The sequence below is a fragment of the Panthera onca genome, assembly GCF_046562875.1.
Source record: "Panthera onca isolate mPanOnc1 chromosome Y unlocalized genomic scaffold, mPanOnc1 haplotype 2 h2.ChrY_unloc_3, whole genome shotgun sequence".
NCBI classification, from domain to species: domain Eukaryota; kingdom Metazoa; phylum Chordata; class Mammalia; order Carnivora; family Felidae; genus Panthera; species Panthera onca.
In genome coordinates, this window is record NW_027675866.1 from 2,390,334 (window position 1) to 2,462,422 (window position 72,089).

The following is a 72,089-nucleotide window of genomic DNA, read 5'->3' on the forward strand; positions in this document are numbered from 1 at the left end:
CTGCTGCTTATTGATTTGTCAGTTTTAAGCACCGTCTACTGACTTCCTATGTGAAGATGACGTATAGGTCGCTTAAGCCACCTGTCTTCTCTCTCCTCACCTTCCTCTATATTCCTGAACTTCTATCTTTATACTGTTTCAGTCAGGTCCAGCCAGCCGGTGAGTCACTATCGGTATTTTAAAGAGTTACACACGTGATGGGAAATCCCGGAAGCCAAACAAAGGATGGCGAAGCAATCAGGAATTAGTATCATCAGAAAGCTGTTTCCACCCCCAGGGCTAGAGAAACTCAGAACCATACCCAGCAGGAACTGAGAACATGGGAGAAGAGGCTCTTGGAAAGAAGCTAGAATTTGAGGAGATAAAATCACTGGTAGCAAGTGGAGTGGGAGAGAGAAAAACCTCTGGGCTTATACCTTCCTCCCTTTCTCCCATCAAACACCCATTGGTCAAACCCCTCTGGAAGCCAGGTGGCAAGGAACCAGGAAACACAGTCTGTAGGAGAAGTGCAGGAACTGGATCTGAGGGCAAAAAGACATAATGCCTGAAGTTACATATATGTCCCAGTTAGGGTTCTGCAGAGACTCAGTATCAATAGGAATTGGTTCACAGGATTACGGAGGCTGAGAAGGGAAGACCCAGGAGATCCAGTAGTTTAGTTCCAGGCAGACTCCAAAAGCCTAAGAATCAGGAGAGCTGATGATGTATGTTTCACTCCAAGTCTGAGTCTGAAGTCAGGAGACCAATATCACAGCTTGAAGACACTCAGATACACAACAGTGGATTCTCTCTTACTCTGCCTTTTGTTCCATTCAGGTCTCCAACCGATTAGTTGAGGCCACCCAGGGTTTGTCAAGGCAATATGTTTTGCTTAGTCTCCTGATATACAGATGTTCACTGTACTAAGAAATGTCCTCACAGACTCACTAGAAATAATGTTTAACCATATATCTGGGTACCCTGTGGCTTAGCCCAGTTAAAACATGAAATTAACCATCACAAGATATAATTTTATGTATGTATATATGTATCTATGTATGTATGTATGTATGTATGTATGTATGTATGTATGTATGTATGTGTGAATGAATATATGTTATTTGAGAGAGAGAGAGAGAGAGAGAGAGAGAGAGAGCGAGCGCATATGCTCAAGCAGGATAGGGGCAGAGAGAGAGAATTCTGAGAATTCTGTCAGTGCAGAACCTAATGCTCATCTTAGTCTTATGAACAGTGAGATCATAATCTGAGCCAAAATCAAGAGTTGGATTCTGAACTCACCGAGCCACTCAGGTACCCCACAAGATGTAATTTTAAAATAGAGACCTATTTCCCTTACCTGTACTATCATTTTTCATTCCTTACATTGTAAGATAAATGTCTTCCTCGACCTTGCTGCACTTTTTCTCGGTTTCCCATCAGCTTTGGACTTCTGTTTGTCATTGTTGTTAACACTGGTATCATGCTCTGCAATCAAGTCTCTTTCCATTGTTTAAGGTTGATTCTAAAACTTGAAAACTAATAAATGGTTTAAATTATTGGGATTATTAAATAATATGCAAACATTAGAATTACTACTCTGTTCCTGGAGTCCTTGGACCTGCTGAATGAGGACATCTCTAGGATCAAGGTGAAATGGATCCTTTTTCTTTGTATTCCATCAGTGCTTTAAACCACGCCATGTTTCACTTGGCTCATTCAGACTAAGACCATTTTATGGATATTTTCTCGTTCTCCTTTTCTTGTTTCTCGTTTTCTAATTACACTTCTTTGTTTTATTGCACTCTTTCAGTGTTCTCAAATCATGCCACTTATGACATCTTCCTGTTAAACTCTTAGAGGTCACTTACTGGAGCCTTCTCTTTTCCTGCCTCATTTAGGTGGTGACTCAGTAGGTCTGCTTCATAGCTTCCTTCCTGTGATTTTCCTCTACTATGGTCCCCGTTTGTTTCCATGGTTTCATGGTAATAGGCTATCTGGGAATTTAGGGAGCATTGAAAAGCCTGGACTCTTGAGCCAGACGGCCTTGGGTTAGACTTTACTTGTTCCACTTACCAACTGTGTAACATGGATGTTGGATGAGTTATTTGGCTTCTTTATAACCCTATTTCCTCCTCTAGAAGATAATAATCGTAATTGTATATACTTTATAAGTTTGTTGTGTGGTTAATATGTAATAAAATGTGAAAATAACCCATAACAGTGTCTGGCACAAAAATAAACACTGTTAATGTTGGCTATTATTAACTATAATTTTTCTTTATTTTTTTCTCTCCTTGTTTTGCTGGAATACACCTTCAGATAACTTCCTAATGAAGAATGAATAGAATCAAATGTTCTGAGTCTTTGCACGTCTGAAGATATCTTGAGTCCACTCTCAAATTTAATTGATAATTTTGATAGGGGTACAATTCTAGCTTCTTTTTTTATTTTATTTATTTTTAATTTTTAAAGTTTACCTCCACATTAGTTAGCATGCAGTGCAACAATGATTTCGGGAGTAGATTCCTCAGTGCCCCTTACCCATTTAGCCCATTCCCCCTCCCACAACCCCTCCAGTGACCCTCAGTTTGTTCTCCATATTTATGAGTCTCTAATGTCTTGCCCCCTCCCTGATTTTATATTATTTTTGTTTCTCTTCTCTTATGTTCATCTCTTCCACTCATAGAATTCTAGCATCTAATGGCCTGTTGCCCCTTCCATCGATTATCCCCTGATCACAACACCATTGGAACTACAATATCTGCTCTTTAGAGTGTTTTTGACTCACCATCACTTTCACCTTCTTGTATTTTTCAAAACCATTCAGTACGTCTGGCGTATGCTTAAGGAAAAGGGAATGGAGGTCCACCTTTTGAAGGGCTTAAAAGAGAATTTATGAACATATTTTAGACTGCCACAGCCTGTCTGCTGGCCTCCTATTATTCACTTTCATCCTGCATGAAAAATACCCTCACCCTACCCCAAGAATCCTCCCTCTTAAAGACCCAACCCTTGTAACATCAGCTCAAAGTTCAGGATATTTTTATCCAAATTAGGTCCAGGTGTGAATGAGTCTCCTTGTGTGCACTGGCCCTCGATTCCACTTTCAATCTGAAGACCTATGAATGAAGACCTATGAATTAAGCATACAACCAACACGGGCATGTGATAACCAGAAAACACACACACAAAACACACACACACACACACACACACACACACACACAAACACACACACACACACACACACACACACACACACACACACACACACAGAGAGAGAGAGAGAGAGAGAGAGAGAGAGAGAGAGAGAGAGAGAGAGAAAACAAACAAACCAACAAAACACAAACATTTCTGTCCCAAAAGAAAGGAAGGAGGTTATCATGAGTCACTGGTCCATAACAATTCTGAAGTTCAGCTGGCACAGGTAGGCAGTCCTTTCATTGGGTCTTAAGGCCTGGGATCAATGAGGAAATATCACTGCCTGCCTTTGCTCTCGCTGAGCAGCTTGGGGTCTCGGCTGGGTCCCAGGGAAGGCTCTCCTTCCTAAGGACACCAGGGTCGCAGTATAACAAAGGACGGGTCTTGTCGGTGGGAAGCAAGGCCAGAAGACAGCATGGTGGGGAGCTTGGCAGATGCGTCCGAGCTCCGCCTTTTACGTGTCGGGTCGGGGAAGCTTCTTTGAGAAAAGACTGGAGTCAGAAAGAGTAGAGGTCTCCTCCCAGGTACCAAAGGGTATGAGCTCCCAGCGGGCAGGGATCCCTGCGACATGCAGACAGGCCTACTGAGGCCCTACTGTCAAAACACCCAACGGCTGAGAAACAGTGCTCTTCTGACGGCTCCTCGGAATAAGTGGGATGATGCCCAGACTGGGTGGGCCTGGTTCCCACATTGGCAGTAGCGGAGTAAGACAGGCACCGTGTACAACTGAGGGGCTTGTTACAGGAAACAGGGAGTATCAAAAAGCAAGGGGGAGTCCAAAGCCGACAGAGGTGGCTCCATGGCTGACAGATTTCCTACCCTGCGTCCTAAGGGAAGGATGGACAGAGGCTGTCTGGCGGTCGATACCTGAGGCTTTTGTTTCTGTCTCAAAATCTCAGCTCAAATGCCCCCTCTCTCTTTTCAATTGTTTTAAAGGTGAACAAAGTTTTCATTTGCTCTAACTTTCTCGTTGATGGTCTCTGCACACGCTGGAGCATCTCTTCTGTAGGACAAGGCCTCCCCAAAGTGTGTTTGCTGCCACATAGTCCCAAGTGGTGTCTTAGATGTTTTTTTGTCTGTTTTTTCACCAACGGGGTGCCTTGTCTAAAAGGTCCAGGAAAAGAGGGTTAAATGAAGCAAAACCAGGGTTTGGAAATAAGAGGTTGGCAAAAATAATAAGAAGCGTGCTGGCAGGAGAATTAGAAGTAGCCGTGGTTCAGACGTGTGATAGTGAGGAGGACACCTCAACATTCCACCGTCCTCCTCGGTCACCGACTTCTATCCCAAACTTGCATCCTTTACCAGTCAAAACAAGCTTTTGCCAACAGCCCCACTAACTCAATCACATCTGAGAATCAAGTCCTGTCCGGCCGGCAAGAAAGACACCAGGGTCAGCCTCTCCTTGGCTCCTGGGCTGTGGGTGTGCGGGGCACAGGAGACTCGGGTGTTTTCCCTTTTCTTCTTATCACAGCTTTCTCTCCAGGAGATGCTCTAGAAATGGAGCCCTTTTTGTGTCCATGCCTCCAGGTGGAGAGGCGTGCTAGGTGCAACTCGTGATTGGATAGATGAGCATTTTGGAGCCACTGAATATTTGATTTCTCTTTTTGGGGATGACACTTTAAAGTTCAGATGACGTTCTGAGTACCTGCCCTCAAGCTCACCCTGACACCCGTGGTCCTTCTGCATGTGGAGTGATCCCGGAGCATTGATCTTTCCTAATGCTCTCCCTCTTCCGCTCCCTCCCTCCTCCCCCGCTTCCTCTGTCCTTCTGCCTTTCTTCTTCTCCTCTCCATTTCTTTTTCTTTCTCTCTTACTACCCTAGCCAAAAATGGCCGGACTAAGGCACTCATTGCCAAAACAAGGATGGATGGACCCTCTGAGCCGGCCAGCAAGCACTGGGTGGAAGAGTGCAAGAGCGCTGGCCGGTGGACGCCTCCCACACGAGACAGACACCCACAGGCCAATCCAGTCCTGTATCTGAAGAAGAAGAAAGCTAGTTTGTGGAGGCCCAACATGTCACCCAAAGTGCCTCATAGTTTCTACATAACAGGATTCTCAACTTCATAAAAGTGGCATTTGAAGCCGCCAACAAAATTAAAAACACCAGCTCTAAAACCGAGAACGATCGTGACTCACTGTGCCACAGTGGAGTGGATCTGGAGAAAAAAACAGGAAGTAGAATGGAATTATCTCGGTGTTTTGTGCCATCAGGGTAGATGCCATCCACCTTCTTCATGGAATGTGGTTATCCTGGGAAGCAGTATGCGGTCCCAACGGTGCCCTTACTATCTCCGCGAGCCAGCGCGACCTCCCCCCAGGTGAATTACGTGGACAGGACACGGCAGCCCCTTCCTCCCCTAGCTGTGCATTTGCCCTTGTCCCCCGCACACAACTTCAGATCCCAGCAGATACCAAATGGAATGCCAACATTCCTCAGAAGCTTGTTTGGCAAAAGCCTAGGACTTTTATTCATATTGTCAAAACCCAAATAAGCCAATGTATCAAGTTGTGTCTCCACAGTGTGGCCTAATTACCCGAGAATCATCCCCACCACAAAAAATAATAGCTTGAAAAAGCACTTTTCTTAATCACATCAAACCCAGTTGGTAGGATTGCCTTGCTCATTAGAAACCAACAGTTAATAAGAAGTGGTCCCCAGATGATTTAGGGGAGAAAAAGAAATCCTTCACCCGACTTGTGTAAGGTAAAGCTAAGGAAGGCCACTGGAAATCTGGGACCAGGGCTGTGGGAGGAACCATCATTTGTAGTGGCTGCTAAGGACAGTCAGAGCCGACCCACCGTGGACGGTTCTCCTGTTCTCCCAGCCCCATTAGGAACAAGCAGCAGAATCGACACTTTCTCCCACACAGGTCTGCTTCTAGCTCCAATATCTGTACACAGGTTTTCTGAGCATTAAATGTAACGGAACTTCACCTAAGACAGGTTTGGGAAATTCATACGAGTGAATGTGTTTTAAAAATATTTCATAATGAGGAAATGTTGGGGCACCTGGGTGGCTCAGTCAGTTGAGCGTCTGACTTCGGCTCAGGTCATGATCTCACAGTTTGTCAGTTCGAGCCCTGCGTCGGGCTCTGTGCTGACAGCTCAGAGCCTGGAACCTGCTTTGGATTCTGTGTCTCCCTCTCTCTCTGCCCCTCCCCTGCTCATGCTCTCTCTCCGTCTCTCTCTTAAAAATAAATAAACATTAAAAAATTTAAATAGGAATATTTCATGATGGGGAGATATATATGATATAATGTTAAATTTAAAAGCAGACTGTAGAGACTGCTCATCAATGGCATAAAAAATACATTCTTACCCCACAATTTCCTCCAAACCTACTGGAAACAAAAAGAAAATTAAAAAAAATAATAATAGTAAGAGAAAAACAGCTACATTATCAATGAAAAAGGAAACGGACCAAACCAAAAACATGACGCTTAGCTGCCAAATACTTTGAAATCTGGACAGAGGCAGGGAAGACAGAGAAAGCTCACAGACTTCCTAAGATGGGGGTCCCCATGAGGGGGGGTGGAAATCATCCACCAAAACCCACCAGCAAAGACAAGATATCCAGGTAAACTTGAATCTCAGATAAAACACAGAAAAACAAACAACAATGAATATCTTTTGGTATAAATATGTGCCAGATATTGTCTGGGTCATACTTTCACTAAAAATTGTCTGCTGCTCACTTGATATTCTTGAACTGGTGTCCTGAATTGTACTAAATTGTGTCAGAACAGCAAAAGAAATCCGGCTGACCCATCAGTGAGTTTTGTTTGCTTTGCGCGGTGTTTTCAATTTTCTAACTTACCCTCAATATATGTAAGTAAGGAGATTTCAGTTAAAAATTTAGGTCCCTGTGGGGGCGCCTGAGCGGCTCAGTCGGTTCAGTGCCCGACTCTTGGTTTTGGCTCAGGTCACCGTCTCACAGTTTGTGAGTTCGAGCCGGAATCAGCCTCTGTGCCGACAATACGGGGTCTGCTTGGGATTCTCTCTCCCTCTCTCTCCCTCCCCAACTCAATCACCTCCCCCCTTAAAACACATAAAATAAACATTACCAAAAAAAATTAAAAACATTTAGATTTTTGGTTCCTCCTGACAAATCTGATGATATGCCCACATGGACCCCAATTCCCATCTGGCAAGACTAGGCTGGGGGTTTTCACTGTCCGCTCTGGATGCTCAGGTTTATTGGTTTGCTCTTATCCCACATAAGCCACTTAATTCACTGATATCACTGCTTAGGTCTTGGAAGCTTTGCTTTGTTTGGTGTTTGTGTTTGTTCATCTTTCCCTAGCACCTGAGGATGCGGGTTGGTGGTACATGTAAGAATGTCCGTTTAGTGACTGGCTAGACAGCCGAGGGTCACCATGGCCACGGGTTGAACACTTCTCAGTATCCGGCCATTGTTGTGTCTGGGATTGAGCCACCAGACTTAGAGAATCTGCTGGAAGTCAGGAAAAGCAGGATGTGCGGCCGAGGGCCTTACACGGAGCCCTGTTGCTAACTTGGAAGATGCGATGAGCTGACATGTCTCAGCACAAAGAAGAGAAAGCCAGGAGAGAGAATGGGCGGAATCTCTTAAAAGAACCAGTGTGGCCCCTGGAAACAGTTTCCAGTAGTGCCACAGTCCTTCAGCCTTGTGTTTTGTCCTTCTGGTTTGTTTATTTCCTTACCTGAAATTACAAAAAAAAAATTTTTTTTTCCATTTTTGCATGAAAATAGCCTACAATCATCCATTTTTTGCAGAAGGTAATTGTTCTCTCTCTGAGAGAGCACATAATTAGCCCATAAGCTGAAGGAAGATGCAGGATGGTTAACTTCCCTGGGTGAGAGTTCAGGGGCAAGTTTGGTTTTTTTAAGTTTATTTATTTATTTTGAGAAGGGGAGCCAGGATCAGGGACGAAGCAGAGAGATGGAGAGACAGAATCCCAAGCAGGATCCGGGCTGGCAGCACAGAGCCCATCGGCAGGGCTCGAACTAGTGAAGCCACGAGATCATGACCCGAGACAAAACCAAGAGTTGAATGATCAACCCACCGAGCCACGCTGGTGCCCCCAGGTGAAAGTTTTTAAAACCTTTCTTTGCATTTTTCTGTATGGCTTGAATTTTATATAATAAGTTGTATCATTTTTACCAAAATATTAAAGCCATCATTCTTAAGTGAACAGAATAATTTACGACTATCCAAACATATAATGTACATACCCAGAAACACTTAAAAACCTAGTTACCCCAAAATGTTAATAATGGCTGTCTCTGGGTGACAGGATTATGGATCGGTTTTGGTATCGTTTCACGTTTTTTGGTGAGTGTTCCATACTGTCTGCAATTAGCATGCATTACACTTACATTTAAAACATGAAAATGGTATTTCTTCACAAGACACTGAGAACTGTTGCCACACTGAGATTCAGGCACAGCCTCTGGGTCTGACCTGGCTGTAAAAGGTGGTGAGCAGGGAAAATTTCTTGGTTCTTTGTTTCCTTTAATGATCCTGCTGATGGCTAAGACGCCCAAGTCGCCCTAAGAACCCATTACCGATTCTAAATGGCCCCACATAGATCAATAAATATGTCCTTTTTACGAAATTTCTTCAGCTTTCTTCCCACCTACCCTCATTTTCTTTGGAGAGACCAGAAAGCTTCTGAAGCCGTCTGCCCTCTTGAAGTGAATGTATTCTTTAGTTATTCATTATAATTGCCTTTGGAATGTGCTCACTAATCTTAGTCTCCTAGCTACTTAATGGTTTTGATTGGCTGGAGAACACTTTTATCTGGGTTAATTTACTATTCATAGTACAACGATGGAGTATTCATTTTGCTACCCAGATTAAACGGTAAATGGAGTTATATATCATCCACAGGAAAGCTACATGGGAGGTTAGTGTTAAAATGCCTTTCAGGCATCTTAAAGTAGAAAACAACATTCCTGCCCAAACTTTGTCACACGCCGCATTTCCTGCCCGAACTTGAAGCTGTCCATGGCCCTTCTGTGAATGCATGTGCTTCTCAACGGCCGGGAAGTACTTGCCCTGACCCCTTAGAGCGACTCTCTCTGATTCCAGCAGGTGTGGGATCACAGGGAAAGCATGTCCCGAAGGAGGCAAAGACGGGAGCAGCCAGAACTCCTGGGAATGTCCAGGTTTTCTTCAACATATTCCAAATGCCCTTGGAATTTCCTGCAACCCTTGCTCAGAACCTGACCCCCTGCCTACCAGGCTGTCCAGAGTCTGGACCCCCATCCCAGTCCAAAATCTCGTTCCTACCTTCCTGACTTCTGATGTGTAGGCTCTATCTAGGGATTCCATTCTGCCAGCACTTAAGACCTGTCCTGGTCGTATCTAAATGTCACTTTCCCCCCAAACCCCAAAGGACTTGGGCCTCCTGCCTGTGCTCTGAAATCAGAATCCTCTACCTAAATTTCTTTAGAAGAATGGAGACAGACGGTGTGCATAATTTAACCGGTTGAAACCAGCTTTCTCCAATCCCCACCGGAACTCCTAATACTTACACTGGAGGCCACACCATGAAATTATGACCCCCTTCTGCCTGTCCGCTATATCAATGTCTGGACCCAGGAACCCTGCCTCATCCTGGCCTTGGAAGGCTATCTGCTTGATGTTGTGAAGCTAAACAGGAATGGGGAGAGGTCTACTTGCCGAGGTAAACAGAGGCTGGGCATCCAGGAGGGACCTAGACACACTTCTACGGACTGTTCTCCAACATAGAGAGTCAGTCACTCATTCCTGGGGACCTCAGCAAACCGCGAGAGGTACGGCTGATATGGGCTGGGGAGCCAAGAGTAAATGGGATGGGAGCTGAGAGCCTCGCACATCTGAGAAGATGACCCCAGGCCTAAGGTGTCTTCTGTGCAATGGGAACAAACTCTCTTCCAGGACAAGGTGGCAGTGGAGCTGAAAACAGCGTTTGCTTTCCCCAGAGATAGGCTCTGCAAACAACCACTTGTGTTCCTTATCAGTGCCTAGAAGCCAGAGTTCTCTAGGAGTTAAAGACTGAGCTGGTGCATGAGGATAGGTACGTACATCAAGCACATTGTAGCACTGCTGCCTGGCCAGTAAAACCCCCCACCCCCAAAAACAAAAAGAACTAGAAACTAAGTGGATGTTCGTCACTGGGGCAAAGGTTGCTAAGTTATTATATAGCCACAGAGCAACGAGTGTGCAACAATTTTTGTAAAGGGTCTTGACTTGGAGAGACTCCTAAATGAATACGCTGTCCAGCCCATCCCTCAAAGAAATGGTGGAGAGAAGTGGAAAGAAATAGTAAGTCGAAGGATTTGAATAAAAACGTCGAGTCACCATTTGCCACGGGTTAGACCAGGCCAACAGGGACTCAGGAGACTTTTACTTCCTTCGTGTTATTTTTGTGTGCTCTTATGACTTTTAAGTGATCAACACAAATTATTTATGAACAGAGGACAGCCACTGAGGGTGTGGGAGTAAACACAAGACGTATCTAACAAGAGGGCAGAGAGGAGCCCGTGGACGGGGTCTTACGCCCCTCAGGCTGGGCCCCCAGAGCTGTGTTGTAGACACAGGTGTATAACCTGCCTGTCGGAGGCTAGGGGGTGGGGGACTCTTCCAGAGTGAGGCTCTCCGGAATTCTGAATATTCAAGAGACAGAGATAAAGGGCCGGAGGCCCATCACGAGAATACAGAATGTTTGCTGACTGCAGAATGACCATTTTCCCATCCAACCTCTTGCCCTGAGCCGTCAGCCTCTCTACCAATGATCTGGGTATTTGGGGGACCTAACATCTTGCACAAACTGAAGTACGGTCTTCATTTTGCAAACGAGAAAGCCTGATTCCCTTCGGGATAGCAATCCGAAGCAAACAGAAACATCTATTTGAATAATGAGCTCTGTTGTTGGCATGTTCAGGAGGCAGAAGGAGCTGGTGATCAGATACGGACATCCCGGACCCTGGCTTGGCCGCCGCAGGCAGTATGGGAGGGCAGTGGGTGGGGGTAGGGGGTGTTGATTGGCATCTGGGAAGCCTGCACACATCTCCCCGAGACCTTCCAAGGTCCCACGCCATCTCGGTGCCAAGATTAGCTCACCGTGGTGAGAATGATGGTGATTTCTTGATTTTCGAGAAACCACCACCTCAGACCCTACTTGTCCGAGGTCCCCTAAGCCAGCCCTCCCACCTCGGGGGAGCGATTATGGGTCTGAAGATGCATCTCAGTGGATGTTAACTGAGACAAATGTTCAGCTCTGTGCATTTTCCAATTTTAATCGAAGGAAAGTAACTAATTACCTCGGAGAAGCAGCCATTATACACTGACTGCAGGCTGACCTTTAGCAGGAGATGCCTTAGGGCTTGTGGGGGCAGTCGATATGTTAACCAGTCATTAAAGCTCGAGATTTCCAAGGGGAGCAGAACGTCTCCAACCCAGGATGGGCCCCAGCACTGGCTGCAGCTGGAGGGGAAGAAGAAGCCTGTCATATTCCCGGAGAAATTGATCGGATGCAGTGTTGATAGGTAATGACGTACAGCATCTCCTGGGGCCCCCATACCCGGGGGAAGCACGAAGCGTGTCTGTGCCCTGCAGGCAGAGTGGCATGTCAGCTCATTTGCACATCGGCCTTCGTTGGCCCAAATCAGACAGGTGTGGGGGTATATGGAGAACAAGGCACAGCGTAAACAGATGTCTCTGGCACTTGGAGAGGCTGGGATACTGCGCTTGTGTGCAATACTGTACGCGCACATACATTTGTGACGCAGGTGAAGGGCCAGACTCCTGCCGGGCCCATAAAACACAAGTGAACTCACACAGCCTGGAAACACACCCCTAGGCCAAAATACAGAGTCACTTCTAACACTCATGAGACCAGTATTGCCTAAAATGATTTCCAAAGCAGAATTGCATGATCGCAGCAAAGGACAGAATTAACAACAATAAAAACCGGGGACTGAACATCAGCAGAGCTCATGTGTCCCCTTGAGTGATGTGACCCCTCAAAGGGGGTGACAATGGGTGGGGAATGAAGCAGAGCATTGCCCGGGCCTGGCTGGTTTGGCAACGGGCGACAAGTTCAAAGGGCACTCTTGCCTGGACATGGGATCTATCCAGTGACCAGAGCCACCCACCCCATAGTCAGCAACTCCAAGGGAGGGTCCCCAGGCTTGGCGCTTTCTTCTGAATGAGGTGAAATATTTCCCCCTCCTCCACACAGGTAGTGCAGGCCAGACCTTGCATGAGAATCACCTGCTTCTGAACCAAACCAACCAATCAGAATCACCAGAACCCCTCCCCTCCCCCCAGGTCCCTGATCACGTGGCCCAAATCAACCAATTAGAATCGTGGGAACCCCTTTCCCCTCTCCTTTAGAGAAGTGATTATATTTTTCTCTCCCTCTTTGCTGTCTGGACAAAAGCCAGTCTCCTTTAGCAGAGAGGGAGAGGCACAGGGTAGGGGGAGTGGAGGGGGTAGATAGAAACCCTTATCCGAGGGAGGAACCACACAGGAGCCAGGTACCACACAGGAGCCACAGCCCCTCAGGCCAGCTCCATCTGTAACTGCTGGGGCCGCTGCTCTGTTTTCTGGAGCCGGATGCCCCTGATCCCTGAGCGACAGGACTGGGTCTGTCTCTTACTTCCAAACTGACCCCAAGATGCTGAAAGAAAGTGGAATGTCGTCAGGTTTGTCCTCATCGCTCGCCTGTGCTGGGCAAACCCTATCCAGGAGTTTTAATCCAGCTTCTCTTTTCTTTTCTTTTCTTTTCTTTTCTTTTCTTTTCTTTTCTTTTCTTTTCTTTTCTTTTCTTTTCTTTTCTTTTCTTTTCTTTTCTTTTCTTTTCTCTTCTCTTCTCTTCTCTTCTCTTCTCTTCTCTTCTCTTCTCTTCTCTTCTCTTCTCTTCTTTTCTTTTCTTTTCTTTCCCAAGCTTTCCCAAGAGAAGTTCTACCATGATGTGGATTCTCAAGTACCAGGAGTTCATGTGCTCTCATTTTTCTCACCGAGCGTTTACTGAGAAAGGCTGTGTATGCCACCCCGAACCTCACCCTGCTGGGGACAGGCAGGTTCCTCATCCCCGTCACACCAGAGGGGAAGCAGGCTGGCCCGAGCTGTTGCAGCAATCGGTGTCGTTCCTGGTCACGATGCAGAAACGGTGGTGTCTGCTCTGGCCACTGTCCTGGCCAGATCGGCACCAGCAGGTGTGGCCCCTGCACACAGTGGCCAGCGATGGGAGTCAAGCTCCTGTATCTGACATAACGTTATCTCCCCCAAATTAAATCTGTGCATAGCATGCTTGCCCTGGTTGCAAAACTGTTTCTACAAGCGTGCGATTGAATCATGTCTTCCCCTTACAAAATCAAGAGCAGGCTTTCTCTTTCATCAGTAACTAACACTTGTGACCTGAAGCGGTGCACAGTGCTTGGTTAGCTAACTGATGAGGAAATGAACAATAGTAATATCTGACCTTTAAAGGGCATCGGACGCGTCATAAAAAACATTCAGCAAGAAAATACAGCACAAAACTGTCTGCCTACAACTTCACCCCTTTGTCTGTCTTTCACTGTCTCCTTCATTTGAAATGCAAAACAAAACAAAATGTTTTCTTCGGTGTGGAAATCTGCCAACAATCTTCCAGATCGGACGTGTTCCGCTGCCTAGGGACAGGCCGGTCGGGGAGACGGGGGCCCGAGGGGTGTGGGTTCCAGGCCCGATGCTGCAGGACTCAGGGACTGTGGTGTATATGTTCCCGGCACAACTGTGGGTTCCTACCCTGTATGGTGATGAGGACCCGGGTGCTTGTGGCCGAGCAGCATCATTTGCAGAGTGAAATGAGGCCGTGCAGAGTCTGGCCCCCTGAAAACATGGAAGCCATGTGAGCTCCGTGACATTCAGACCCCAAACACCCATGGGAGGGCCCGGGACTCCCAGCTGGAGAGCCAGAGCCCAATCCGTGCCTCTCAGGCCATGGGCTTGGGAAGCAGCTGGGGATCATATGACAATGCAGATTTTGAATCAGAGGCCAGGGCTGGACCACAGTGGGATTGCTCATGGCTCCCAGGTAAGGCGGGAGCTGCCCGGCCGCTGGCCAGACTGGGAGCAGCTAGGCTGGAGACAAGTTGGAGCAGGCCCTCGTCCGTCTCAGGGACACAGGCTGGGCTGCACGGTCCTTGCCCTGGAGCTGAGCTGGGGACGCCATGTGCGAGTGAGCCTCAAACACACTGCCTTCCCCCGCCCTCCCTGCAGTGCACCTCCCACTACTTGCTGTCCCATTTCAGTTCCCTTACTTCCCCTCTGCTCCTCACCTCCCAGTCCTCCTCAGGTCTGGGGGCCTCTACACTGCCAGCACCAGTGAAGCTCTGCAGAAGGTTCTGAATGGCACAAATGTAGGCTCAGGTGGTAACGTTCACCATGACCCCAGATCCCCACGTCCCCAGGTGACTGTTCTCACTCGGATGCCACCACACCATCTGGATCCAAGGTCACAGATGCGACTTCGCAGGGTCACTCTGGTGTGACTCCTGGGGCCCCGGGTGTGCAGCGAGAAACGTGGGACTAGGGTCTCCTAAATGTGGGGACCACCACTGACCCAGCCACTGCCCCACAGTGCACGCTGTCCAGTTCCAGCCACACCATCTCCCCACTCCCCTGCCCCCCCACCCCGCCACCAGCAGGGCCGGCCAGAAATGCCAAGCAAGGAGGGGACCTGGATCACGCCCCCGCCAGGGATGAGTGGGCATCAGGGGCTGTGCACCCCTGCCCCCTTGCCCCTGGGGGAGTTCGGAGGTGTTTCACAAGGATCCCCAAATCTGGTAACAAACACACCCTTCGTTGGCCCCTGCCCAACCCCTATGATTCTTCTAGCATCTCCTTGTAAGTGAACTCTTGGACCCAAGTCCTTGTCTGAAGGCTTGCGCCTGAGGGCCCCAATCACAGAGCCCCTGGGGCACCTGTCAGCCCCCGAGCTGCAGTGACGCTGTGTCCTGGGTCCCCCACTGGTAGGTGCTTCTTTCTGGCAAAGGATCTAAGAGAAGCGCCTTCGGGCGCCTGCTTCTGGCTCATGGAGTCCTCATGTCTCCCAGGGGTGGGGGGTTTCCCTGTAGGCTGATGCAGTCTTCGGGCCCCAGAGCAGCGTGCCGAGATGCAGACAAGAGGAGAGTTTGCATGTCTGCACATCCCCTAATTTCCTCACCAGGGACATGCTGCCCAAACCAATAAACCCATTTGCTCCTTCAACGTGTTGTCACATACGCGGGGCTGGCTGCGGGTTTCAGAGGAAGTGTGTTAAGTCCACGTTTGCAGAGCATGAAAGGGATGTGGAGGCTCCGTGGCAATCAATTTTTTGTAAATAATACACACGTGCAGCCTCATCATGTATTCAAAGAAGCAGTCAAGTGGTCGGGGAGAATGATCATTTATTCTGTTGGATTTCTTCAGAATGAATTCTGGGACAGATCAAACAAAAAGGTTGTAAAATAGGAATTATAGGTAATGAATGCCTGCTTGTTGCCAGGGAATCTGAGCACCTCGTGCATAATTAAAGCAGGTGAGGTCAGGGGAAGCTCGAGGTGACTTTGCGAGCAATCCCTCTGCATTCGTTCATGGGGCAGTGGTGACGTCGGTTTACAGTATAAGGCTTCATCATTTGAAGTGAGTGGAATTCGAAAGCATCTTATTAATGTGTTGTGACGAGCACATCGTCAGCACAGGACAGCCGACGGGTGGCTGCGGTCTTCGTGTTTGGATTCCCTGAAGTTTTTCTTCTCTGCCCTCTTCCAGCTCAGGCAGATGGGGCTGGCCTGTCTTCTAAGGTCACCCCTCCCCTGGGGGCAATGACAGAAACTTGCCAGTGTTTGAATGGCATCTGTCTCGTCAGCAGGCAGGGTAAGGACGAGGCGAGAGAGAGCTGGAGGTTCGCGATGCCTCTTGGATGAACGGTTGGTTCTAAACTACCAGGTAAGTCAGACCCTTCAGCCTCTCACCGTCACATTCCCTACAGGAGCAAACTGTCACGGAGACGTAGGTCTAGGTGCATGTCAGTAACGGGCGAGAGTCCAGGCACGTCTGGCATTCAGACTAAGCTGGGTCCAAATTTAAAAAAAAAAATGTTTTTAATGTTTATGTGTTTTTGAGAAACAGAGAACAAGCGGGGGGAGGGGCAGAGAGAGCGAGACACAGATCCGAAACAGGCTCCAGGCTCCGAGCTGTCAGCACAGAGCCTGACACAGGGCTCGAACGCACGAACCGTGAGATTGTGACCTGAGGTGAAGTCAGTTGCTTAACCGACTGAGTCCCCCAGGCGCCCCTGGGTCCAAATCTTGATCCCACACTCTTCGTGCTGTGTGTCTTGGACAGTTCCTGAACCTCTCTGACCTCTGCCTTCACTTACAAAATGGAGCTAATAGGTCGGTGGGAGGAATTAGTTAGAAGGTGGGGGAAGGACTTAGCACTCTGAAGGCACATAAAGAAAACCCTTACCGAAAAGAAGGTCTCCCTGCAATTCTTGTCATCGTCTGGCCAGGTGCCTCCCAAAGCACTAGGTCCTTCCTGGGTGCCCTGCACTCTGCTCACCACAGAAACACCAATTCAGTTAAAGTGCCTGTAACATGGGAAGCCTGCATGGCAAAGTCAGGTAAGCGTCCGACTCTTGATTTCGGTTCAGGTCATGATCTGTCAGTTTGTGGGTTCGAGCCCCACATCGGGTTCTGTGCTGACAGTGTGGAGTCTGCCTGGGATTCTCTCTTCTTCTCTCGCTGCCCGTCCCCTGCTCATACTCGCATGTGCAGGCTCCCCCCAGCCTCTAACCCAAACCTAACTAAATAAACACAAAAATAAATAGCCCGTAACACTGAAGAAGCCGCTGAGCACTGACACAATTCCCATCCCACGGCCTTCCAAACTCGGCCGTGCCTGTGGCCGGAGTTGCCACGTCAGGCTCCCCGGCCTCCAGCACTTCTGCCCATGCTGAGCTGGCGCAGTCGCAGGACAGCCTGTCAGGAGAGCAGCAGGAGGGCTGTGCAGGTGGGGATGCTCTGCCACTGAAGACCTGGGACCCTCACTCATACAGGAGGAGCCCAGGGTTCCACGCCCAGGGTGGTCTGGGCCGTGCAGAGGCACCAGAAGCGGTGGTGGGCGGTGCAGGGCATCTGGCCCATGAAAAGCCTCCATCACGCAGCCTCCAGGGAATGCAGTGGCCTCTGTGCTCCCACTCTGCTGCCTTGCTGGGGTGAACAGGGGTGCTAGGCCCTTCTCCTGGCAGGACGGGGAGAATGACGCCATGCCTGGGTGGCTCCTGCTCCGGGAGCATGAGAAACTTCCACCCAAGAGCCTCCGAAGTCAACAACGACTGAGTAGGCCACCTTGGGATCACCTGGATCCCAGATACGTAGTATGAACAGCTAGCTCTCAGCTTCCAGGGACTCTCTTGCCTGTGAATAAAGAGACCCCCACTCCAATGGCAGCCATACAGAGGGAGTCACTGGGCCCATCTTCCTGCACGTCTGGCTTTGGAGCACCCTTCACCTGTCCCCTGGGCTGGCCTCCACCAGCAAGTGGCTGCAGCATGTCGCTGCCCTGACACACAGCAGAATCCCAAAGCCGAGGCTGGGTGTGAATGCTTGTGGCAGAACCCAGGAGGCCTCATGTCTCCAGGACCCACAGTGCACACGTGCAGGCATGTGCCTGGCTCCCCAGGTGCAGCTGGCGCCCCTGGAGCCACGTGGACCGCCAGGCGGAGGGGCGGACACGGGGGGAGACTCTGCAGGGAGAGAGAGAAGGGGAGGTGAACGTGGGACAGGTGGTCAGCAGTGCCCAACGGCCCCTTTTCACACTCGGCTGTCGGAGTCTGTGTTTGGATTGCGGGTGGTTCAAAGCGAGTGCCTGCTTTCCCTCCACTAAGTCATTTGAAATTAAGTCCACAAAGTGAGTATCAATCTTTGACTTCATCGTGACAGGCTGTCCGTAAATTTAAGGCGTAAACGTGATGGTGATTTCTTTTTGTTGTTGTTGTTCTCATATATATTTTGCTACCCCCTCACAGAAGCATAAAGGATTCTCTATGTACTGGCCCCAGAAGAGCCTTTTTTTCCAAGAGAGATAGAACATCTTGAGGCACCCAGGATTTCCGGTCCCTAAGAAGAACCCACCCCAGCATCCTCACAGCACATCAGAGACAGCCAGCCGTGCTCGTGGCCGTGACTCTCAGCCACATGTTGAAAAAGAGCAACAGTGAAGTGCCACACAGAACTGTGGGGACACTCGTAACCTGTCGCCCAGCAAACCACAACGACCTGCCACTATCACTCATCACAGCTTCCTCTTACTTGCTGAACTTGTATTAAAGCTCCTAAGAGCCATGGTCTGGGAACAAGAGACAGAGAGATGGGCCAGGTTTAGGAGTTCCCTAGAACTACTTATAGGGGTCACTGCTTCCTTGAGAGGAGTATTGGCTTTTCAGGAGAAACTCAGACAAATGTTCAGAGAGAGGGAAAACAGGAAACACCGAGGGCAGAGGGTGAGGCTTTGTGCCACACAGGCGGTGTCAGTGACACATCTGTAGCCCGATTCCATGTCCAGTAAAGTGAGTCCCTACCGCTGCTGGCCCCCTCTTTGCAGAAACAGTGTCAGGACCCTGGCCATTCTTTTTTTAAGGTTTGTATTTATTTTTGAGAGACAGAAAGCATGAGCACACGTGAGCACATGTGAGCAGGGAGGGGGCAGAGAGAGAGGGAGAGAGAAAAACTCAAGCGGGATCCATGTGCTGTCAGCACAGAGCCCAATGGGGGTCTCCACCCCACGAAGCTGAGACCATGACCTGAGCCAAAGTCAGATGCTTAACTGGCAGAACCACCCAGGTGCCCCGACCCTGGCCACGTGGTTAAGGGAAGCAGATAACACTCTTTAGTGATGTTGTTAGCTTGTCACCTAACAGGACACTCTGCAGACCCAAGGTCCCCAAAGCTGGGGTCTGAAAGAGCAAGGGGTCTCCTCACAATCCCGCATCCTGCTCAGCACCAAAGCGGCATTCCAAATCGTGGGCGTGCCCACCCTCTGGCTCCACTCCCCACCTCCTCCGGGTGGCCACCTTCACGGGCTCCTTCCTGCCTGTCCGGCCAGAGAGGCCCTCTCCTGCCCCAGTGTGCATCCGCTAGACCTACGTCCTCCTGTGAGGTCACAGTTGAGCCGTATTTGTCCACTAACCGGCCCAGCATCAGCCCCAAGTTTTGGACCAATACATGTTTGTAGAATCCTGTCTTCCTTACGCCCATACCTATCAGCGCAATTCCACGCTTTCAAAATGCATTTTCAGCTCAAGTCTTTCTTGCTCTTAGTAAATCCCTTCCCACCCCCACCTTGTGAACTTGAATTTGCGTTTACATTCTAGCAAGGTGCAATGTAATCCATTTCACAGACTGAGTTCCACCAAATTTGAACCCTGGGTCAGTTTCCACCATTTGGTGGGATCACACATCCTCATAAAAACCACTGTAGGTTTCAGCAAATCACAGACGGTGTGCCCACTGGGAGGGGCTGGGGATGGAAGGAATGTCACACAGTTTCCATAAATAAGACCACTGGGGAGACTGGGGGGCTCAGTCAGTTGAGCATCTGACTTTGGCTCAGATCATGATCTTGCTTTCGTGGGTTCGAGCCCCACATTGGGCTCTGTGCTGACAGTTCAGAGCCTGGAGGCTGCTTCGGCTTGTCTCCCTCCCTCTCTGCTCCTCCCCTGATCAAGCTCTGTCTTTCTCTCTCAAAATAAATAACGATTGGAGAAAAATTAAGAAAAAATATCTTTGGTGTCGTCTTGCCCATGTTTTGGCCCCGCTCCCCATTACCACGGCGAATTGAAAGTCTTTGGAAAGGGTGGGCACTGATGTCATGCAGTTTTGTTTCTTTCCTGGAGAAGCATCACATCAGGCACACTGTGGGGTGCTCCCTGAGTCTGCAGCAGAGGGTCACGTTTTGGTTTGTGGGGGGATGAGTGTATTGTACATCCCACAGATGTGTAAGAAGACTATTGGTAACAGGTGCATTTTCTCCTACATATGTTGAAATCGATGGGCCCCACATCTGTACATGGGGCTCGAGGGCACCAGCCAGGAAGATTCATTGACGAGGGGACCATGCTTGGGTTCTCAGGGAGTTCTGAGGTGGAATCAACCCACAGAGGACCATCTTATTCTACAGGTTAATATTCATCAAATAGAAGCACCCAGCTCTATCTGGACCAAAAATGATGGGTCTTGATTTTTTTTTTTTTTTTTGCATCTTTCTTGCTATGAGAAAAGGCAATTAGTTTCAATCTGGGAAACACCCCAGGGTGACGATTTTAGGTGCCTTCAACCACCAAGCTCACCTTCCTCCCCATTGTTTCCAAAATGGGGCAGGATTAAGCAGAGTGCTCCCCGGTGGCTCAATGCCAGCCCCTGTGTCCTCCCTCTGGGTTGGATACCGCCTTTGCACTAACCAGCAGACCTCCCTGGCTTCGCTCTGATAGGTACACGACATCTGTCAGGGCAGGGGCCCTCCCGTGTAAGGATCTTAGCCACAACAGGCCTGGAGGTGTGTGGACACGGACCTTCGTGGTGTGGGCACTATGATCCGGGATCATGTGTTACATCCATAGCCACTGCTGTTTCCAGACAGAAAGATGATATTGCCCAGGGCTGGTAAAGCTTCAAAGGCATGATTGGATGTAAATTTCCTCGAAACATCCATATCCTCTGAATGATAGCACCACTAATGTTGCCTTAAAAAAAAAAAAAAAAAAAAAAAAAAGACGTTCCGAATGCAATGTTCCCAGATTAAAATATAGTATCTATCTTTCTTCACAGGATAGTTTATCTCAAAAAAAAAAAAATCTCCAGGCTGCATTTTGGGAAGCAGACTCAATGGCAGGCCACAAAATGTATCTCTTAGGAGAAAGATGATGAAAATACAAATAGAAGTTGTCGCCATCAGCACAGAGGAGGAGGGCTTCACAGAAGTGCGGCCGTCACCAGCTTTGAAGTCTGGGCTCCTCCAGGCACCCTGGATGGCTCTCGCACTGCGCGGCTGCACTTGGCAGACAGAACTGCACCCCAACAAACATGCCTTGACTCTCCACCACGCTCACCTCGCGCCAGGCACTTTGCCGAGTGCCTCATTGCCCATACCTAACGCAGAAATGACCGGCAGCGTGAAGCGCGCGGGATCGAGAATAGAAACGGCAACGCTGCCTTAAGTGGAGGCACAAAGCAGCCGGAGACCACTGTGTCTCTGTCTCTGCTGTGCGGTCTACAGATCTTTGTGAGGAATGATGCTTTTAATCTTCAAAGCCTCTATGGCATGCACACCACGACTGTCCCCATTCTGCATGTAAGAAGCTGAAGCACAGGAAGGTTGAGAAACTTGTCTGAGGTCACACAGTGGCAGACAGAAACAGGGTTGAGATATTGGGCCAGTGCTCTTCTCACTCTGCTAGCATGTCTGGCAGACCCGCACAAGGGTATGAGTGCACACCCAACACACACACACACACACACACACACACACACACACACACACGGCAACAATTTGCATCTCCAAGGCCCAGGTCTGGTAACATCTTTCCCCCTGTGGTTTCTAATCAATCCCTGAATCTTCTTTTAAACGGTGTTGCCAAAGCCAGTGGGGACCACCTGACACTGCTCTAAAAATCTGATGAAAAAATTAAGGATGCTTTCCCCCCTAAATGCACACACCAGCTGGCTTGGAATCCCATATCCAGGACTACACGGACCCCGTAATGCTGAGCTGTGAGGCCCCAGCTAAGAACTTCTACCCTAAAGGACGCCCTTGTCCAACCTCTCTGGTAAAGGTGTGAAGCCTTTATTGGTTTGATTTAGCTTGCCTTGTGCCAGTTCATCTTAAATGACCCCGAGATCCACCATGGCGAAATTCTATTGATTGCTATGAGATTTGTTCTGTTTTCATCCTGATTCATATTCAAAACTGAATTAAGTTCTGTGGAAAAACACCCATCAAATGCTTCTCAAGGAGTAGAAAGCCATTACTATGGCCCTGAGATTCCACCCTACTATTTTTCTCCACTCCCCCCACCCCAGTCCACTCAGCTGGAGAAGCGAACATTAACTAATTGGATAATCAGCATGCAAATGAAGGAGACCAGGATTCAAGCAGCCAGCAGGGCTGAGTCTGCACTGGACCCAGGCCTGGGGCAGGACTCCGGTGACCTCACAACTCCCAGAATCTGAGGGAGCAGGGAGATCACTCCACCTCTCCACCTATGGCTTAAATTGCCAACTTGAGAAATTGCACTCCTGGGTGCGTTACATCCAGATGAGACGTCTGATGTGCTCACAAGCCCTGAAGGTGAACGCACGCCCCATGCTGCGTGCCTTCCAGAGAGAATAAAGGTGATGACTGCCCGTGGCGGCGGGAGGAAGTGGGTGCAAGCCTAACTCACCCCTGATGCACCGCCAACCACTCTGGGAGCAAATTCCTGCTTGGCTTCTGTTCAAGAGCTGAGCTGCTCTCTCCCTTTTTTTAATCTCTATTTTTTCATTTTTTAATTTATCATCACTGTGTGATCGCTGCCTTACTGCTAAATTTGTAGTGAGGTGCTGCAGACTTGTGCCCTGTGTCTGAACGGCTTTGTCCCGGCACCCCCCACCGCCCCCACACCCCGCCCCCTGCTCGCCCCGAGCCCAGAGAGGAGCCTGGCTGTGCATCCCCGAGAGGTCCCGCAGCAGCTCACGTTCTCTCCCCTGAACAGACACAGTGCATTCACCGTCTGAGGATCTGCCTTCCCTATTCTCAAATAAGAAATGAACAGTGGTTGAAATTCAGCTTTGAATCTCTCTGGTTCGAGTCAGCTGAGCCACTTCAAAAGGCTGTGAGTGCAAAGGAGGTGTGCGATTGGGGGGAAGCTTTGCAACGTTTCAGACTTTGAACTGAAACACTTCTCCAGCAGGCATCATTAGCCCCCCTCTCCCCACGCCACCAGCCAAGGCACCCCTTAGCCATGGGGGAGCAGGGAACAGGAGGACTGGGGGAAGGTCCCCTGTCCCTAAAGCACCACCCCTCTAAGATTCCTAATGAGGACACCCTTGGGGCTCAGGCTGAGGCTGTGAGAAGGAGCCTGGCTTCCTAAAGGGGGAGCATGTGCCGGCGAGGCGCCACGGTGTGAAAGTCCCCGGAGACAGGCACCTCCCTGGGAAGGCAGGGCATCGTCCATGTCCCAGGTGTAGAAGGGGCATCAGGCCACAGCCAGAGGGGCCCGTGCCTCCCTAGCCTACGGTCTCCCTCTGTCCTCTGCCACCAGCAGGCCACAAGCTGTGCCTCTACACCCACCCAGACCCACTCAACCCTGCAGAGGGACAGAGGAATGTGACCCAAGTCTGAAACTTTACATGAAGAGACCAAACATGCTAAACTAAATTCAGTAAGTCCTTGGTGTGTGAGCCTAATTCGTTCCAGAAACACACTTGGAATCCACAGCACTCATAGATCAAGGTGAATTTCAAGAACCATCGGCTCAGTTGTGATCATGGAACGTTCATTGCCACCTACGACTCGTATGGCAAGACATCGCTCGTTTATCAAGCTAAAATTTATGACAAGTGTTTGCTCGTCTTGCAGAAGACTCACAGCACAAGTCACTTGCAATCCAAGGTTTTACCGGATGTAAATTATTTCTTCAGACCGAGCTCACTGGGCTGGGCTGAAGGTTCCCCCCACTTGCTACATGGCAAATGGGGGACCCCCGAGGACACTGGAGCAGCCGCTTGCAAAAACAGAGCAACCACATGGTTTGTGCACATCTGAGTGAGGTGTGAGACAGTCTGAGACCCAACACCCACACACCGGCCAGGAGCAGGGCCAGTGGGGACCCCCTCACCGGGAGGGCACATGCTGGTGGGCATCTGTCCCGGCATGCATGGCTACGCTTGTGTCCCTGGTAGCAGTGGAGACAGGGGGCACGGGGGGGGGGGGGGTTGTAGGGTACTTCTCCCCTCTGCCTACTGGGACTTGAGCTTTCTTGGTGCACAATGCACTCTCCCAACTGGAATAGAAAAAGGGAAAAAAGAAACTCATTGAAATCTACATGTGTAGGAAGAATATGTTCATCTTGGCTTTTAGGTTATAGTTAAATTGTAGTAACTTGTAGTAATGTGTGTCTCCCCAGAGTTCCTAGACTGGAGCCCTAATCCCAAATGTCACTGTGTTTGAAGGTAGAGCCTTCAAGGAGGTAATCAAGGTTAGATGAGGTCATGAGGGTGGGGTTCTAATCCAACAAGACTGTGCCAAGAGCACAAGCACCAAGCACAGAACATGGGCTCTGGGAGGACACCGGGAGCTGATGGGAAGCCACAAGCCAGGAAGGGACTTTCACAGAGACCTACTCTGCAGGCACCTTGACCTTGGACTTCCAGCCTCCAAAACCTTGAGATACAGATTCCCTTTGTCTGAGTGTCCCGTCTGTGGTATTTGGTTCTGGCATTCAGAACCGAGACAACGGGCTTTCCTGAAACTTTCTTCTACTCTGTTCTCAAATGAGTTAGAAGCTTCCTTTGCTGCTTGGTATTCGCCATCACCCTGAAGGAGCACCCCACCTCAAGGTGGAGCCCCCAAATACATTTGTTAGTTTTGTGGCAGAAACGCCACCTGCTCTAGACGGAAGAGAGGCAGGGGACAGAACAGGAAGACAGAATGGTGGACCCAGAGGCTGGGGGTTTGGCATTTTGACTGCAAATGAACAATCGATGAGCTTGCTAAGTACAGGCACGTAACAGCCAATCAGCACCAAACCTTTCTGGAAGAAATGTCTACACCCTTCTGCAGAGTGGAGGGGCTGAATGGGGACCAAGGTTAGGGAATTCCTGCACGTGTAGGCTATAAGTCATGGAAAGAAAGCTGATTTATACACACACGCACACACACACACACACACACACACACACACACACATATGTACATATATTTGGATATATATATGTTATACATATATATATATATATAGACACACACACACACACACACATATATATATATATATACTTATATATGTATATATATATAATATTATATGTATATGTATTTATTATATATATTATATATAATATTATATTTATATATTTATTATATATATAATATACATTAATAAGAGACCTTAAAACCCCAAAACAACATTTTCATCTTTTGTATCTGAGCAACCAGGAAGCTGAGTGTGCATGTGGGTGCCCACGTGTGTACGTGCACACGCACACACGCGCGCGCACACACACACCCACACTATCTAACTTGTTATTGTGAAACAACAAACCCCACCAGGGCTCCAGGTGGAGGAGGAGGGGTTGCTCGGTCACATTTGTAAGGAAGCAGCTGTCGTTTTCACCGGGCTGTGGTTTCCCCAGACTGTGGGCACTGTGCCCACCCACCCCAGTCTCCAGCTCAGTGCCAACAAGGAGACTGCAGGGAGCCTTCCGATTTCCAACCTGCAAAGGCCAACACCAGTGAGGGCGAGGAGGAGAAGTGGGGTCAGACCCCGAGGGAGAAGAAAACTAGGCATCTGGGAGGTAAATGGATCAGGATAAGCTTCACCTCTGAGAACTTTACACCAAGAGCAGTTACTGGGAATAAGAGAAAAGAGCTTCCCAGGGAATTCCAGCAGGGCCAGAAGCAGCCATGTGCTAAAGTAAGTTTGTCTCCAGGGGCCACCGGGCCTGGCTGCTGGGGAGATGGGGAGGGATGCGCGGGGAGCTCAAATGGAAAGAGAGGGCGCTTTCTGTCTTCTCACTATCTTTAGTTAGTTTGCAAAGAATGTATCGATACCACCACTTTTCACAGCACAGGTTTGAAGGAGTCAATGTTACTGCTGCATCACACAGCCATGGTTGGGGTCCTGTCTCCTCTGCTTCTGTTCAACTCAGGGCAAGCATCTGGGCCTCTGTGAGCCTGAGTCTCAGCTGTCAAACAGGCACAATAATGACACAGCACTGGCCTCCTAGGGCTGCTTTGAAGATGAAAGGGACAGTGCCCATTATGGCCACTATAGCACATGGCCTCATAGGCTGTGAGTGCTAATCGGGTGTTAGCCCTTGGTACTGACACCCTTTGCATGGATTTCCTTGCCTCTTATGTTAGCTTTGGCTTCAAGTTTGCTAAACGGTGTCTCTTTGCTCTGGGGAAGTGTTTGGTCTGAAGCCCAGGCAACGAACGAAGAGCCCTCTGTCACCTAGGCTGTCAGGGGACATGTCACTGCCTCTCAGAGCCGAATCCTGCCAGCCCTGCCATGCACTTCTCCAGGGTCCCCGGCACACAGGTCTTCTACGAGGCCAGCTGTCGACACACACTGTAGAACATTCACTCAGCTCTCAGAAAGGACTCCTGAGTGGGCTTCTCGGCAAGGGCTCCACTCTGTAATTCCGGAGCAGATGGAGAGAGCCCTCATCCTTCAGCCAAGGGTTGGAGGCCATGGAGGCAAACTCATCTGATGGTGTGACTCAGAGACTCGCTCATCCACAAGCACGCTGGGTGCAGAAGCAGTCTCTTGGCTGCTTCCAGCCCTGGGCCCATCTGCTACTCCCTGGCCAGGTTCCCGACCGTGAGGGTGGAGGTGCCAAGCCAAGGGCAGCAAGTGTCCCCAGCCAACCCAAAGCCCTCTTCCCCCTAACTTTCTCTGTGGTGACCACAATGCGGTAAGCATGTGCACCTCTCCTTGTGCCTCATCACACGTCTGGACTTCCGGGAGACCCTCTCTTGCAAAGAAGAAAGATTGAAGGCTGGGTCTAGTGGTCACCAAGAGAGCATTCGAGCGCCCAGAGCTGTAAAATACTGAGCTCGATTCCAAGAAGTTATCTGTACCTTTGCCAGATGTGAATGGACTGTTGCCTGGACAATCGTTTCCTTTTGTAAGAAGGGGAGAGCCTTCTGGAATCCTGGAATTCAATCTCTACAAGGAGCCTCAGACCCGGAGAAGGTCCAGTCTCTAAGTTGGCAAAAGACATCATTCAGGACCCCGGGCAGTCACAGGGCTTCCTGCAGCAGCGCTGTTTTACATTTTCCATCTGGCGGCCCAGCAAGTAAAGGGATGAAGGGGAAAATTCTGGAGCAGACATCTGAGGCACGTGCACACACTCTCTCTCTCTCTCTCTCTCTCTCTCTCTCTCTCTCAGATACGTATATATCTGCATTTTCTCTCTCTGTCTCTCTCACTTCCCACCATGAGCCCATGTGGCAGGCAAGTGCCTCATGCTCCTGCTGAAGTTGAATGGGAGCAAGTGTCTAGAGGGCAGGAAGCATAACTCAGCATTAGCTCCAGGAAGGATTGCGTTTTATTAAAAATTCCACCTTCCCTGTCTTTCACCAGCTTCTTAGAACGTGCAGGAGAGAGAGGAATCTCCAAGAAGTTTCCAGGGCACAAAGCTATGAGGAGTACATTCACTATGAATTTGTTAATTGCATCAGAGATCAAGGCCAGCAAGACAAACTGCATCAGTGTTAGAATACTCCCGACAGCATCCCCTAGGCTCTGTTGTTTGCTCAACTAGACACAGACGTGGGCTGAATGGTCTGGCCTGACCTTGCTGACTGACCTAGCCCTCTGCTGACACCATCCATCTGTGCTGCTCTGTTGGGAAAAAAGGCTCTCGAACCAGCAGTGGAAAGTTTCTGTGGGTGGTGATGCTTCCACCGGGCGTCCAGAGGTGCTGGTGGGAGACCTCCAAGAGCAAAGAGAAGACTTTGTGAGTTCAAGCTGTGGTGATTTGGCGTGACCCAGGATCATTGCACCCCAATCACTCAGTGTCATTTCCTTCCTTCTGGTTAACCTTACCTGGCTCTGATGTGTTTATAAGATGCTCTTTGTTGAGTGTCTGTGGTCTGGTAAGGGAAAGAGGGGACACGGTGTCCCCACAGACAGATGTATGCTTGAACTAGAAGCCTTTTTCTGGCAAAGGTAAACCTCTCCCTGAACAAGGAGATTCGTGAAAGAAAAAAAGGGGGGAGCCAGGATCACTGAGGTTCTAGACCATGCCCCTCCCTGCAAAGGGTGAGCACTGTAAGTCTTTTCTAAGTCCTACCTTGGGGAGGCCTCACCTGCCAGTGGCTCTCCTGTTGTTACCTTTGACAGCTGCATAAGAAGCAAAGGCCCTTGGCCAGGCACTCAGAAGAAGGCCTTTTTAAGACAGTGATCTGGACTTAGGGCTTTTGATCTTACAGCACAGACTTACCTACTCATTCTGGAAAGCTCATCAAATTTTTCAAGGCATACTGGGCCATACTAGAAATTCCTCTGTAGCCAGCACAAGGCATGAGAACACATTTTATAAATCTGTGAATGACCTTACAATGTCTTCCCTTGGAAAGAAGCCGAAAGGATCACTGAAATAAGCGTCCAGGCTTTGTACTGGCCTTGATTTGAAGTAAGACCACTGGGAATTCACACCAAATGAAGCTTCTCTGACTGTTCAAAAGCAAGACTTGCTTCTAGATTTAATTTCCAAAGGAAGGAAATGCATCCTGAAGACACACTTGTTAGTGGAGAACTAAGATTATATAGGTGGTGGTCTTGAAACAGTATTCTTCATCCCCTGCCTCCAATGACATGCAAATCTAAATTCAGGTGGATAATAGAGCGAAATGGAAGGGGGATGTCATATAAGCCTAGGAATAAAATACAAAGAAATATTAAAAACTAATACTAATTACTGGGGAGGGCAAGCCTTGCTAAATTAAGTCATAAAGTACAGAAACAAGGAAGGAAAGAAAGACGTGTTTGGTTACATGAGATTCTTAAATTTCTCTATACTATGCACATAGTTTGATGGCAAAAGATGTGGAAATAAACTGAAACATACACAACAGAAAAATAATTGGTGCCTGAGATAGAAAATTTTCTATAGCTCAATAAGAAAAATCCATTCAACACATTAGAAAAAAATAGTCTAGGAATGATTCTTCATAAAACCAATCTAACTTGGACTGAAAACTTCAGCTTAAGACCAGGCAAGGTGGCCTCCTGTACCCTCTACCAAGCCCAACTAAGCCAATGGGGAGTGATATCGAGAAGCCACCCTATTGTGGAAAATGCCTCGGTGACAGCGAGAGTGCAGCACTTTAATTGGAAAGCCTCCGTCCCATGAGGGACACCCCAGGAAACACATACAACTGCTTCGATAATCCTTCAACATCCAGAGTATGTGTCACATGCCGTGTAGACCTCAAGGAACGCAGTTATTTCTACCTTGATGTGACTCATTTGGGTTTAAAGACATCATCAGAGAATATCCTGAAGTCTCTGACACTGATGGGCAGTTGAAATGAAAGCGTCAATGGAGCGCCTGGGTGGCTCATTCGGTTAAGCGGCCGACTTCGCTCAGGTCATGATCTCGCGATCCATGAGTTCAAGCCCCGCGTCGGGCTCTGTGCTGACAGCTCAGAGCCTGGAGCCTATTTCAGATTCTGTGTCTCGCTCTCTCTGACCCTCCCCCATTCACGCTCTGTCTCTCTCTGTCTCAAAAATAAATAAACATTAAAAAAAATTAAAAAAAAAAAAGCGTCAAGAATGACTTCTCCTGCCTGGCCCCCGTGCCTCCAGAAACACAAAGGGAGGCTCAGCACAGCAAGACCGAATGACTGGATGTTCTCGTTCCGTGAACTGTGGGGAAGAGAAAGTGCTGCTTGACTCTGAGAGACACATTCACCTCAACCCGTTCTCTACTTAGTCTCTTCTCTGTCAAGGCATTATCCATTTTGCATGATGGAACTGTCATCAACAGATTCAATAGAACCTATTTTGTGGTCTCCATATCTATTTTTCAGGGACACAAAACCATTCAGGATAGACTTTTGATGCCTTGGGCACTATTTCACACCTGGCTCGTTCCCCACTCCTACCACCCATCCACTATTTCCATCTTTTAGATTCCTGAATGGCAAATCCAAAGCCCCTGCAATACCCAAATCCAGCTGGAAATGAAAAATTAACACTGTTTTCAAAATTTCGAATGTTTTTTGTGTGCCATGTGCTTAAGGCTCGCAGCTATAAAGCTTGGGAAAGAAATAACTTGGACACAACAATGTCTATAGTGTATTCCGACTCTAAAATGTTAGGATCTATCCAACAATAGAAATTGGCTAAATAAAGTATGTTACAACCATAAGATGGAATGCTATCTGGCCATTTAATGTGATGCGGGAGAACATGAAATGACAATAGGAAAATGCTCATGATATAGCAAGAGAGAAAGCAGATTATAACAGCCTATGTACTGCATAATAACAGTTTTGTTAAAAATGCAAATAACAACCATGAGTGTGTGAACACACCCCTATGCCCATGACAAAAAAGCCTGGAAGGATTGACATTAAAAACTCACTGTGGCTACTTGTTAGTAGTGGGAACACGGGTATGTTTTATTTTTCCCATAGTGCTTCTGTGTGGCTGAAACCTTACTAGTAAACAAATACTGTTTTTCTAATCAGAAAAAAAAATAAGCATTTAAAATATAAAATTGCCAAGATGCATAATAAAAAAATAATTTCATCTCTTTGGAGAAACTGGCCATTATAGCTCAGCTTTTTACTGTGGTAAAATACACAAAACATAAAGTTTATCTTTTTAACCACTTGAGGGTGTACAACACAGTGGCAGTGAAGTACTTCCACACCCTTGTGCAGCCACCACCACCATGTAGCTCCAGAACATTTTCATCACTCCAAGAGGAAATCCCGTACACATTGAGTTCCCACCCCACTATACACCTGTCCCCTAAAATCTACAAATCTGCTTTCTGTATATGGATTTGCTTATTCTGTATGTTTAATGTAAGTGGAATAACACAATATGTGGCCTCTGTGTCTTTGCTCACTTAACACAAAGTTTTCAAGATTCATCTGTGTTATAGCATGTATCTGTACGCCATCCCCTTTTATACCAGAATGCTATTCCGTTGTATGGCTATACTACACTTTCTTTATCTGTTCATCCCTTGATGGGCATTTGAGTTGTTTCCGCCTTTTTGCTACTGTATTAAGTACTGCAACACACATTCGCATAAAAGTTTTTGGTTGAACACCTATTTTCGATTATTTTGGATATATACCTAGGAGTGGAAATGCTGGGTCATGTGGCAGTTCTAGGTTTAACCTACTGAGGATCATCCAAAGTGTCCTACAGAGTGGCTCCATCACTTGAAATTCTGATCAGCAATGCACAGTGTTCTAATTTCTCCACATTCTCACAAACACTTATTTCCTATGGATTATGATTATGATTCTACATACCCTAGTGGGTGTGAAGTGGCATTATCTCATTGTGGTTTTATCTGCATTCCTCAAATGACTGTTCATGTTGATATCCCATGCATTAATTGGGCTTTTAGTCTTTTTGTTGTTGAATTGTAAGTGTTCTTTATATATACTGGATACTAGACCCTTTTCAGATATGTCATTTGTAAATTCTTCCTCATTCTGTGCGTTCTTTTTTTCATTCTGAATAGTGTCCTTTGATGCAGGAAAGAGTTTTGAGATGAACAAGTATAAGTCCTCCAACTTTGTTCTTCTATTTCAAGATAGAGTTGACTATTCTATGTGCCTTGAATTTTCTTACAAATGTATGTCCAGCTTTACTACTTTTACAAAAAGCCATTGAGATTTTGATAGCTATTAAAAGGAATCCATAGATTGTTTGGGGGAGTCCTACAATCTCAACACTATTGTCTTCTATCACATGAACACAGGGTGTCTTTATATTCAGATGCCTGCATTTTTTCAGCAATATTTTGTAGTTTTCATTGTACAAGACTTGTACCTCCTCAAATTATTCCTAAGTACCTAATTCTTTTTGATACTGTTGTAAATGGAATTGATTTCTTAATTTCTGTTTCAGACAGTTCATTACAGAAATACAACTGATTATATCCTCTATAAATAGAGACAACTTTCCTTTTTCCTTTCCAATGTTGGTGTCTGTTTATTTCTTTTTCTTGCCTAATTGCTCTGGCTAGGACTTCGCGTACAATGCTGAAAAGATGGTGAAAGTGTGAATTCTTGTTTCATTCAGGTGTGGTATTAGCTGTGGATTTTACATAAATGGTGTTCATTACATCGGGGAAGTTCCCTTTATTCCTTGTTTAGTTTAGTTTTTGTTTGTTTTTACCTTGAAAGGGCACGAGATTTTAACAGATGCTTATTTTTTTTAATCTGCATTTATTGAAATGATTATGTGATTTCTTTTCTTTCTTCATTCTATCAATGTGAGGTATTACACTGATTGGTTTTGGTATGTTGAACTACTCTTGCATTCTTGGAGTGAATCCCACTTGCTCATGGTACATATTGCTACTATTGCTACTTGCTTTGGTTTGCTAATGTATTGTTGAGGATTTTTGTGTTTTATTCATGGGCACATTAGTTATTATTATTTTTTTTTATGTCTTTCGCTGACTTTGGTATCAGGGTAATGCTGGCCCTATAGAATGAGTTAGGAAGTATTCCTTTCTCTTCCATGTTTTGGAAGAGGTTGAGAAAGATTGGTACTGATTGCTTAGAGGTCTGTTAGAGTTCATTGGTAGTCACGTGGTCCTGGGCACTTTTTGTGTGCTTGTTTGTTTGTAGGTTTTTGGTTAATGATTCAACTAGTTCAGCTTTTAAAAGAACCGTATTAAAACATAAATTGAAGATTTTCCTTCAAATGACCAATTCAGTCACTTTTAACTTTGGCCCTGATGTGAAGCCCATGTGATTTTGCAATTTGGATGAAGAACTTCTTCTTTTAACCAAAGAAATTGCTTCCAAGTTTATGCATATTCCCATTGGCAACTAGTTCATAAAATCTTGGAAATGTAGGTTTCCTCTGACTTTTCATTGCACATTCAAGCCCTCTTGTATCTGTGGACCCGTTTTAGGGTTAACGGCTTACTTACGACAAAAGAGACAAATAAAATATGAATAGCTTATAATGTCAAAGTATGGAAGGTAAGTGACTAAAAATGTAATTCCAACTTTTAGACGTTAGCAGCTATCAGAAGGCCAAAGTCACACTGTAAACATCACTCCATTCATTCATTACAGAATATAGTATTTATTCTATGGAATACCATGAGTGCTCCACTTAAATGCCTGTGCTGTTCATAACCCCATGTGAAGATTATATGCCCCTGGTGTCTGGGGTCCTTTCCACCCATCAGGTTTCTTACCCATAAGAGCGCTCTTCATGGGGATGATCTATTAAAATGCCTTTCGGCTTTGCTCACGTTTATTGTTGCTGTTGTTTTGTCATTGCAGTTGTTTGGTTGCAGTGATTTTTACCCGTCCATCCCATGTACTTCCTGACTTCAGAAAATTCTTTCTGAGTCGAATTGTTGGGTTCACACTTTTTTTAGTCCAAATATAACAATTCTGAAAATATATCTTATACCTGTGGCTACCATGGAATTTATGGGAAATTCAGTTTCATTACAGAAGCCGGACTTCCTACGAAACTAACCATTCACCTAGACACCTAGACAGTTGCTCAGAGAGAAGATATACTTTGCACAAAAACAAAATGCAACTGAAGACACAATTCCCAAATAGGCAAATGAGCTAGTTCATGTGGAGACTCATGGGTGAAAGAAGTGAGCTCCCAAAAGTCTGCTTCCTAGACGTGGGGGTCACGGCCAAACCAAACTTTCCCACACTCCGTGTATTTCTCTGTAAGATGGATATGACACTAGTTCCTATCATGTTGGGTTGTTGCGAGGATTGAGTGAGAGAAACCAGCTAAATCCGTTAGCACTATCTGTGGCAGTTAGTGAGTAGCCAATACACGCTAACTGGTTAGAAGTAGCATCAGAACAAACAGAATCAAGAACATTAATGTTCTGCATTTTTCTGCGTATCAGATCCTCCGCAAATGTAAGCCAGTTACCTCTAGTGCCTTCGTGCTGAGCTTCTCGGGCAACGTACTCACTTTCATTCATTCATTCATTCATTCATTCATTCATTCATTCATTCATTCATTCATTCAACAAATGTCCAGAAAATAAATATCTGTTGGTGCTAGCCCAAGTACTGATGACGGAATAGAACCAGGTCTCTGACCTAATTGTTTGCAGCAGGGGTCAGCAAACTTATTCTCCTACTGGCCAGAGAGTAAATATTTCAGGATTTTTGAGCCATACACCTCTGATGGAAGAGGCATTCATTTCAGCCTTCATACTGCAAGAGCAGCCATGTGTCAAAATGAATGGGCATGGCCGTGTGCCAATACAACTTTGTTTACAAAAACAGGCAGTGAGCAGCATTTGGCTTGAAGTGGACGATTTAGAGATTTTCAGTATAGAGTGTAACAAAGGGAATCATTAAATAAATACAGTCAAGTATGAGAAATACTCCGATGGTCTCAAAGAAGGCCAAGGAAGTCTTCCCAGAAGAAGCAATACTTAATCGAGTACCAAATGGATGCACAGAACACAGTCAGTCAAGGAGGGAGAGAACAGCATTGTAGGCAGATGCATGGTGTGCGCAGGGCTGTGAGAAGAAAGAGAAGTCAAGAGACCAAGACGCAGAAACAGAGACGGTTGGACATGGTTGATATCAGAGGGGCACCTCAAACTGAACAAGGCTTGAGTGCTGGGGCCTTTGGGATGAAGATATAGAGGGGTGAGGACCAAGTTGTGAAGGCTTCTGGCACTGGGACTTGTCACCCCTCACCACCTGGCACACATCTCTGATGAGAGCCGCATAGGGCTGGCATCTCTCCATCTGCAGCCATTCCCGGGGCCAGGCACCTTCCTGACAGACCCCAGTAAACAACTGTGTATAACACCCCAACTTCTGAGTATCCCGAACATGCCAGTGAAATCTCAAAATAGATCAATTAAAAGAAGGGCTAAACATTCAAGGAAGTTGACTTCGTTTTCAACAGAAGAAAGCTTTTTGACAGTGAGATAATTGTATGCCATAATCTTTCAGTTTTTCAGGATCATGGACTAAAAAAAAGTTACTTCATGCTCATTCAGGATAAGAAAATAGATTTGCAAGGTGAGCATCCTCTACGTTCAGATGCACAATTTCCATGTTCATTATTGGCCAACACAACAGTCCGTTCCCAAGGAAGAGTAATAGTTTGCTTTACTTGACATTTTGAGCTACCACATCTGAGGGCCAGGTCCCAGGGGACGCACATTGCCCCGTCACTTGGAAACAAACCAGTCTGTCCCCTCAGTCAGTCGGTCACCCCGTGAGGCATCACAGCACTGAGGTGGGCTCACACTACAGTGCCCTTCATCCTTTCCAATGGCTCTGGAAAGTGAGGACGTGGGTGTAGGAACATGAAGAAGACAGAGAATTCAAGAGCAGATAGTCACACTTGGCTTGAAAATAGTCCAGTGGTGGCCGGCCCTGTCTCATAATAAGTAAACACTCAGGAAAACCAGCGTAGACCACTGCATATAGACCCATATGAGGGGAACCGCAGAAAAATTCTAGCACAGAAAGCTGGCTTTTCTCCCAAACATCAAAATCTGAACATGTTCTCAAATATATACAGTAACTTATTCTCCTCTTTATTCTACTATTACCTTACATTTTAGCCTGAATTTAATTCTGAGCTCAAGATAGCTTATGAACGCATACATGCTCATAAACAAATGTTCGAAGGAGAAGGCACAGCAGAGATGATTTCAGCTCTTAAAATTCTACATATAAAGAGCGATTAGTGCATCGAACCTACCCTAACATTACATTCTCTTAATGGAATTCATGCTGAATTTTGATAGCAAGAAGTAAGAGATTTTATTTTCATGAAAGCCCATTTCTGTTGCATGACACAATACATGGCTAAATAAACACAGCATCACCAGGAAATAAATCCCAATTTGAAGTCTGAAAGGGCACTCTCATTTCTTGAATATCCTGAATGTCAACTTTTTGATGGGAAAAAAATACATAGCAGTGACTGTACACATAGGTCTATACTGGGTATCTTGGCCGTGTGTCCCGAGTTTCATTTGTAGAATCTCTATGTTTTCTGTTCCAGAACGTCTCGTGGCATTTATTATGTTCTCCTAAAACCGCAGCTCATGAAGGCGTTGGAAAGGTCACTGTTTCCTGGTTATGTTTTTTAAAAGAGTTTAAGTTAATATATATGTCCTCCAATAAAAGATGATGTTTCATGTGCATTTGTTTCTGAAATTGAGGCATATCTGTTCCTGTTCTCCGGGAGCCATTATTCAGTTTCCGAGTGTTTCCTGAAGTTTCCCTGCAGCAGGATGCTCCCCTGCACATCTGTAATAACGACAACTTTGTTCCCACCTTTGTCTGTGGACAGGGACACAGCAGCGAGGCTGAGACAGCACAGGGCTCTCAGGAGACTCTCTTCTGAAGACAATGGTAAAAAGACCTTGCCATGGAGAAAGACAGAAGGTCATAAAAGTTAGTGGCCTTAACACCCTTAGTTAAAAATATAAAAGAAATCATTTATATTCCCTTAACTTAAAGTTTTATACTAGTCCCCCTGTTCTAAAAAAAGAGAACTCTAACACTGAGCTTCGCAGCAACCAGGAAATGTTGCTATTTATTTTATATTTTGGACTTCTGGTAAGATGGCATTTTTACATACTGGTCATTTCAATTTTAATTGTTGGTGAGATTTTTTTTTTTTCTCAGGGTGGAGGACAATGACCATCTGTCCTCTGGTTTCCCTGAAAATGGAGCAAGAAAAGGAGGGCTTCATTTCTACAGGCTGGCTCCAACAGGGAGGGACTGGGAGGCTGTGGTCTGTCCAAAGGGTCTTTAATCTTTCTGCGTCCCCAAGGAAATTTTAAAGTCAGATCCATGGCTGTTTCTTTACACCATGATTTTGAACAACAGACTCCCGGGTTTGGTTTCCCTGGAAGCTACAGCTTGAGTTGAGATTTGTGGGCTCTTTGAGAGGGCTGGGATGAGAAAGTACTGAATCTGGGACCCACTGTGTCCTGATTCCTCTCCATCTGATAAATTATTTTAAAAGCTCATCTCTTCCTTCGCTCCTCTGACTACAGTCAGCTGGAAAAAAAACATGAGGGTTCCTGTGAACACACGGCATGAAAACTCACTTGGTAAACCATTTTCTGTTTTCTATGAGCAACGATGCTGGCCACACTTTCTGGGACAACATAGTAAGGGCCTTCTGCATGCTTCGAGTCTCCCTTTACGCCCCCCTGACAGTCTCCTCTAGGCTCTCTGCCTCCCTCGTGCCACACCAGGCTGTTTTATTGAAATACATACTGTACCTGATTTTTAAGGGGTGCACTCTGTTGGTTTAATGCAGGATATATTGTGAAATGATCACCACAGTCAAGGTGGTTAAAAACCCCAACATCTCACGGTTAGGATCACGTGTGTGAGGAGAGGACACTTAAGACCTACTCTCTTAGCAAATTTCAAGTGTACAGTATAGTACCATTAACTGTAATCACTACGTTGTTCATTAGATTCCTAGAATTTATGCATCTTTTTCTTTAATGTTTTTTTTAATTTATTTTTGAGATAGAGAGAGAGAGAGAGACAGAGTGCAAGTGGGAGGAGGGGCAGAGAGAGAGAGAGGCACAGAATTTGAAGCACGTTCATACAAGGAAGGTAAAGGTGAAGAGGAAGGTACTTCAGTGTAGAAACAATGACACGGTCCCTGGGTGGCTCACTTGGTTAAGTGTCAGACTTCAGCTCAGGTCATGATCTCAAAGTTTTGAGTTTGACAGGCTTTGTGCTGACAGCTCAGAGCCTGGAGCCTGCTTTGGTTCCTCTCTCTCTCTCTCTCTCTCTCTCTCTCTCTCTCTCTCTGGAAATACTAAATAAACATAAAAAATGAAGCAATGATACTTTTTGCCACATTCATTATTACGGTATTACAAAGAAACCTCTGTGTTAGAAGAACCAGTTGGCTGATTTATTAAGGGGGAACATATGATTTCAAAGTTAAAGGTTCTGTATTCAGAAGATTAGAGGGGAAGGAAGAAAGGAAACTCACATCAAAAATGGGCAAGAGAATTGGGTCTCCTTGACCAGACTATGGATTTCATGAAAACAGGGTCAACATGTGACACAGGTGTGGGTGGCAGAGTAGATGTCACAGAAGAAAAAATCAGCGACCCAGAAGACACAGTGATACCAGCTCTGAAGAATGAAACACAGGGACTAAAAATGTTCAAAACATAAAATGGAGTATTTAGCTACCTAATAATTTTAAGAGCCCTAGAATAAGAAGCAGTTCGAAGAGAAACATATTTGAAGAAATGATGGTGAAAACTTTCTAAATTGGATGAAAAGTATAAACTCCCAGATGGAAGAATCTCAATGGCCCTGAAGCACAAGAAACATGAAAACCACACAAAGGTACAGCATAACTAATTTCTTCAAAGCCAGTAATGGAGAGAAAAATCTTAAAAGCAATCAGAGATTCTAGACTAAAAAGAGCTCATAGGTTCATCGTCTAAGTTGTAGTTAACAAAGAGCACAAGTTCAGAGATGGGGATGTTATCTAGGAATGAAAAAGAGAAAAATTCAGATAAATGTACAGATTGTGGTAGAATCTTTAAAAACACACCCAGTTGATGGGACACCTGGGTGGCTCAGTTGGTTGAGCATCCGACTTCAGCTCAGGTCATGATCTCATCATTTGGGAATTCAAGCCCCGTGTCAGGCTCTGTGCCGACAGTTCGGAACCTGGAGCCTGCTTCCAATTCTGTGTCTCCCTCTCTGTCTTCCCCTCCCCTGCTCACGCCCTGTCTCTGTCTCTCTCATAAATAAATAAACATTTAAAAACTTAAAAAATAAATAAATAAAAACATAGTAAGTTGAGAAAAAGACACAAGATATTTTCAAAAGCAAAAAAAAAAAAAAGCATTCAGGGAACAAAGAAACATTCTATAAACAGGAACAAAGGTAAGTCTAAAGACCCCAGGGAAGAAGACGGCAGAGAGCATTTCCACTGAGGGAAAACAAACACAAGCCTGTCCACTTAGGATACTAATCAGAACAAAAGTATATTTCAAAAGTGAAGCTGGAATAAAGACAATTTATGTGTAAAAGGAAGGCTGAAATGATTCGTGATGAGCACACCAGGTACACGAAATAGTAAAGGAAGTTCTTCGGGAACGAGGGAAATGATAATAGATGGAAACAGGCATTTATGTGAAAACCAATGAACCACAAGTGGGGAATAAGTGAGAAAATATATATTTACTCATTATTCAAGTCCCTTTAAGAGACTTTTAGCTCCTTAGAGAAGAATAACAACACTGAGGCGTGGTGTTTGTAACACACACGGAGGAAAATACACAACAACAATAGCACAGAATCTGAAACTCGACCTGAGTCACATCACTTACACAGAAATGAATAAAAATGAATCGTGGGTAAAAAATATAAAGCACAAAACTAAACCTTGAAGAACTATAGTAGGGGACAAACACTTGGGGATTTAGGGTTAAGCAAAGATCTGGACACCAGCATAATTTGGTGGACTTCATCCAAATTAACCACTTTGCTCTTCAAAAGGCCCTGTCAAGATAACAAAATGACAAAGTAGAGACTGGGACACATATTTTCAAATTATATTTCCAACAAAAGCCTTATTTTAAACTATATACAGAATCTGTGAAAGTCAACATTTAAAAAATCCAATTAAAAACTGAGCAAAAGATAGGAACAGACATCTCACTAAATAGGATACAAAGATGTCATATCAGCCCATGAAACAATGTTCAACCTCTTTTCCACTAAGGAAATGGAAATTAAAAGCATACTGAAATCCACACCATCAACACAACAGAAATTTTAAAAATAGTGAGTACACCAAAAGCTAGTAAAGATTTGGAGAAACTGAATTGTTCCTACATTGCTGGTGGGAATTTAAAATGGTGGAGTTACTCTGGAAAATAATTAGAAAGTTTCTTTTAAAATTAGTGATGGAATTATCAAAGATCGAGCAACAATACTCCCGGGAAATAATTCTAAACTTATGTTCATGTAGATACTTATAGACACAATTCATAGCTTTATTGGCAACAGTGAAAAATGGGAATTTACCTAAATATCCTTCAGTGGGTTAATTGTTAAACTAACTGTGGTATATCCATACCATGGAATAATACTGGAAATAAAAAAAGGAATACTAGCAACTCCTTGGGATTAATCTCAAGGGATTTACTCTGAGTGCAATAAAGCTCATCTCAAAATAGTTACATACTGTATGATTCCATTTATATAACAGTCTCAAAATAACAAAATTATAGAAATAGAGAACACATTTCCGGAGTTAAGTTAAGCAGGCAGAGGTAGAAAAAGAAAAGTGCCTGTAGCTACATCAGGGCAACATGAGGGATCCCTGTGGATGTAAATGTTCTGTACCTTGGTTATACCAATGTCAATATCTTGGTGGTTATATTGAAGTATATTTTTGCAAAGTGTTGCCTTTGGTGGAAACTCAGTAAAGGGTACACGGGACTTCTCTGTATTATTTCTGACAACTGGGTTATTTCTTACAATCTCAAATGTACAAGTATCTCAAATACAATTTTTAATTTAAAAAGATATATTGGGCTTTATCAGAATTAAGAACATTGCTTTCATAAGACCACTATTAGGAAAATAAAATGTAAGCCAAGCCACAGAGTAGGAGGAAGGATTTCCAAAACTTTTACCTGACAAATTATTTGTTTCCAGAATATGTAAAGAATACTTACAATTCAATAATAACAAGATTAAACAAGCAATAAAGGACACAAACAGGTAATTCACCAAAGAACATGTATATGGTTAAAGACACAGGTAAAAGAACATTCAACAGTATTGATCACTAGAGATAGTGAAAATTAAAACCACAACGAGATACCAGTGCACAACTAACATAATAGCACCAAACAGAAAGACTGAGAATTTTGAATTTTGTAGAGTGTTGGAATACATGAAATTCTTAAATGTTGCCAGTGGAATGGAAAGCATGTCAGCTATGTTAGAAAATTCCTTGTCAATTTAGTATAAACATGCATTCAACCAATGACCCAACAATTCCATTTCTAGGTTTTTAAGAAAAATGAAACTGTGTGTCCACATAAAGAGTTCTACATAAATGCTTTATTCCTTAGAGTCAAAACTGTTAAGCAACCCAAATAGATGAATAAATTGTGGTTTATGTACACAATGAAAAACTACTCAGCAATAGGAAACTATTGACACGTGCAACACAGGAAGAATTCAAATGCATATCATTAAGTAAAAGAATCTAATTTCAAAATGCTATATAGTGAATTATTCCATTTATATAATTTTTAAATATATACATTTCAAAAGAATTAAAGCATATAGTGTACGTTCTCTAACCACACTGGAATTAGGTGAGAAATTAATGTCAATCATGGATAAAGATGTGGTTTATATACACAAAGGGATACGACTTGGCAATGAGAAAGAATGAAATCCTGCCATTTGCAGCCACGTGGATGGAACTGGAGGGTATGATGCTGAGTGAAATAAGTCAGTCACAGAAAGCAGCATATGTTTTCACTCATGTGTGGAACTTGAGAAACTTAACAGAAAACCATGGGGGAGGGAAGGGGAAAAATAATTTCAAACAGAGGGAGGCAAACCATAAGAGACTCTTAAATAGAGAGAACAAACTGAGGGTTGCTGAGGAGTGGGGGAGAAAGGGAGAATGGGTGATGGGCATTGAGGAGGGCACTTGTTGGGATGAGCACTGGGTGTTGTACGTAAGCAACGAATCATGGGAATCTACTCCCGAAGCCAAGAGCACACTGTATATACACTGTATGCTAGCCTAATTGACAATAAATTATATTTAAAACAGAAATTAATATCAATCAATAACCTGATAAAAACTCTAAAATCTTATAAATTGGAGAACACACTTTGAAACAAGCCAGAGACCAAGGAATAAATCACAAGTGAAACAGAGTATTTTGAATGATATAACACTCTACACCCACTAGGATGGCTAAAAGGAAGAAGACAACATCACAAGCTTGGGCAAGGATATGGCAAAATTGGAACGATCAGACTTTGCTATGTGATTGTAAAATGGAACCGCTGCCATTTTGGAAAACTTTTGACATTTTTCTCAAAATGTTACACATAGAGTTCCTAATGACACAAGCAATTAATTGCACTCCAAAGTATGTCTAAGAAAACGGAAAACATATTTCCACACAAAAACTTGTACACAAATTTTCCTAGAAGCATTACTCATGATCGCCAAAAAGTGGAAACAATCTGAGATATCCATCAACATATCAGAAGATAAAGTGTGATTTCCATACAGTGAAACATAAAAAGAACTGAAGGGCTAATGAAGGAATGCAGGGCTACAACAACATGGATGGACCCTGAAAAAATTATGTAAAAGAAAAGGCCACAGTTTCTATGACTATCATATGAAATGTCCAGATTAAGAAAATCCACAGAAACAGAAAGTAGATTGATTAGTGGTTGCCAAATGTTGGTGGGAGGGGACCAATGGGGAGTAACTAAGGAAATCAATTGACTTACCTGAGGAAATTATAAGTAGGACAGCAATAATTAGTAAAATAGGAAATAGACAAAAGCAGAAAGAATTTTAACAAATTGAAAAGTTTTTCTTTGGAAAGAGTAATAAAATTGCTAGACCCCCCTAATAATACTGTATTAATTTATTTTAATTTAACTTTTATTTATTTAGTTTTTAATTTTAGAGAGAGAAACAGAGCATGAGTACAGGAGGGGGGAGAGGAGAGAGAAAGAAAACCTTAAGCAGGCTCCAGGCTCAGTGTGGAGCTCACTACGTGTCTTGATCCCACGACCCTGGGATCATGACCCAAGCCAAAATCAAGACTCGGATGCTCACCGACTCACCCACCCAAGTGCCCAATACTGTGTTAATTTTAAAAAGAGAGAGAGAAAGATAATATAAGTTATTGACATAAGGAATAAAAATATGTACATCCTTACAGACCCTACAGACATTGAAAGGACAAGGAAAGAGTCCAAATATTGGATGAATGGAAAAAGAAGTAGTGATATATATATATATGTATGTATGTATATATATACACACACACACACACACACACACACAATGGAGCATTACTTGACATCCAAATATTGGATGAATGGATAAAGAAGTAATGTTATATATATATATATATATATACACACACACACACACACACAATGGAGCATTACTTGACAGTCAAAAAGAGTGAAATCTTGCCATCTGCAACTACATGGATGGAACTGGAGGATATTATGCTAAGTGAAATTAGTCAGAGAAAGACAAAAATCATATGACTTCAATCATATGAGGACTTTAAGAGACAAAAGAGATGAACATAAGGGAAGGGAAACATAAATAATATAAAAACAGGGAGAGGGACAGAACTGAAGAGATTCATAAATATGGAGAACAAACTGAGGGTTACTGGAGGGGCAGTGGGAAGGGGGATGGGCTAAATAGGTAAGGGGTGCTAAGGAATCTACTCCTGAAATCATTGTTGCACTATATGCTAACTAATTTGGATGTAAATTAAAAAAATAAAAATAAAAAATAAAACACGTCAATAAAATAAATGAATGAATGAATAGATAGATAGATAGATAGATAGATGGATAGATAGATAGATAGATAGATAGATAGATAGATAGATAGATAGATAGATAGATAGATAGATAGATAAATGGACAAGGAAATGTTTAAATGGTTTTATGCCAATAAATTTGACAGCTTAGATGAAAAAGAAAACACAACCTACCAAATCTGTCACAAGTAGAAACAGAATGTCTGAATAGTCCAGCAGGACAGCAGTGCTACTTTTCCATGCAGAGGACCTGTGATTCCTCCCATTGAAGGTTTCTACCCAGCAGTGTTGTCAGAGCTGTGCATTTGAATATCCTGGGAAGCTTTCGAAGATACCGAATGTGCGTGTCACCCTTAAAGATTCTGATGCAATTGAGCAGAGTGGGCCCAGACATGGCAATTTTTAAAACATTTCCAAGGTAATTCTCATGTGCAGCCAGGGTTCAGAACTCAAGTGTACAACTTCCATCTTCTAAACAGTTGTGGGTCCCGGCCCCGGCTCTGCCACTAATCACCTGTGATACTGACAACCTCCGTTTCCCTGTTCCCTCGGTTACTCTTCTGCATAAAACAAGGGAGGAGGATTCCATCAGTTTACAAAGTTGTTTGTGCAGTGAGACTTGAAAACATCATGCCCAGGGGACCCCATCGTGGAGGGAGCTAAATTAAGAGTGTCTGTGATTGAGCAGAAACAGCCAGGAACACCCGTCCTCCCCCAAACTCCCTGGAGGCACTTCTGCAGAGTTCTGGGACCTTGGGCAAGTCACGGGCTTCGTGCCTCTGATGTGCCCTGTAGCCCGACAGTAAGTGTCCGCCCACCGATGGGGTTGACTTTGTAGAATGCGAAGGCGCCTCCAGCTCTCCCCACACTGCCATCTGCACCTGTCCATAGTGAGACCTTCTGACGCCTCCTTGTAGCTACTTAACTGACGGTCAAAGGGGGTTCCTCTCTTTTACTTCCAGAGGCGCCCACAAGCCATGCTCAGAGGGTGCATTTATTTATTTATTTATTTATTTATTTATTTATTTATTAACGTTTTATTTACTTTTGACACAGGGAGAGACAGAGCCTGAACGGGAGGGTCAGAGAGAGGGAGACACAGAATCCGAAACAGGCTCCAGGCTCTGAGCTGTCAGCACAGAGCCCCACGCGGGCCTCGAACTCACTGACTGCGAGATCATGACCTGAGTTGAAGCCGGACGCTCAACCTTCGGAGCCACCCAGGCGCCCCTCAGAGGGTGCTTTAAAAAAAAAAAGTTTTTGAGGGGCACCCGGATGGCACAGTCCGTCAGGCATCCGACTTTGGCTCAGGTCATGATCTCCAGGTTCCTGGGTGCGAGCCTTGCGTCCAGCTCTGTGCCAACAGCTCGGAGCCTGGAGCCTGCTTCGGATTCTGTGTCTCCTTCTCTCTCTGCCCCTCCCCCACTTCCTCTCTCTCTCTCTCTCTCTCTCTCTCTCTCTCTCTCTCTCTCTCTCTCCCTCTCTGTCCATTTCTCTCTCTCAAAAATACATAAGCATTAAAAAAAATTAAAAATAGATAAAATAAATTGTTCACTAGAATGCCCTGGAAGAACAAGAAGATGAGGTTTCAGGCCAGCGGGGAAATTTGGTTTGGCTCTGGCCAGCAGGGGTCAGGATGAGCTGTTCCACAGGGGCCCAGTGAGGCTCCTGGTAAGTCCTGTGTACTTCTGCTGCGTTCAGAGAAAGTGCGGGCTCTTAGTCAGCAGCTCGGTGTCCAGTCATCTGTCATGCGGAATGCTCACACAAGTGTGCGAAAGACAAGAGAAGCAGGGATGCTCAGGCAGCGTCTGCCACTATGCCCCTCCCATCACCATCACCCACATGGACCGTGACCTTTCCCACCCTCGGCCTCCACTGGTTCTTGGCTGGAGAGCTCTTCTCATTCCTCATCCAGAGAGCATGTGTCACTTCCTCCAGGAAGCCCTCCCTGATATCCCCGACGAGGCCATATCCACAGACACATCTAGCCTACAGATAATAGTGGAAGCATTAATATGCGACTCCCCTTCTGGGTAGATGATTAGGAAGGATGCTGCCTCTGGCCAAACATAGCCCTGGGGACTTATGGCTTGGGGAGGGATGGTGGTGCCCCCAGCAGGTGCATACAGCCCTACATTAGGGCACAGGTTTTGGTCAGCAAAGTGTGGGCTAGATTTCAATCCCCTCTCATTATACTCTCTTGAGAAAGCCCTTGGTCAGTACACAGACCACACAACCGTGCAGGTGGCTCCCTTCAGAGCTTCCGTGACTCATTCCCATAGCACGCTTTTTGCATGTGCTATGAACACGTATTTGCAGCGTCTTTGCAGGCAAAGACATGTTTAATTTTGCTCATATTCTATTCCTAGCCTAGTTCTCGATTCTTAGGAAGTGCTCAAAGATGTACACTGGACAACCAGCAGACAGAAGGAGATTTGGAACACGAGGCATGTGGTAGTTTTGTCTGAACGAGCCTCTAACTTGTGGAGGCTGAATGATTTTCAAACCCAAAGGACAGGCTGTGTCCCAGAGGGAAGCCTCATAAAGGAGAGCCTTTTCCTTCAAATATGAAGACAGGCAAGAATCTACTCCATTTTGCTTCCAAAGCCTGCATAGCTCCTCCTTGTAAAAAATACCAACAGAAAGAGCTTCTGGGGAATCTCCTCACTGAGCGTGCACATGGCTTCACATCAGCCCCAACCATCCCCTCGATCTCTGCCATCGGAGAGGTGACTTTAAATTACCTAAGAAAACTGGACATTCTTACGTTATTACAAGAAAGTAGTGAAAATTTGGAGGGGCTGGCTGGCTTAGTCAGCTAAGCATCTGACTTTGGCTCAGGCCACGATCTCACGGTTTGTGGGTTTGAGCCCCGCTTCAGGCTCTGTGCTGACAACTCAGAGCCTGGAGCCTGCCTCGGATTCCGTGTCTCCCTCCCTCTCTGCCCCTCTCCCACTCGCACTCTGTCTCTTTATCTCTCACAGAAATAAGTAAATAATAACAATTTTTTTTAAAGTAGTGGAAATTTAAACAAAAGGATGCGTACCCCCAGCAGCTTTTCAAACATGCAAACGTCCCTTGTTTTCTTTCACAAAGTGATGGGGCTTGGTGATATTCCTGTATTGGCGTCAATGCTTTTGCCTCATCACTGACAGCTTACTTATTTGTACTTATTCATCTCATTTGACCTGGACTTGCCCAGTCTCCTGTGCATCAGGGGGCATGGTGGTGGCTATTACAACCGTGCTACGATAAACATCGTTGACTGCCCATCTTCGCATACATACGTAAGTATCCCTTTAGGACACATAACTAGAAGTAGAATTTCTGCATCTAACTGTGCAGATACCTTTACATTTGAAGCAATAGTAGGCAAGATCTACGGCTTTAAAGCACTAGCTTGACGCATACAATTATGCCGTGTGTGTCTGTGGGTGTCTGTGCACACGTGCTCACGCACCTACCTATTTATACACACATTCTTCCTCCTCCTCCCCATCACAGGGCCTGATGCAGGCACCTGACCCAAGCACACTAACAATAGACACTGCCTCTCAGAAATGGGGATGGTGGCCTCTTTCCCTGGGCTCAGGGGACCCATTTCTGCCTTCCTAAATGGACGTAGGCAGCATCCTTCTGCCGCCTCAATCTCCACGGCCTCAATGTCTTCAAAAGTCACCCTCATTCTTCACAGACATTCTTGATCTTCAGCTCTCCTGCCCACCTTTACTCCACAGGGTTCACGCTCCAAAGGAGAACAATGTCTCTGTGGGAGAAATGCTCTAAGCAGTTCAGGAGGGAGCAGGTGGAGAGGAGAGGGAAGACCCAGGGGGCGTCCACTTCAGAGAGCAGGAAAGGAGGGACAGGGGTCGGGCCTAGAGGCACAGCCAGGGCAGGGCTGGGCTTCCAGCACAGGGGAAGGCTGAGCTATTCAAGGCAGAGGGAGGACACAGGAAGAGGGTCTCCGACCCACCAGTGCAGGGCACATGCAGGCACACCTGGGCACAGCTCCCAGGCCGATTTCCGTCTTCCCTCAGGAAAGAGCTCAACTCCGCTCTCCTGGGAAGGCCCCTTGACTCCCTTGGCTGGAATCTGCGAGCTCTGATTAAACTTTGTGCATTCGTTCACTCATTCACTCATTCACTCCTTCACTCATCCTACCAATGCCCACTGAGCACCTCCTGTTTTCTGGGTGTCGACATCATAGATTGAAAACAGAAGTGTATAAATGTGAGGGATTCTTACTCCAGCTGCACCTTCTAGAAGGGAAGGAGGGCAGGGGTGGAGCGGGCAGTGGGAGGAGCCAGGGATTGGGAATAACAAATAACGTGTCCCCCTTTCTCCTTCCTTAGGCACTAAGCAGCACCCACTCACTGCCAGGCATGGTCTGGACACTGAAGACCCGGACGTGAACAAGCAATTTGCCCTTCCCCACCCCGCATGGTGTTCCAGTAGCTGACATGTGCAAAACCAAGACAGCCTGTGTACCTGCAAGGACAGATATGGCCAAAGGTTAACAGAGCCGGAGAGTGATGGAGTGAGAGGGTCCCACGGAAAATAATAAGTAGGGAGGGCTTCCATGAGGGGTGCCTTTTGAGGTGAGCCCCGTGTGCAGAACTGAGCCATGGGGAGTAAAGTGTCTACATGTACATGGCCCAGGGGGCCTGACTCTCTTGTCTGAGAAGGTTCTGGAAGCAATAGAGACCAGAGTCCAATGGTCTGTGTCACGATACCTTGTGGTCGGTCTGCCCCCTGTGAACACAGAGTGGCAGGGTCGGTCACCCAGAGGAAGGAGTTGGCAAGCACCTGGCAGGTTGACAGGTCCCAGGCACTGCCTGAGCTTTAGGCGAGGCAACAGTTCCCATGGACACTGGAGAGCTGCACAGAGATGCCCCGGTCATCAAGACAGCGTGATGCGGGAGTAGAGGGGGTGATTACACAGATGTGGCCCAAAGCCCAGGTGCCACCGGCACACCAGGTACAACATCTCTGAACCTGAGGGAGCAAGCCAAGAGCTCAGGCCTGTCACCACAGGGGCTGGGGCCTCCCCTCTGCCCTCTTCCTTTGCCCTGCCAGGTCTGGGCACCTGGTCTACCATTGCATATGCCCAGCCCATCACCTTCCCTGCTGACTCCTTCTTCTGGCTGCTGCCACCATCCAATCTTATGTTGTACTTCATTCTTTCGTCCGTCGTGTGGTTCTGCCCATTGGGGTCTGGACGGGAGAGCTCATTGTCTGGTTCCCAGTGCCGGGCACCTTGTGAGTCCAGGACACATGTTTCTTGCATGGTTGAGAGGTGGCTATGTGCCGCATGGACGTCTTGTGCAGGTTAGATCACACGGCCAGCTTATGGTGTCTGGAGGGGAAGGCATGCATGGGTCCAGTTGGGCCGCAGGGACCTCACCATCCACTCGGTCTTTCTGGCTTCTCCTGGAGCAGCTTTTCTTCCGGTAAATGGTAGCCAGAGCAAATGTGCCCAAGCCTAGTTGTGAAATCTGCAGTGGTATGTAACAGGAACACTTTTACTTTCTGTAAAGCTGAGCTCACAGTTCTCCCCATTTCCCCCTTTTGGGGGAACCATGGGAAGGATTGTGAAGATATTTTTTTAACGTCAATTTTAAAAAAGAGAGACGCCACACATTCTCCTCTGTTCTGCCTTAAATTAAGGAAGTACAGCTAGGGCCTTCTTGGGGGACTTCCCGACTCCTTCCCATCCACATACTTACTGCTCTCTTCAGTTGCTCATCTGGCCCACAGACACGGGTCTGGCACCCACCAAGCTCCAGGTGTGATGTGTGATAATGAACCGTTCCTATTAGATCAGATGCTTTGAAGGTCAAAGAAACCAACCAGGGATAGCATTGGCTGAGGCCCACAAGGACCTGCTGGCAGTCGTCCCGGGAGCCTCGCTGAGTTTACAGAGAGAGGAAGCTGGGGCACAAAGAGTGGTGGACGCGTGAACAGAAAGAAGTCAGACAGTAAGCTGGTGCTGTGTCTTTGAGAAATTTGAAGGTGAGGAGAAGCCGAAGGTTGTGAGGACAAAGGAGGGTTAGAAGCTCGGGGATTGAAATCACCGTATTCCAAGTGGATGAGGAACAGCCAGTGGAGAGAAAGAGAGCCTGCTACACATCATCTTTTTAAAAAATTTTTAATTTCATTTTTTATGTTTAGAGAGCTCGAGTGGGGAAGAGGGCAGACAGAAGGCGAGAATCTTAAGCAGGCTCATGGAGCCCGATAACGGGGCTGGATCACACGACCCTGGGATCATGACCGGAGCCGAAGCCAAGAGGCGGACGCTCAACCAACTGAGACCTCCAGGTGCCTCGACAACGACACATCTTTCATCTCCTTGTGTCCTGCTGGCAGAGGTGGCGAGGAGGTGAGAGTTCCTGGGAGGACCTTGGGGGGCCCGTCTTTGGCTAGACTCCCAGGTTCCTTAAGTCGGGGGGAGGCCCTGAGCAACCATCCAGTGCTCCTGCGCAACTGCTTACAAGATGGGGAGCGTGGTGGCATCAGCAGTGAGCGGGGATGACTTTCTTCTGGAACCTTCCTCGGTGTCACCGAGCAGCTTGTAGCCTGTGACATGCCATGTGTGTCATTCGACAGGTTTGCGCGAGTGCCCAAAATATGCCGAAGAAGGCTCCCCCGAATGACAGGTTAAGATATGAATGATCCGCGTTGCTGGCGGGGTGGTGGGAAGGGCAGCTTCCACTGTCACATTCATCTTGTGGAGCCAATAGTCGCAGGGGTCTTGCAGGGACCGGGGCGCACCTTCCCCCAGCCCCGCGGAGACCTTGGTGATCTTTCTGCCTGGGTCTCCATCGACTACTCCACTAAATCATTGCCGGTGTGATGAGGGTACAGTGATGACTCCTGTGGCTTTAATGAGCGTTTCCTGAAGACGAGTGAGTTTGAGAATTGTTTTCACGTTTGTCGGTCGGTTGGCGATGCTCTTGAGGTTTACTGACTGTGCACATCCTTTTGTTCATTGACGAATGGCTGGGTTGTTTCTTCTTGTCCTTTCTGTCAGATGTCTGTGCGTGTTGGAGCTGTTCACCCATTGCTTCTTATCTGCTGCAAATGCTGATGGCTCCAGACTGCCGATGGTTTGACCTAACCGTTTTTCATCTTTTCCGTGGCGTGAAGGCAACATGCACTCAGTGGAAAGCATCTTTGGGATTGTGGGTTTGGACCTCTTCCTGGGTTAGTGATGTGTGGTCCGATCATCTCCTATGATGTGGGGAAGCGCGGGCTCCCGTTAGCCACATGACCACAAGTGTCACCAACCCATACGCTGGTGGCCACTCTGCACCCAGGCGCCCCTCTGGCTCCCACTTCAGGACAGTATTTGGTACATTCCACGAGGCAGTCAGCACTCCTTGATCCAATAGGATTTAGGATGAATGGTCCTGCCCAGCCGTGGGCTCACACGACTGTTCTTGCATATGGAAGGCAGGCTGGACTGAGCTCTGAGGTGTGGGAGGTCAGGCGTATGCATGCATTTTAGACTTAATGATGTTTTCAACGAAGGATGGGTTGATAGGGATACAACCCCATCGTGAGTCCAGGAAGATCTGTATTTATTTTTTTACAAAGACTTCATTTAGGGGCACCTGGGAGGCTCAGGCCATGCGTGATCACACAGCTGGTGGGTTTGAGCCCTGCGTTGTGCTCTGTGCTGACAGCTCAGAGCCTGGAGCCTGCTTCACATTCTGTGTCTCCACCTCTCTCTGCCTCTCCCCTGCTCACACTCTGTCTCTCTCTCTCAAAAATAAATAAATAAGTATTAAAAAATTAAAACAAAATAAAACCCACAAGGCTTTCATTTACCTGTTGATGTGTTTGCAAAGGCATTTGCTATGTAAAATTTCTCATTTTTTATGCTGCCAAGTGTGAGTGCTGTCTGTGCAGCATCTGAGGTCCCGTCCTTCCCAGGGATGTGTTCCTGTGCCTAGATCCTGGTTTAGTTTCTCCTGTTTCTCCTGGGAAAGCGCCTGTCCGACACCACCCCTTAAAAGAGCCTTGTCTTTTCTGAAACATCAATTAGATCTGAAATAGGAGAAATACGGAAGGTGTAAAATTGTTGCCTGGATATTATTTTATAGCCCTGTGTCAAGATCCTATTGAGAATTGCTGGGAAACCCGTGTTGTGAGAGAACTTTGACTTGATTTTCATGGGGGATATTTGTTTCTTACCCTTTCCGCACTGAGCCCTCTTCTCTGGACAGTCTGGACAGTGGCACCCCCAGTTTCTTTTGGGGAATGAATGCGTCTCGGCCATCGAGGGCATTCTGGATTAGACCCATTGGTGTCCACTCTTGCCCCGTGAGCTCCTGGTGCAGCCAAGCCTGGTGGAGGCCCTCCTGAGCTGAGTGGAGGGCGGGAGGGCGGAGAGTGGGCCAGGGGGCTGGGCCGTGTCTCTAAGCCCCTGTGCCTCCCCTTTTTGCCCTCTGGGGGCATGATTCTCAGAAGTGGCCAGGCAGTCCCTGGCTGGAGCATCCTGCATTCAACTGTTCCTCGTTCTGGGTATTTCCATGGCTCTTCCTGTCACCGGCACATCGCGATGCCCAGACACACATCAGGCAGTTTCGCACACCGGGCCGGGCTCCTGTACAAACGCTTGGCAGGCCTTGGCAGTGCAGCGAAACTCCTTTGGCTTGAACTTTGGAGACACAGGTGACTCCAGGCTTACAGCAGACCCGGACCAGGTAGTCTGGTTCCTGATGTTCAGTCCAAATCCTGGAAGTTCCCTTTGGAGCAGGGGTGGACACTGGCTGAAGAGCCCCTTCTTGGGGCTTCCCCTTGGGCGGTTGGGCAAGAACGGGTGGAATAAAGACGTCAGCCATGGAGGGACAGACGTGCTCTGCGGGGGCTGTGGTTCGAGTGTCCCAGCCCCTGGCACCGGTGGAAATGTTCCCCAAATGTGAAGAGGAAGCCCGTGTCCGAGGAGCTGGAGGGAGCCAGTAGTCTCTGCATTTTGATGTTGGGTTTTCACACTGAAAGCTGTTTACAAGACATGTTCAGTCCAATTTTTTCATCTCCTCTTGGTTTACGGAGAAAATGCCAAACTGTGTGACTTAGTTTTTCCAAATTCAGTGAAATGGTCCTAGTCCAGGGGATGGGAAGAGATCAGCGGAGGCCTGGATCCCAGAGAAGGGGGCTGTGGTGACTTTTTCTGGTGATTGAAGGCAGTTTTGCCTCTCCCCTCCACCCACCAGGGTCCAGAGGAAACACACCCACTACAGGGTGGGTACCTCACTCTCCCCCATGGGCTGGTTTGTCAGAGCATCACTGGTCGACACATTTGCCTGCTAAATACTGCTGATTTCACTCCTGTGCTGTAGATTGCACGTTGAGCAAAACTAGATGTGACACTTGTCTCTCTTCAGAGAGATGGAATTTAATAGAGAAGGCAGGTAACGGGTTTTACGAATATAATGTCACGTAAAGTTTGAAGGCTTCAAGAGTGAATGATAGGAGGATTTGAGTTAGTCTTGAGAGGGAGAGGGCAGGGAAGCCTTCCTGGAGGCAGTGATGACTGCTCAGAGGGAGAGAAAGAACCATTGTTTTGGGCAGAGGGAAAGACATGAGCAAAGGTCCTGGGGCAGGCGGGAGTTTAGAATTCAACTGACCAGAAGCCAGTCCTAATGGCTGGAAGTCACAGAGGAAGCGGAAATACCAATTACAAGAAGCTGCAGTGGGGGGCTGGGCCATAGCATTCTGAGCCTTGTGTTTGGTACAGGACTTCAGACTCATCTGTCCAGCTGCTCATCTGCCCACCTGTCCAAGGTGTACCGAGGAGGCGGGTGTGGACATTGATCTTGTGACTGGTGCTCCCCGGGTCTCCCCTCCGTACCCCAGCTTTGTCCACCCGACCGGGCCTTCATGTTTCTGAGATCCCACCGCTGGCTTGCTGCCCTCCTCCACACATCTGCCCCAGGTGCTCGCCCACGGATGCTGCATCACTCTGGGCCCCGGGATTTCCGACCTCAGACTTCGTACCAGCGGCCTCTCCACCTCCCTGCCTCCCCTCCCTTGTTGCTGTTCACTCACACTGGTCTTTGAGCCACTTCAGTCCAGATCTTTCGCAGCTTCCCTGAGTGAGGCTGGGACAGGAGCCCCTCACCAGGGGGACTGTGAGCGACCTTCCCTAAAGCGTGTTCCCGTCAGACTGAGCTTCTAGAGCACAGGGCCTGGCCAGGCCGCTTCCCTGCTGTGAACTTGGTGCCCAGCGTGGTGCTTAGCACACGGGCATGCAGCGTGCATGTGACCCAGTGAGAGCCCCCGTGCACCCGCCCGCTGCATCCCAAACCACCCCAAGGACCCCGCCCCACAAGCTGCTGCAGAAGGAGCCTGCTGTTCATGCAGATGCAGACAGACAGACTGATGCAGCGGCTGGCAGACCAGGAGAGGATGAGACACCGGTTCCGGAAGCTTTCTGGCTGCCACCATTTAACGCCCAGAGCTATTTTCAAATGCTAGACACAGACATTTTGAACCGCATTAGAATACACAGAATTCCGAATTATCTTCTCAGCAGCACATGAGAGAACTGTCTGTCACCCGAAAGGGGAAGAAGGGAATGACGAATTTCTAAGGTACAAAACCTGGAAAGGGGAAACTAATCCACAGGCAGTTCTGGAACTTTCTTCCACACCAGGGGGTTCTCTCTCCTGTCCTCCGTTTCCAGCCCCAGCTCCGGTGACTTGGGGAAAGTGGGAACAGATGAGGTGGAGCAAGCCGGAGAGGGGAGTTCATGCTGATGGGCAGCAGCTCAGGAAAAACAGAGCCCTGCCTGAGGACCGCTGAGGAGGCCATGGCCAACACAGCACACAGCCAGCCAGGCTCGGATACACAATCCGCAGGACCCTTGCAAACGTGAGTTTTGCGGACAGCGTGAAAAGCATCTCACGTGCCTTCCCCTTTTACTCCCCAGGACTCCTGTCAAAGCTGGGCCCTCGCCAAATGGTATCTCCGTGTCCTGCCCATAGGCCCTTGGTCACAATGACCCCCCCACTGTGGTGTCTGGCCTTAGATCATCCCCCACCCCATGCTGCGGCCACAATGGCTGCCCTCCAGGTCCCTTGCAGACCAGGTGTATCCCCGCAACACACACACCACGGGGCCTTTGGTCATGCTGCGCCTGCTTATAGAAGGTCCTATTTTATTCGCCCAGCTGCACCTTCTCTCTGGTCTCAGCTTGGTTTTATCTCCCCTGAGAGGCCCTCCTGCCCCCACCCCACCCCTAATTTGGCCTTCCCTTTGATTCTGTTACTCTGTCCTGTGTGGCATCCCATGTGGCATCCTATGTGCCATCCCGTGTGGCACTGATCACGAGTGTGGCCACTTCACACGCCTGCTCTGGCTGGTCACTCTGGTTGGTTGTCCTCACCAGAACTAACCACCATGCTGAAAGAGGCCTGCAGGCCCCTCATTGCCAAGCACAGTGCTAGGCCCAGGGTTGGGAACCCAGTAAAAGATGCAGGGACTGGAAGAAGGCCCATCTGGCAGGCGTGGGGCTGGCACTGGGGGTCTCGCCTGTGCCTGTGCCTCCTCTGTAGAAAACACACTGATCCTCAAATACGATATTCCGCTTTTCTATCCGCAAAGTCTATCCCAACCCACAGACCAGGAAGCGGCTTTGCTAATGGGAATATCCACGCTTTGTTCCTGGTCAGTTGTGATGTAATGGCCACCCCGACAAAAGGCAGGACACCACACAGAGAGGTGGAGGGCACTCTGGCTGCATGTGGACACTTGCGGGTGGCAGCCAACCCCAGTGCCATGGGATAGTGTCTCGAAGGGCCACGCCTGCCCACGCCTGCCCATTTTGCCTTCTCTGTCCTGTGGGCTTCCCACTTGGATGATCGCAGTTTGTCTGTCCAAATGTTGGATTTCTCATGGATGTCTTCCCAGACAAGATTGGCGGTCGGCATGGTCATTCGACATCTGTGTTGATGTCTTAGTGTGTGCTCAGAGATACAGGGCAGCAGCGGTGGCCCAGAGGTGTGTTTATGTGCTCATGGAGACAGCTGTCAGGTGAGCTCAGGTCAGCAGATGCTCCAGGTTTTATAGGCGCTGCGGCTTTACCTTTGTAATTACGGCAACTGCAATATTCTAGACAGAAGGCCGGTCAAGGCAAATGTGCTGCCAGGGGTCAGGAAGGAGACTTCCACCTGCTGGGTGATTTCAGGACATGCTGAAGGAAATTGCCAACAAATCTCAATTCACAAAAAATAATCTAATGGAGACTTTTGCATTCCCCTCTGAGAAGCCACATAGTCAAAGAGCTAAGGATGTGGGCTCTTGTAAGGGGCACGTCTGAGCTCAAATGCCCATCGTGACACTGACTGCCTGTGTGACCTAGCACTGTGTTTCCCAGACTCCGCCATATCCACACACCCCTGAGTCCTGCCGCATGAGTATGCAGCTACCGCTTACTGGGCAGACAACCCTCACCGTCCTCACATCTTCCTTCTGTGTGCCTTGGTGTCCAAACTTTACCCTTCTCAGAAGGACACCAGGCTTTGGATTAGTCCCCACCTCAGATCACTATGACCTCATCGTCACCTGGTTACATCTGCAAAGACCCTGTTTCCAAATGAGGTCAATTCTGAGGCTCCAGGTGGACGAGATGTGCTGGACATACCCCACCCCACCCAGTAGATGCACCTTCAAGGTTTTTGCACTGCTCGAGAGAGCTGATTGTGCATGTCCCTTCCTGATTCTGCCGTGATGGTGCATTTATATCCACCTGACTGGGCCTCAGGGGCCCGGATAACTGGCACATACTTCCAGGTGTGTCTGGGAGAGGGTTTCCAGAAGAGATTAGCATGTGGATCCTTAAACTGAATGTAGCAGGTGGTCACCTCAATTTGGATGGGCATTGCACAGTTTTTGGAGGGTCTGGGTAGGCCAAAAAGGTGGAGGGTGGATTTCTCTCTCTGCCTGACTGAGCTGGGGAGTCTTTGGCTCTTCTCCCCTTGGACTGGAAGTTACACCTTTGGATCTCCTGGTTCTCAGACCTTCAGGCTCAGATTGGAACTACCCCATGGGCTTGCCTGGGTCACCAGCTTGCAGGTGGCAGGTTGTGGGGATTCTAAGCCTCCATAACCACATGAGCCAATTTCTCCTAAATCTCCTAAGTAGGATAAATAATAGGATAAGTGTAAAGGTATAATGGGATAAATACATTTTATGTATAAATACCGGTGTGCTTGTCTGGAGAGCCCTAATAGATTAGTGTTCAGTGATATATGTGCATAGCTGGAAATTGGCTATGGTGGGAATATTTATCCCCAGGGAATCTGTAGTTGCTACAAGTGGGGCTTTTTTAACGTCTGGACCACCAGTTGTTTTCTCATCTGTGAGAAGGGGGAAGTGCTGATGCTTAGTTATTGAAATGGTTGTGGAGATTCAGGGCCATGATGAAGGATGAGGGGCACAGAGTGCCATCCCGGGTTCTCGGTACATCAGGAATGTCTCTGTGATAGTCTCTGCTCTTGTGTTTCTTGTTCACTATGAGTTTGGCAAATCTCTCAGTATTTCAGGGGTGGTTGGTGTTTGAGACCACTCCTTCTTACCTTTACTGGTAACCTTGAACCAGTTTGGGGCAGAGATAGCATCAGTATCCTTTCCCCCCCCTCAAAATCCTGCAGTTTGTTAAACACATTTGCCTAGAGTTCATGCATCGTGTGCTCAGAGCTGACAGCGTTGTAGTATCTCAGAGAGGTGTGTGTGAGTGTGTGTGCACACACATACACCGGGATGTTCTCACGAGCCTCCCATAGAAGGATGAACTCCTACTCAGGGGACAGAGAAGCCTGCCTTGGGCTGACTCTCACATACCAGTCAAATCTGGGCCCCGGAAGACTAAGGGATCCTGCCATCATCTCCACCAGTCTCCAGATCTTGATCCTGAATGAAGGTCATCTAGTTTCATGACACGCAGGCCAGATGGGTGACGGTCTTGGTGATGGCTGGTGGCATATTTGTGGAGCCCCAAAGAGGCAGGTGTGACCATCACACAAGTGTTCTGAACACAGAGTGTGTCACCTTCGGCCAGCGTGTCTCCCGTCCCCACAAAGTGAGCTGCCACCTTCCTGCTGGTGGCTGGGGATGGGGGCGGGGGTGGGGATGGGGAGAGCACATGGCAGTGAGCTCCTCACTTGGTTGTTGTCTCCCCAGGGCTGCCATGAGGATGCTCTTCCCACAGGTGAGGTTGTGTGGGCCCCTTCTTCACTCGTTTGTCTCATCTGTCACCAGACTAGCTGGGCCGGTGGAGTCGGGGTGGGGGGGCTAAGAGAAAACAATTCTCTTTCCACCAGTGAAACACAACATACAAGCCCATTTTTCTGTTGCAAAACCTTGTATCCAGTACTTTTAAAGAGCTGAATCTAGTACAGGGAACGTGCCCCGGAGTTGCCAGTTACCTTGCAAACCACCCCTGTGCTCTATGGTTTTCAGGGTGTGTGCGGTTCAAGCTCAGTCCCTATCAAATGTCTATGAAACTGAGGGGCTGGGGGCTTCACCGCCCAGGGGAGCCTGAGACTCAGAGATGAAGTAATTGCCTGGGGACATGATTAATTTAGCGGCGGGGGGAGGCAGGAATTCAAGCTCAGGTCCTTCTGACCCCGAGTGTTGGGTGTCTTCTGCCCTGCCCCACTGGTGTCCAGCCCTGTGCAGAATGCCGGTGCTGGAGAACAAGGTTGCAAGGAGTGTATGTGTTCTGCAGGTGCACATGCTAATCAGCCCCCTTCCAAATGTGCACACAGCTCTCTGTGTCAGCTGTTCTTTGGACAGCTGAATCTCTAAGGAACCACAACATAATGCCTGATTCCTACCCTGGGAGTTAGAAAGTAACCCCAGGTTGGAAATGTAAATATTTTCCCCATGGGCAAGAACTGATTTTAGCTGATTATAAAGGGAAAAGACTGGCAGCTGTCAATATTGATGGTTATTCCTTGAAAAATGACTTCAAGGTACTGGTAATCAATTGTCTCTCAGAATGAAGAATGGAGCACACAGCTCTCTGGGAACCTCAACATGTATTTATAAACACATGCTTTATCGAACACACAGGAAAAATGAGCCAGACCTCTGGCATTATGATGAGTTATTCAGAGTAAATACAACAATTATTAGCGTCTATATTGGACTTCAAATTGACAAAATTCCTTTAAAAAATGGCTGTTGCTGCTGTTTTGTGTTTCTGTTATTTAGTGTTCTCATCGCTACACTGAAGCATGCTGCTTGGCACTGAGCTGAAGACTTCACAAGGGCCGGGATTGTTTCTTTCTTACTCGGTAAATAAGTAGCTTTCCACTTGGCTAACAACGCCTGGATGAATTAGGCACTGGCTAACAACGTTTGCCTCGCCGTGTCTTCCTAAAACTGACGTTGGTGTGCAAGGTGCAGGGGAATTTGTGTTTTACTGTGAGGACTGTGGGTTCTTCTTCCTCACACCCTTTGCTGGGGACTGGGGTGTAGAGGCGTGGCAGGCAGAGGAAGATGACCTCCCAGAACTCATGTCCCTGGAATTCCCTTCCCTCTAGTGTGGACGTGATCCGTGGCTTGCTTTCAGCCACCGAATGTGGCAAAGTTTGGAATAATTTTTCTCACTCCACACATTCTAGTACTCACCGCACTAGATGCCTTTACCACAATTAACGATGTTGGCCATTCCTCCTTTTCCAAACCCCTGTCCCCTTGGAACTGCGAGAATGAAATGATCCATGTGGGAATCCAGTGGTCAATATGGAGAAGTTTTTGCAAGTTAGTGGGAATTCAGATCAGTAACAGGCTATGGTCTGATTTGTTCTTGGTTAAGACACTCTGGCTTCATTGTGGGGGCTCATGAGAGAGAGAGGAGGTCCTTCTGACTGACTTCCAGGTGAGAGACATGGAAGGTTCTCCTCACTGTCTTCTGGACGAGAGAGTGGTGGTTCTCCAGACCGACTTCCGGATGAGAGAGAGGGGAGGTTCTCCTGACTGACTTCTGGGCAAGAGAGGAGGGTTCTCATGTACGAGAGAGAGGGTAGGTTCTGCTGACTGAGTTTTGGACGAGAGAGGGGAGATTCTGCTGAGTGAGTTTTGGACGAGAGAGGGGAGGTTCTCCTGACTGACTTCCTGGCTAGAGAGAGGAGAAGTTCTCCTGACTGTCTTCTGGACCAGAGAGTCGAGGATCTCCACACCGATTTCCGGATGAGAAGGGGAGGTTCTCCTGACGGACATACGGATGAGAGAGGGGAGGTTCTCCTGTCTTACTTTTGGATGAGAAAGTGGGGAGGTTCTCCTGACTGACTTCTGGACAAGAGAGTGGAGGTTCTCCTGACTGACTTCCTGATGAGAGAGAGGGGAGGTTCTCTTGATTGACTTCTGGAAGAGGTAGTGGAGGTTCTGCTGACCAACTTCCGGATGGGAGAGAGGGGAAGTTATGACTGGCGTCTGGAGGAGAGGGGAGGTTCTCTTGACTGAATATTGGAGAAGAGAAAGTTAGGTTTTCCTGACTGACTTCTGGACCATAGAGTAGATGTTCTTGAATGAGAGACAGGGGAGGTTCCCCTGACTGACTTCTGGGCGAGAGAGGGGAGGTTCTGCTGATGCACTCCTGGACGAGAGATAGAGGATGTTCTCCTGACTCATTTCTGGACCAGAGAGTGGAGATATTCTTGACAGAGAGAGAGGGGAGATTATTCTGACTGACTACCAGGGAAGAGAGAGGGGAGTTTCTCCTGACTGATTTCTGGACCAGAAAAGGGAGGTTCTGCTGACCGACTTCAGGATGAGAGAGAGGAGCCGTTCTCTTGACTGATTTCTTGATCAGAGAGTGGAGGTTTCTTGAAGGACAGAGAGGGGAGATTATCCTGACTGACTTCCAGGAGAGAAAGAGCAGACTTTCTCCTGACTGATTTCTGGACCAGACAGGGGAGGTTCTCTGGTCTTACTTATGGATGAGAGAGAGGAGAGCTTCTCCTGACTGACTTCTGGACCAGAGAGTGGAGGTTCTTGAATGAGAGAGACGGGGGAGGTTCTTGAAAGAGAAAGATGGGAGGTTCTCCTGAATGAGTTCCAGATGAGAGAGAGGGGCGGTTCTCCTGACTGACTTCTGGACTATAGAGTGGATGTTCTGCTGAACGACCTCCAGACATGACAGAGGTGAGGTTCTCCTGACTGATTTCTGGGCCAGAGGGGGAAGCTCTTGACAAGAGAGAGGGGAAGTTGTCGTGTACGACGTCCGGATGAGAGAGAGGGGAGGTACTCCTGACTGACATCTGGACAAGAGAGTGGAGGTACTCCTGAGTGACTTCTGGACCAGAGAGGGGAAGTTCTTGCACACGAGAAAGGGGAGGTTGTGCTGTATGACTTCGGTAAGAGAGAGAGAGGGGAGGTATTCCTGACTGACATCTGGATGAGAGAGGAGAGGTTCTCCTGACTGACTTCTGGACTAGAGAGTGGAGTTTCTTGCATGAGAGAGAGAGGAGGTTCTCCTGACTGACTTCTGGACTACAGAGGGGAAGTTTTTGAACAAGAGAGAGGGGAGGTACTCCAGACTCACGTCTGGACGAGAGAGAGGGGAGGTACTCCTGACTGACATCTGGATGAGAAGGGAGGTTCTCCTGACTGGCTTCTGGACCAGAGAGTGGAGTTTCTTGAATGAGAGAGAGGGGAGGTTCTCCTGACTGACTTCTAGACGAGAGAGGGGAGGTTCTCCTGACTGACTTCTGGACCAGAGATTGGCAGTGTTTGAATGAGAGCGAGGGGAGGATTTCCTGACTGACTTTTGGACGAGAGAGGGGAGGATCTCCTGACTGACTTGTGAATGAGAGAGTGGGGGTTCTCTTGAAATAGAGAGAGGGGAGATTCTCCTGACTGACTTCAGGCAAGAGAGAGGGGAGGTTCTCCTGACTGACTTTGGTCGAGAGTGAGGGAAGATTTTCCTTACTGACTTCCAGGTCAGAGAGAGGAGAGGTTCTGCTGACTGACTTCTGGACCAGAGAGTGGAGGTACTGCTGACCAACGTCCGGAAGAGAGAGATGGGAGGTTCTCCTGACTGATTTCCAGTCCAGACAGGGGAGGTTCTCCTGTCTTACATCTGAGTGAGAGAGAGGGAGGTACTCCTTACTGACTGCTGGACCACAGAGGGGAGGTTCTTGAACAAGAGAGAGAGGAGGTTGTCCTGTATGACTTCCGGACAAGAGAGAGGGGAGGTACTCCTGATGGACATCTGGACGAGAGAGGGAAGGTTCTCCTGACTGACTTCTGGACCAGAGAGTGGAGTTGCTTGAATGAGAGAGAGGGGGGGTTCTCCTGACTTACTCTGGACAAGAGAAAGTAGGTTCTCCTGATGGAATTGTGGACCAGAGAGTGGAGGTTCTCTTGAAAAAAGAGAGGGGAGATCTCCTGTCTGACTTCCAGGCGAGAGAGGGGAGGTTCTCCTGACCAACTTCCAGAAGAGAGAGAAGGGGGTGGGGTGGGGGTTCTCCTGACTGACTTCTGGATCAGAGAGTGGAGGGTCTGCTCACTGACCTCTGGACGAGAGTGAGGAGAAGGTACTCCTGACTGATTTCTGGCCCAGACCAGGGGAAGTTCTCCTGTCTTATTTCTCGGCAAGACAGAGGGGAAGATCTCCTGACATCCAGACCAGAGAGGGGAGGTTCTTGAATAAGTGAGAGGGGAGTTTCTCCTGAGTGACTCCAGGATAAGAGAGAGGGGAGGTTCTGGTGACTGATTTCTGGATGAGAGAGGGGAGGTTCTCCTGACTGACATCTGGACACGAGAGGGGAGGTTCTCCTCACTGACTTCTTGACGAGAGAAGGGAGGTTCTCCTGACTGACTTCTGGACCAAAGAGTGGAGGTTGTACTGACCGACTTCTGGATGGGACAGAAGGGAGGTTCTCTTGACTGACTTCTGGACGAGAGAGGGTAGGTTGTCCTAACTGACTTTTACATGAGAGAGTGGGCAGGTTTTCCTGACGTCTGGACCAGAGAGTGGAGGTTGTTGAATGAGAGAGATGGGAGGTTCTCTTGACTGACTTCTGGACCAGAAGTGGAGGCTCTTGAGTTAGAGAGATGGGAGGTTCTCTTGACTGACTTCTGGACAAGAGAGTGGAAGTTCTCATGAATGACAGAGAAGGGAGGTTCTGCTGACTGACTTCTGGGTTAGAGAGAGGAGAGGTTCTTCCTGACTGACGTCTGGACCAGAGAGGGGAAGTTCTTGAACGAGAGAGAGAAGAGGTTTTCCTGACCGACTTCCGGATAAGAGAGAGGGGAGGTTCTCCTGACTGACATCTGGACGAGACAGAGGGGAGGTTCACCTGAGTGACTTCTGGACCAGAGAGGGGAGGTACTCCTGACCAACTTCCAGATGAGAGAGAGGGGAGGTTCTCCTGACTGACTTCTCGATGAGAAGGAGGGGAGGTTTTCCTGACTGACGTCTGGATAAGAGAGGGAAAGTTCTCCTGACTGACTTCTGAACGAGAGAGGGGAGGTTCCTCTGACTGACTTCTGAACCAGAGAGAGGAGGTTCTTGAACAAGAGAGAGGGGAGGTTTCCTGACTGACTTCTGGATGAGAAAGGGGGGGAGGTTCTCCTGGCTGACTTCTGGACCAGAGAGGGGATGTTCTCCTGACTGACTTTTGGACGAGAAAGAGAGGTTTTCCTGAGTGACTTCTGGACCAGAGAGTGGAGGTTCTTTTTTGAGAGAGGGGGGAGGTTCTCCTGATCGGCTTCTGGATGAGTGAGGGGAGGTTCTCCTGACTGAATTCTGGACTAGAGAGTGGAGGTTCTCTTTAAGGAGAGAGAGGGGAAAATCTCCTGACTGATTTCCAGGCCGCGAGAGAGGGGAGGTTCTACTGACCAACCTCCAGATGTGAGAGAAAGTTGTTTCTCCTGACTGACATCTGGACCAGAGAGCGGAGGTTCTGCTGACCGACTTCCGGATGAGAGAGAGGGGAGGTTCCCCGACTGATTTCTGGACGATAGAGGGGACATTCTCCTGACTGACTTTGGAAGAGAGAGGGGGAGGTTTTCCTGACGGACTTCTGAACCAGAGATCAGCGGTTCTTGAATGAGAGTGAGGGGAGGTTCTCCTGACCGAAATCTGGACGAGAGATGGAGGTTCTCTTGAAGGAGAGAGAGGGGAGATCATCCTGACTGGCTTCTAGGTGAGAGAGAGGGGGAGGTTCTCCTGACTGACTTCTGGACCAGAGATGGAGGTTCTGCTGACCGACATCCAGATGAGAGAGAGGGGAGGTTCCCCGACTGATTTCTGGACGATAGAGGGGACGTTCTCCTGACTGACTTTGGAAGAGAGAGGGGGAGCTTTTCCTGACGGACTTCTGGAACAGAGATCAGCGGATCCTGAATGAGGCTGAGGGGAGGTTCTCCTGACCGAATTCTGGACCATACATGGAGTTTCTCTTGAAGGAGAGAGAGGGGAGATCACCCTGACTGACTTCTAGGTGAGAGAGAAGAGGGGAGGTTCTCCTGGATGACTTCTGGACCAGAGAGCAGAGGTTCTGCTGACCGACTTCCGGACAAGAGAGAGGGGAGGTTCTCCTGACTGATTCTGGACCAGAGAGTGGACGTTCTACTGACATACATCCGGATGAGAGAGTGGAGGTTCTCTTGCCTGATTTCTGGGCAACAGAGGGGAGGTTCTTCTGACTGACTTTTGGACGAGAGAGATGGGAAGTTTACCTGACTGACTTCTGAACCATAGAGTGGAGGTCCTTGAATGAAAGACAGGGGAGTTATCCTGACTGACTTCTGGATGAGATAGGGGAGGTTCTCCTGACTGACTTCTGGATGAGAGATGGGAGGTTCTCCTGACTGAGTTCTGGAGCAGAGAATGGATGTTCTGCTGACCAACTTCTGGATGAGAGAGAGGGGATGTTCTCCTGACTGACTTCTGAACCAGAGAGTGGAGTTTCTCCTGACTGACTTCTGGACGGGAGAGAGGGGAGGTTCTGTTGAGTGACTTCTGGACAAGAGAGGGGAGGTTGTTGAAGAGAGAGAGGAGACATTCTTCTGAATGACTTCCGGATGAGAGAGAGGTAAGGTTCTCCTGACAGAATTCTGGACCAGAGAGTGGAGGTTCTCTTGATGGAAAGAGAGGGGCGATTCTCCTGACTGACTTCAGGCAAGAGAGAGGGGAGGTACTCCTGACTGACTTCCAGAGCAGTCAGGGGAGGTTCCCCTGTCTTAACTTTAGACGAGAGAGAAGGGAGGTTCTCCACACTGAATTCTGTACCAGAGAGGGGAGGTTCTTGAGCAGGAGAGAGTGTAAGTAGTCCTGAATGACTTCCGGAGAGAGAGAGAGGGGAGCTTCTCCTGACCGACTTCTGGATGTGACAGAGGGGAGGTGGTCCTGAATGACTTCTGGATGAGAGAGGGGAGTTTCTCCTGACTGACTTTTGGATGAGAGCGAGGGGAGATTTTCCTTACTGACTTCTGGACCAGAGAGAGCAGTTTCTTGAACAAGAGAGAGGGGAGGTTCTCTGAATGAATTCTGGATGAGAGAGAGGGGAGGTTCTCCTCACAGACTTCTGGATCAGAGAGGAGAGGTTCTGCTGACCGATTTCTGGATGAGAGAGGGGAGGTACTCTTGCAGGATACAGAGGGGAGGTTCTCATGATTGATTTTCAGGTGAGAGAGAGGGAGGTTGTGTTGACAGATTTCTGGACTACACAGGGGAGGTTCTCCTGTCATACTTCTGGACGAGAGAGAGGGGTGTTTCTCCTGAATGACTTCTGGACCAGAGATGAGAGGTTCTCCTGACTGACTTCTGGATGAGAGAGGGGAGGTTCTCCTGACTGACTTCTGAATGAGAGACAGGGGAGTTTTCCCTGAGTGACTTCTGGACCAGAGAGGGGAGGTTCTTGAACGAGAGTGAGGGGAAGTTCTCCTGAATGATTTTCAGACGAGAGAGAGGGGAGGTTGCCCCAACTGACTTCCAGAATAGAGACAGCGGAGGTTCTTCTGACTGACTTCCGGACCAGAGAGTGGAGGTTCTCCTGACCCATGTCAGATGAGAGAGAGGGGAGATTTTCCTGACTGACTTCAAGGCGAGAGAGAGGGGAAGTTCTCCTGACTGATTTCCGGACCAGACAGAGAGTTTCTCCTGTCTTACTTCTGGATGAGGGAGAAGGGAGGTTCTCCTGAATGACTTCTGGACCAGAGAGGGAAGGTTCTTGAATGAGAGAGAGGGGAGGCTATCCTGAATGACCTCCAGATGAGGGACAGGGGAGGTTCTCCTGACTGACTTCTAGATGAGAGAGGGGAGGTTCTCCTGAGTGGCTTCTGGAAGAGAGACTGGAGCTTCTCCTAACTGACTTCTGGACCAGAGAGTGGATGTTCTGCTGACCGACTTCCAGATGAGAGAGAGGGGAGGTTCTCCTGGCTGACTTCTGGACCAGAGAGGGGAGGGTCTCCTGACCGACTTCCAGATGAGAGAGAGGGGAGGTTCTCCTGAATGACTTCCAGAGTTGAAACCAGGCAGGTGCTCAGCATAGCTATGTCAGCTCGAGGAAGCATCTTTACATTTGAAGGTGCTTGGGAAATGATGGCAACAGGGAAGTGCCAACTACCTCTTCTCGTGTGTAACAACAGTGGTTGTAGTATTTGCTCATTTCACCTACAGGCTGACTTCACTGATAGCAGATTCAGACAAATTGTGCCCAGCCAGCTCCAGGGGGCTGGTGTGAGCAGGACTCTGTCAGGATGGTCAGCAGGTGTGAGCAGGTGACCCACTGGGATGGTCAGCAGTTCTGAGCAGGTGCCCTGACAGGATGGTCAGCAGGTAGCATGTTGCAAGGGCCTGGCAAGGACAGTGTAGGTGAGCAGCGTTCCGGGGATTATTGCTGGGGTCCAGCAATGGGATGGATGTTGCAACTGCTCACAGACACACTCCAAGGGGAATTACAGGGGATTTGGAAAAAGTTGTAGGGACTAGCAGTCCCAGAGGGTCTCAGGGCCTGAGTGGACGGTCTGTCAGCCCAGGTCATGTGTCAATGCTTTCAGGAGGTCAGTACTTACCTGGGACACCCTGGTCCTGTGTTTAGAGGATGGGTCAAGGGCACAGTGGGAGATGCCAGCTGCAGATCAGAGGAGGGGGCTGGACTGGAGAAAATCATGTGAGAATCACACATTCTGAGGCTGAGGCCAGGGCCTGGGTGAGGTTCCAGAGCAACAGTGAGGATGTCACCCATGAGGGAGTGAGGCCCACCATCTCTCTGTCTCTCACTCCACTCTTCTCTCTGTCTCTGTCTCCCCCCTGTCTCTCCATGTCTCTGTCTTCTGTCTCTCTCTCTCTCTTTTGTCTCCCTCTGTCTCTCCTCTCTCTCCCCTCTTGTGTCTCTGATGAATGCCATGGCTGCCAGATGGGTAGAAGAGACTATGCCTTACCAGCAGGCTGAGGAGCAGCGGGAAGGACACTGGAGACTGTAGCCAGGGGAGGAGTGTTTCTGGAAGGAAGTCGGCGCTGGGAGGTCCAGCAAGGGTGTGGAGGATGGCGGTTGGGTGTGGGTGGGTGGAGGCCTCAGGAGACCCTGGGGAGGTTCCTGGGCCAGCCGAGGGGTAGGAGCAGCGTGGAGTGGACGCAGCAGTGGATGCGCCTGAGAAGCTGGTCTGGCGCCCTCAGATGCCTCCAGAGTCTGTAGCTGGGGGAGCACTGGAGAGAAGAGGGAGGAGTTTTCAAAGGGAAGTACTGAAGCTGCCTACAGGATGATGCAGCCAAGAGGGGAGTTTAAATGTGAAAGAGAGAGAGGAGGGGGGAGAGAGAGACAGAGACAGAGACAGAGACAGAGACAGAGACAGAGAGAAGGGAAACAACAGAGTAACGACCTCTGAATGTCACTCTCCCACTAAGAAAAGATGGCCGAAATGGTCAGAAGAAGCTTTTCCACAACTCTAGAAATTAATCAAAGTCTTCCAGGAACATAAGTTTTTCTGTGTTCTTGTTTTCCGTTGTTGTTTCGAGGAAAATCAGTTGAATTTTGTTAAGAACGGTGAGAATTCTGACTTTCCCCATATCGCTCCTGCTCTGCAACTCTGGGTGACCTTGAGCACCAGCAGTGTCACCCAAAGGGTGAACAGAGCCAGGGCTCGCTGAAACCTCCTCCGCAGAGCACTGCCCTCACCATACGTGTCCTGCAGTTGCTTGGACGCCTCTGTCTACGAGGCTGTCTGTTTGCCTTGACTGGAGCTCCCTGCCATGAAGTCAAGGAAGGGCAGGTGACAGACAGAGAGCCGGCCACTCAGTGACGGAGCACAAGAGCATTTCTGGTGGAGGGCACAGGTGCAAGCCCTGAGGCTGGAGTGAAGCTGGTTGGGAGCCCAGAAGGAAGATCGGGGGTGGGGCAGGTGGGGGAGTGCCAGAGAGAAAGGCTGGGGACCCTGGATCTCACCCCACAGGCACTGACGAATTCTGGCTGCGTTTTGAATTGGGGAAACCGCTCTGAGGTGGGGTGTTACTTTGTCTTTGAGCCACGATCCTGCTGGCCTGTGAGCGATGTGGGAATAGAGACTGCCTCTTACATCCTCAATACAGAATCCTGCCATCCGTCACAGGTCCTGTCCTAGGGGCATTTGGGGAAAGAAAGAAGGAAAGAAGGAAGGAAGGAAGGAAGGAAGGAAGGAAGGAAGGAAGGAAGGAAGGAAGGAAGGAAGGAAGGAAGGAAGGAAGGAAGGAAGGAAAGCTAGCCGGGTGGCCAAAGCTCACGCTGTTGCGCCTCTGCCCTTAGCATGCTGGAGGGGGTGCTCTGCTTTGGGATTTGAGGCCTTTCCTGACTGTTTAGTTTAGTATCTCTTCCTGTTGGGCCTGCCATGCTTCTAAATTCAATACCCTCTTCCTCTCATATTTTATGCCAAAGTTCTTTACCTTGGAAATTCTAGATCCTTTCTTCTGGGGAAAAAAATTGCATGTTTTTGATGCCATAAAATATAATTTACTGGGAGTTACACATAGCTTTTCCATTTAATCATTATTCATTTGTTCAATTTTACATTTCTTCTATCAATTTTATACCACTGCGTTTCTCTCGGTTGTTAATTAGAGGCAGTCCGTATTCCAGGCATTCCTGGAGTCAGAACGCACAGGTTCGTTCTTTGCCAAGGTGAATGGGAGTTGCCAGCCTGTGCCTGTCCCCAGTATGCCCCAGTATGCACAGTATACTCTGCGTTTGCACATTCTCAGAAGGCACCATATGTCCCCATATCTGGCTGGAGAAGCCGTTGGTGGCAGTGATGGTCCTCACCTGGTGATGATCTCTTTACTGCGTCTGTTAAATAATGTAGTCACTGTTATTAATTCTCAGTCCATCTATGCAGGAGAAAATACCTGAACAGGCATATGGTTGACTTTAAAAAATAATAATGTTTATTTATTTTTAGAGAGAGAAAGAGAGAGACAGAGCGTAAGTGGGTGGGGGCGCTAAAAGGGAAACACAGAATAGAAGCAGGCCCCAGGCTCTGAGCTGTCAGCACAGAGCCTGACACGAGGCTTGAACCCACAAACCGTGAGATCATGACCTGAGCTGAAGTCAGACACTTAATCAAGCGAGTCACCCAGGCGCCCCCATACGGTTGACTTTTTAATGACTGCAAAATTCCTTTTTTTTTTCTTTTATGAAATTTATTGTCAAATTGATTTCCATGCAACACCTAGTGCTCATCCCAACAGGTGGTCTCCTCAATGCCCATCACCCACCTTCCTCTCCCCCCCACCCCCATCAACCCTCAGTTTATTGTAAGTTTTTAAGAGTCTCTTATGGTTTGGTTCTCTCCCTCTTTTTTTATTTTTTTTTTCCTTCTCCTCCCCCATGGTCTTCTGTTAAGTTTCTCTGGATCCACATATGAGTGAAAACATATGATATCTGTCTTTCTCTGCCTGACTTATTTCACTTAACATAATACCCTCCAGTTCCATCCACGTTGCTACAAAAGGCCAGATTTCTCATTGCCAAGTAGTATTCCATTGTGTATATAAACCACAATGTCTTTATCCATTCATCAGTCAATGGACATTTAGGCTCTTTCCATAATTTGGCTATTGTTGAAAGTGCTGCTATAAACATTGGGATACACGGGTCCTTATGCATCAGCACTCCTGTATCCCTTGGGTAAATTCCTAGTAGTGCTTTTGCTAGGTTGTAGGGTAGTTCTATTTTTGTTTCTTTGAGGAACTTCCACACTGTTTTCCAGAGCGACTGCACCAGTTTGCATTCCCACCAGCAGTGTGAGAGGGTTCCTATTTCTCCACATCCTCGCCAGCATCTAGAGTCTCCTGATTTGTTCATTATAGCCACTTTGACCAGCGTGAGGTGATATATCAGTGTGGTTTTTGATTTGTACTTCCCTGATGAGGAGTGATGCGGAGCATCTTTTCATGTGCCTGTTGGCCATCTGGATGTCTTCTTTCGGAAAGTGTCTATTCATGTCTTCTGCCCATTTCTTCACTGGATTATTTGTTTTTTGGGTGTGGAGTTTGGTGAGTTCTTCATAGATTTTGGATACTAGCCCTTTGTCCGATATGTCATTTGCAAATATCTTTTCCCATTCTGTCGGTTGCCTTTTAGTTTTGTTGATTGTTTGCTTTGCAGTGCAGAAGCTTTTTATCTTGATGAGGTCCCAATAGTTCATTTTTGCTTTTAATCCCCTCGCTTTTGGAGATGTGTCAAGTAAGAAATTGCTGCAGCTGAGGTCAGAGAGATTTTCTCCTGCTTTCTCCTCTAGGGATTGACGGTTTCCTGTCTCACATTCAGGTCCTTTATCCATTTTGAGTTTATTTTTGTGAATGGGGTAAGAAAATGGCCTAGTTTCATTCTTTTGCATGTTGCTGTCCAGTTCTCCCAGCACCCTTTGTTAAAGAGACTATCTTTTTTCCATTGGATATTCTTTCCTGCTTTGTCAAAGATTACTTGGCCGTACTTGTGTGTGTCCAATTCTGGAGTCTCTATTCTATTCCATTGGTCTATGTGTCTGTTTTTGTGCCAATACTATGCTGTCTTGATGATTACAACTTTGTAGTAAAGGCCAAAGTCTGGCATTGTGATGCCTCCTGCTTTGGTCTTGTTCTTCAATATTACTTTGGCTATTTGAAGTCTTTTGTGGTTCCATACACATTTTAGGATTGATTGTTCTAGCTTCTCGAAGAATGCTGGTGCAATTTTGATTGGGATTGCATTGAACGTGTAGATTGATTTGGGTAGTATTGACATTTTAGCAGTACTTATTCTTCCAATCCATGAGCATGGAATGTTTTTCCATTTGTTTTTATTTTTTTTTCAATTTCCTTCATAAGCTTTCTATAGTTTTTAGTGTACAGATCCTTTACATCTTTGGTTAGGCTTATTCCTAACTATTTTATGATTCTTGATGATGATTGAAAAATTCCTGGTGTCACATGAAAGATTCTGGATGCGTGCACATTATGCCTGATTTTCTTCTAACTACCAAACCTAGTTCAGATCCCCTCCTGGGGGATCTTTACTACGTGGCTGTGTATTTAAGAAAAGGGGACAGTTCACAGAGCAGGCACAGAGCTGCAATGCATACTTAATGGCTTGTTCCAAGGAGTAAATTAAGCCTGGAACTGTCACTGTATTAAACTTAGCAGAGCAGGTCCTGAGCATTAAGGAGAGACATTTCTGAGAGAGAGGGTTCATTCTTTCACATTGACTCACTGGTAAAATAAAGTGAACTCTGACAATGTGACTTAGCAAAGACTCTAAAACATAACATGTTGGAGTGGCTGTGTATCAAAAGTTATTTTTCTGGGAGGGAGTGCCGGAAGATGGCGGCGTAGGAGGACGCGGGGCTCACAGCGCGTCCTGCCGATCACTTAGATTCCACCTACACCTGCCTAAAGAACCCAGAAAACCGCCAGAGGATTAGCAGAAGGGAGTCTCCGGAGTCAAGCGCAGACCAGAGGCCCACGGAAGAGGGTAGGAAGGGCGGCGAGGCGGTGCGCGCTCCACGGACTGGCGGGAGGGAGCCGGGGCGGAGGGGCGGCTCGCCGGCCAAGCAGAGCCCCCGAGTCTGGTTGGCAAAAGCGGAGGGGCCGGACGGACTGTGTTCCGACAGCAAGCGCGACTTAGCGTCTGGGAGGTCATAAGTGAACAGCTCTGCTCGGAAAGCGGGAAGGCTGGAGGACAAAGGGAGGGAGAGCTGCTGAGCCCCCGGACGGCAGAGCTCAGCTAGGCGGGGAACAAAGGCGCCAGCGCCATCTCCCCCGCCCATCCCCCAGCCAAAATCCCAAAGGGAACCAGTTCCTGCCAGGGAACTTGCTCGCTCCGCGCAAACACCCAACTCTGTGCTTCTGCGGAGCCAAACCTCCGGCAGCGGAT